Source organism: Balaenoptera musculus, chromosome 18, assembly GCF_009873245.2.
Source record: "Balaenoptera musculus isolate JJ_BM4_2016_0621 chromosome 18, mBalMus1.pri.v3, whole genome shotgun sequence".
In the NCBI taxonomy this organism is placed as follows: Eukaryota; Metazoa; Chordata; class Mammalia; order Artiodactyla; family Balaenopteridae; genus Balaenoptera; species Balaenoptera musculus.
Window position 1 is genome coordinate 57,856,264 of NC_045802.1, and position 72,089 is coordinate 57,928,352.

At 32.0% G+C, this 72,089-nt stretch overlaps 1 long non-coding RNA gene and 1 pseudogene across 1 annotated transcript; both read left to right on the top strand.

Annotated features, from left to right (window-relative positions):
• The first annotated feature begins 9,153 nt into the window (after positions 1-9,153).
• Positions 9,154-22,288, top strand: LOC118884266. Its single transcript, XR_005017247.1, has 3 exons — positions 9,154-9,240; positions 12,501-12,565; positions 22,217-22,288. It is a non-coding gene; the product is annotated as an uncharacterized LOC118884266 (long non-coding RNA).
• Positions 22,289-24,154: 1,866 nt separating this feature from the next.
• Positions 24,155-27,088, top strand: LOC118884067 (annotated as a pseudogene).
• Positions 27,089-72,089: the final 45,001 nt, after the last annotated feature.

A 72,089-nucleotide genomic window follows, 5' to 3' on the forward strand; every position in this document is an offset into this window, starting at 1 on the left:
TCTTCTGTAAGTTTTACCAGTAAGGTCTGTTAATGTTAAACCTCACTATAAAGAGCAAAGTACCAAAGGAAATTAGCACTTTTGAGGATCTTTAATACACTGTATGTGGTTCTACGGAATCAAGGATGGCTCAAGAAACACTAAACCCTTTATTTCTGTAGTTCTTGGAATAATGCTTTTGCACTTGACCCATTATTTGCTTTTCAAATACCCCTTAACTCTCCTTTATTTTCTTTATAAAATATGGGATTTTCTTGACATTCATTCTTCTCTCTCCTGATTAGGAAAGGAATAATATTGTCTTCTTTTTCAGAATATCTATGAATTTTTTTCCAAGGAAATTACTGCATGGTTTACTCTTCATAACAATAATTAGTCCAGAGTTTCAAACAGGTCTTAATTTATTAGTAGTTGTCTAAATAGACAGATTTGCCATCCATGTCAGTCAAGGTTCTCTCTGATTTAATCAGAATAATAATTAAAGACTATTAGTTAGGTCATATAATTTTCTGGAACATCTGATGGCATGAAACTAGGTTTAGAATCATTGTAGTCAATAACACTACCCAAATTACACTAATAACTGATGTTAATAACATGCCACCAAAAGCTTGGTAAGGTCCCCGCACTTACCACTGCTGGCTCTTGGTACAGGGGTTTCTGCTAGAATTTCTCCCACTACTGCATCTGAAACTTACGTGTCTCTCAAGATGACTCCTGGATGTCTTCTGAGCAAACAACTTCTCATCACAATCTTCCTAGTCAAGGAGCACATGGGTGTTTCTTATCTGTGGAGACCAGGTTAAATGCCTGCTGTTTAGAATGGCAAAGTGGGGAAAGGGCCATAGACTTGGTAATATCATTGATATCCTACCCTTAGTAGTGCCTGGATTTGCCCTTGCCACTCCTATTGACTCAGGAGACACATATGCCCTAGTTTAATCATGGTCCTACTTTCAGACTTCCAGTTGAGTGAGATAATATATTTCATTTTTATTATAGCCAATTTGAGTTAGAATTTATATTGCTTGGCCAAAAAGTTATTCTGGCTAGTAACATCCTGGGAGTATATATAATAAGGCCAAAATAGCCCCTTCCAAAGAGCAACATAAACAAAGCCCAGTCTAATCAACTTGTTTTATGAAAAGAAAGAACTGAGTTTTAAAGTTGGCATTTTGTTTTAATCATACACATAGTAATTCCAATTTGCTCCTCTCTGGTTCTGCTTGCTTGTTTTCCCCTAATTGTCTTTATAATGAGAGTTAGGATAGAACTAAAAAATCTTGGTATTTTTGTTGTTTGACAAGGAGGCAATCCTGGTGAAGTCCTCGTGACTGTAATTCTTATTCATATGGTCTCATCTCAATGTACACATTAAATTCCCTATTTCTCTTAGAACTCCAGTTTCTGACATACTGTTTTAAAACATTTTATATTCCCATGTGTTTAGTCCTCTTGCCCGACTCCCCTCCCCTTGCCAACATACTCTCTATTGAAGTAATTAAACATGTATAGGCTGACTGAATTTTAGAATACTCATCTTAAGAAAATTGTTTCTAAGGTCAATTGTAATATTTTTAAAATAAATATTTCTTCCCTGAAATACTTTGGATAACACTTAGGAGCTGAATATTTTTTCATTTTACAGTATAGCTGAGGATCAAATTACTTTACAATGTTTTCTCTGATTTATATATTTTTAAATTTGTGTCTTATTTCTCAATTAATATATATGACTTTTCTCAGCATGCAACCTAAACAGAAAAATTGTGTCATTTTTAGACTGTGTTTATGATGTTCAGAATAATCAGCTCCCTAATGTAAATTTTCTCTTTTTTGCACATGCGCTATTAATTGCAGAACACTAGATATGGTAAAAAATATCAAATCACTCAGTGGACATCATGGAAAAAACCTTACATTTCTAAGTGACTTCAACTCATTTCCTCTACTGTGCCTTCCACAGGAAGTTTAAGCTATATATATTTTTCTTTACCATGGATTATTGAACTGAATATTCATTAGAAAAATATATTTCACTGTCAGTCTATACTGATTCTTTATATTATTTCATTTCTCATATCTCAATTTCCTTATATAAAATGACACACAGTTGTTCAGATCAGATGATAGTAATGATCCTTATTCATACAAATTGGATGAATAAAAGTATAATATAAAGGAAATATGATTTTAGATATGAGAGATTTATTAAATAATACAAACCCAGAAGAAAACAAGTATAGTATTATTTTGTTGGTACCAGAATGATCTATTTTATCACTCAATTATATATTTTATTTAATGATTTTAATTAAAATATACAGTTGAATATTTCCTACCTTCAATTAATGAAATATAAACCTCAAGAAGTAAATATCTTCATTTATGTGAAAACTGATAATGTGATATTTGTCATTATTATTTTGAGATGTGATGTATAGGTTATTGCATTTATCAGCTTATGCATTTTTGGATCATGTCTCAGTATCTAGCTCAAATCTGATTTCCTATCAATTGTCTTGACAATGTGAATGCTTCAATTACACACAAACCATGTAACTGCTAACTCTACACTGTCCCATCCCAAAACATATCCACAGTACTGAATAAATATTTAGGGGGATCATTTGTTTTCTCTTTAAATTAGTTTTCTGACATCAATATCACACATATAAAGTCCTACACACTATTCCTTAAAATACATAAACAGCACGTTTTGCTACAGGCTTCTAAACATTTATATACTGCAACTTTGTACACACTTGGTATCTAGACTCTGAGCCAAAAAATGAGGGATTAGCAACAGACAAAATCAATTCTGTGATGGTGCTCATGCCAACAAGGTTTCTTCTCCACTACTCATTCTAGTTTTGAGCCATTCATAAAGCAGGGAAATTGCCCTGGGCTTTGCCAGAGAGCCAAATCAGAAGTGACAGATTACTCTGGTTAACTGCAGTGGCTGGTCTAGCAATGCATTTTGCAAAATGCATCAGAATATCCCCAGACGGATCTATAGACAGAAAACAACAGCAACAAAAACATGAAGTATAATCAGTACTTGTTGATTGTAAGAAACTACCTTAAACATGTTTTAATATGAAAAATCTTAAAACATATTTTGCCAGAATTACCTTAATTACGTATTTTAAAATTTAGTCTTATTAACTAAATAATTTGACAGATGGCGGCATTAGATTTTGAAAAGAAATGAGTGTGACACTACCGAATTTTTATTTCTAATTAATGCACATGTAATCCAATTTAATTGATTAGAAACATTCAGTTTACTTACAATTAAACATGACAAATGTAAAGTATTGGCTGCTCCAATGTTTCTAATGGATGACTGGCCTTTTCATTTCATAATCATGGTTACACAAGGTTTTGATGATATTTCTTTGACAGTGTATTTAAAGAAATACATAGTTTGAGATAAAAGAAAAGTTAACTATTAATTATTCACAATTTTTTAACCAAACGATAATTATATACCATCTTTGCTTAGGAAAAAATGCTTTCAATTGTACCTATACTGACCTAGGAGTTGAGTCACAGAAAGATGGGTTAAAGTTTTCTGTTACATATACTTCTTGGTAACAAAGGATAATTTTCAAGTTAAAAAAAGAAATGCCCATTGAAATAAAATTGTGACGAAATTCTCATTCATTTTAGCCAAATGTGTTGGCATTTGACTTATATGGGTATAAAATTTAAAGCACTTGCATTTATGAACATGACTTGTATATACTGCTAAAAACCTGTAAAATTATAAAACAATGTGATAATTTCTATGAAATATTTTTAAAGAAAAATATTTCAAAATATGAAGGAGATATAAAGCAATAAATTGAGAAGACGATAGGGAACTTCACAGAAATTATAGTTGGTAAGTGGCTTAAAAATTTTATAACTTTATAAGTAGAAGAGATGCAAAGGAGATCTGGATAGGCTAAAATGCTATAGTTAAGAGACCCCCAAACTGATAGTTTTAAAATATAAAAGCTTAATTTTCTCTCTCATATAACTGCCTGGAGTTGAACTGCAGTCTGGAAGGGCAGTTCTGCTTTAAAATATTCTGAGGTTCACGGTTCCTCCATGATTTTGCTCTTACAGCCTCTAAAGGCGGGGGTCAATAAAAAACAGTTCAGGAGATAAATCTGGCCTGCTGTTTATTTTTCTAAATGAAGTTTTATTGTAACACATCTATACCAATTCCTTTATGAATTGCTTATACCTGCTTTTGTGGTACAATGCCATACATACAGTGTGATGCATGAAAATCGAGCCCCCCATAATGTGATTAGTCCTTATATGAAGAGAAAGAGACAAGAGCTTTCACTCTCTGAGTACACACACAAAGAAGAGGTTATGTGAGCACACAGCAAGTTACCAACCATTTACAAGCCAGGAAGAGGGCTCTCACCAAGAATCTGTAGGCACCTTGATCTTGAACTTCCCAGTCTACAGAACTGTGAAAAATAAATGTCTGTTATTTAAGCCAACCAGTCTATGGTATTTCATTACAGCAGCCCAAGCTGACTAACACAGAAAGTTACGTTTATCATGTGTTATTTTTTATAACATTAACATATGTCCATACAAAACTCTTCTGGGGAAATTCTAATGGATCAATCTTCATTTCTTCTGATATATAAAAAATCAATTTGAACACTCAACACAGTTAAAAATGAATATTTTTGTTGAGTGATTAAAAAAATAGCATGATACAACCACTTTCTTTTTACTTTCACTACCATTACATCTCAAAGCTGAATAAAATGAGTTTGAGATATTCACATGCTCAGAACTGTTTTGGCAAACAGATGCAGTGTGTGTTTTCACATGGACCAGGACTTCCCCGAGGGGCCTTCTTAATGCTTCTCAACATAATCTGATCACATGATGGGAACAGATCGTACTGTTTCGGATATATGAAGAACTTGTACAGATGTAGCTTTAGGCCATTCCCTCCATCTCTTTGTACAATATCATCAAAACAGTAAAGTTGAAGATTTATTAGTACAAACTATAAAAGGGTTATCATTGTCTCCCTTTATTTGTAACATAGCTTTGACTAATTCTATAAGTTTAAGGTAAGTCTCAAACATCATCGTCATGTTTTTAAAGCAATTGACCTCTTATGCCTCTATAAGGAGACAAATCTGCAGTCCCTGGTAAACACTCCCATACAAATGAAGATATTTTCTGTGATCAGAAGTGGAAAAATAAAGAAAAAATCATGCTTACTATAGTGAGACACATTAACCTGTAACAAATGAATCACAGATCTCAATTTTTTAAACAAAAGTTAATTTCTCACTTATGCCACAGTCCAATATATGTTCTAATCCACATAATCATTTAGGGACCCCCTTTTCCTTCATCTAATAAGTCTTCCTTCTTGAACCTTAGAACTGTCAATTAGATGCCTAAGGATTTAGAAAAGAGATTTAGAAGTCGCTTACGTCACTTTTTACTAAATTTTATTGGCAAAGCTCAGTCACAAGACTATCATGAAAGGGACTGGGACATGGAAACTATCTGTATATTCTGGAAAAGAATACAGGGACAGGTTAGCACTACTCTTCAGTTTGTCTACTCTACCGTTTTGAACACCATATATCAACTCACTCCTTGCTTCCCATACATAAAATAGTCTTCCGGTAAAATTACACAGAATTTAGTCAGTTAAAACAACCATTTAATTTCGCTTACAATAATGTGGGTCAGGATTTGGGAAATGTCTTAATCAGGAAATTATTTCTTGGAGTTGCTCGTGTGTTTGGAATCAGATGTCATTAGGAATCAGTTGTTGGCTGGAAACAGATGCCATTTCTGGGACCAGCTGCACAGGATGACCACGATAGCTCATTCACACGGCTGGCAGTCGGAGCTGCTGTCAACCGGGAGCTCATCAGGCCGTCAGCTGGAACTCCCACGTAATCATCAAATAGAAAACGATAACGTACACTGATATGGGCTACATGCCTCTTTCTAAAGATAACAAAATATTATTTTATTTTTAATTTGTTAAACAAAAAATATGATTAAGAAAAAGATAAGCACTTGGATTATATTAAGTATATAATTTATTTAAGAAAATAATTATATTAGTATGAATGAGAAAATGTGTGAATAATTATGGGGAAAATTTTTAATAAAGTTTATGCTATTAATATATTTATATTAGGAAAAATTTTCATTATAAATTCAGTTAAAGGGTTGAAATATAAACCTGTTGCTCTTTTTGTGAGCATGTAGCTGAAATATTTATTTGTTTATATGTGTATATATATATATATGTTTGTCCGTTTATTTATTTATTTATTTAAATGCTTCAGTGTACAGATTTATGAAATTATATATTGAACACATGTGTAATCACAATCTGGATGAGATATTAAGAAATAGACCCTTATCAAACCTTTGTTTTGCTTACAATTTGCACACACACACCCAACACAAACACATATCCATTTTAGCTTTTTATATACCAAGAAGTTCAGTTGGTAGTTCATAGGGTATGCATATGTCTGGGTTTTATAATTAGAGAGATTTTTCCAAAATGTTATATAGTAGTAAATAACATTTCTAGGTGCCTCTCCCTCTCCAACACTTGGTATCTTGGATTTTTTAAGTTTAGCTCTTCTGGAGAACCTCACACCTCACTATGGTTTAAATTTCCATTTTTGTAATGACCAATGACGTTGAACCTTCAAATAATCTTATAAACCACCTTGGCTCTCTTGTTTCAAGAAATGTTCTTCCAGACTGCCCAGTTTTTAACTTATGGTGGCAGTCTTTTTGTACTTGATATGGAAGAGTACTTTATCCTCAATATGATTTCTTTTTGAATATATGCATTACACACAACTTTTCTCACTCTATGTCTTGCCTGTTTTTGCATAGAGCCTTTTAAGTAATAAAAGGACTTAAATACACTCTATTGATGAAGTAAACATATTGATCCTTAACTTTATGTGTGGCACCCTTTATATTTGGATTAAAAGGTCATGAGAAAACTTTCTGTATTTTTTTCTAGAAGCCTTATTTTAAAATAACATTTTGCATATAGATGCACAGACTGGAACTTGCTTGCCTATGTTGTGACATAAGGCTCTTTTGCTGTGTCCAATTTACTGTTCATCTAATCTATTTAGTTATTAATTTCAGTTATTAAAATTTTTATTTCAAGGATTATAATTTGATTCAGTTTTGGTTTATTTGTTTGTAATTTCAATTCTCTGATGAAACTCTCCAGCATATCTTTTCTTTATTTCGTCATATTCACCATGGGTATTTTAAACTTTTCCTGAGATTTATAGCACCTGTCTGTTACAGCTGTCTGTTTTCTCTTGATTCTCCATCAGTTAATCCCATATTCTGGCATGTCTTTTAATTACTCTGAAATGTTAGACTTTGTGTACCAGAAAGGTTAGTGGCTCTGAATGTCATCTTCATCCAAGGAGCATTCAATGTGCTCCTTGCAGCAGAGGGATTGATTACAGGCACATCACCTTAATCCAAACAAGGCTAGTCTATTTCCAGCTTTTATGTAATCATAAACTATAAACCTTTCAGAGCACTGACTGTCTTGCATGCTTACTAGCTCTTCTCTTTCTTTTGCCCCTTAATCCAAGTTTTTGCTTCTCCAGTTCTCCTATGAGAGCACCAAATTCTACGCTTAGCTTTTCAGTCTTTCAAAAAGTTGTTTTCTCTCTTTATTTCCCTCTAAGTAACAAATCTCAAGCTTATAATAAAAGCCCCAGGGTCATATATATATGACATTTGTTTGTGTTGCTTGGATGTTTTACACAGTATTTAGCATTTACATACAAGAAAATACACACAGGTTTTCTAGTCATTAAATAATATGACTATTTCATTCAGAGATAGATGCTAATTGATTCTATAATCATGCATCTTAGAGTTATATCCAAAAATGCAGGAAAGATACAATACAACTATTTTCACTAAACTTGGATCTCCGAATCTCTTTTGTATTTCCACAACATAATCTTATAACCAAAGTGCTATAATTTCCATGGTTACTCAGACAGCTAATGCTTGCTATGGTTAAAATTTGTGTCAGATTTCTCGGAGAGTTTTCATAGAAGTAGACAACAGCACAAAACTATTTCTAAGGTTCCCAAATTTGGCAAGAATTGTGTAGGTGAATGCCAAGAACAACAAAAAAAAGTTTTTTTGAGTTCTTACTATCCTTCTGAGATATCTTTAATTGCTTTTAGTTAGGTGCTCTGAATCTCTGTCTTTGATCAATGAATCTCAGCAGCTGATTGTATGTCTAGGTTCCACAGACTTGTTAAAAAAAATTAACTTAGGCTCTACAGCTTAGAAGAATGACGTTAACTTTAAATGACTGTAATTATTGTAAATCACGTGGGAAATTCAAGTTACCTCAACTATGACAATCCAAGGAAGGATTTTTGTATTAGATCCTGACTACTTAGTTTTCAATGAACCTATTATATATTGGCTAGCATTTGTTGGCTTTTTTGTATTTTTTTTGATATTTTGATATAGTCTCAGTGTATTTAAAAAGATGTTTATATATAAAAATGTATTTATTTTCATTTGTTCAGATATAACGCATATTGTTTTCACATTATCCTAATTAACTAGAAATCTGTTGTCTGAATTTTTTAAAATTTTTTAATTAATTAATTAATTAATTTATTTTTGGCTGCGTTGGGTCCTCATTGCTGCGTGGGAGCTTTCTCTAGTTGCGGCGAGCGGGGGCTACTCTTCGTTGCAGTGCAAGGGCTTCTCATTATGGTGGCTTCTCTTGTTGCAGAGCATGGGCTCTAGGCGCGCGGGCTTCAGTAGTTGTGGCTCGTGGGCTGCAGAGTGCAGGCTCAGTAGTTGTGGTGCACGGGCTTAGTTCCTCCGTGGCATGTGGGATCTTCCTCGATCAGGGCTCGAACCCGTGTCCCCTGCATTGGCAGGTGGATTCTTAACCACTGTGTGACCAGTGAAGCCCTGTTGTCCAAATTTTTTAAGTCAAGTTTTCTTTGGTTTTTGTAGATCACTTATTCATGAAGATGGAAGATATTATTATAGCAACTTGATGCTTACTTAATGCTTGCTTCATTTAATAAAAATTTAATTTTTATCTTGCAGCAGAAAGCTTAACAAGCCTTGACTGCTATCTTTCTGAAAATATGAGTGAAAGAGTGACACTACCTACTACAAGGATGGGATTCATAATCATAAAATGTGAGGGAGAGAACAGACTATTTTTTAACATTTAAGATATAAATAATAACCTAAGTCCACATGAGTTTCCCTGCATAAAATTTATCAAGTGGGTGGAGGGTAAAGTATGAAATATGAAGCTTATATTTTCAAGAAAATAGGAAATGTACACACAAAGTTATCATTATTCTACAAGCTGGAGCTACTGTTAAGTCCATGTATTGTCAGTAAATGAAAAGCTAAACACTGTATTTACATGCAAATACAATGTATAATAGTAAAAGCAACTTGTGTTGTGATACTACTTGCTAAGTATCCAAATCTCTAAATTAGCTTCAAATTTTATTAATATTATTTTTGTAACTAATTATTAATAATAATTTACATGATATAAATTTATTATACATTTTGACAAAAGTATAATTTATTTGACAAAATACAATGAATAAATTGAGTAATGTATCATTTAAAGCTTGTGTTTCCTTATTTATTTTCATTTTCGATGATCTGTCCATTGGTGAAAGTGGGGTGTTAAAATCCCCTACTATGATTGTGTTACTGTTGATTTCCCCTTTTATGGCTGTTAGTATTTGCCTTATGTATTGAGATGCTCCTATGTTGGGTGCATAAATATTTACAATTGTTATATCTTCTTCTTGGATTGATCCCTTGATCATTCTGTAGTGTCCTTCTTTGTCTCTTGTAATAGTCTTTGTTTCAAAGTCTATTTTGTCTGATATGAGAATTGCTACTCCAGCTTTCTTTTGATTTCCATTTGCATGGAATATCTTTTTCCATCCCTCACTTTCAGTCTGTATGTGTCCCTAGGTCTGAAGTGGGTCTCTTGTAGACAGCATCTATATGGGTCTTGTTTTTGTATCCATTCAGCCAGTCTGTGTCTTTTGGTTGGAGCATTTAGTCCATTTACATTTAAGGTAATTATCATTATGCATGTTCCTATTACCATTTTCTTAATTGTTTTGGGTTTGTTATTGTAGTTCTTTTCCTTCTCTTGTTTCTCCTGCCTAGAGAAGTTCCTTTAGCATTTGTTGTAGAGCTGGTTTGGTGGTGCTGAATTCTCTCAGCTTTTGCTTGTCTGTAAAGGTTTTAATTTCTCCATTGAATCTGAATGAGATCCTTGCTGGGTAGAGTAATCTTGATTGTAGGTTTTTCCTTTTCATCACTTTAAATATGTCCTGCCACTCCCTTCTGGCTTGCAGAGTTTTTGCAGAAAGATCAGCTGTTAATCTTATGGGGATTCCCTTGTATGTTATTTGTTGTTTTTCCCTTGTTGCTTTTAATATTTTTTCTTTGTATTTAATTTTTGATAATTTGATTAATATGTGTCTTGGCATGTTTATCCTTGGATTTATCCCATATGGGACTCTCTGTGTTTCCTGGACTTGACTATTTCCTTTCCCATATTAGGGAAGTTTTCAACTATAATCTCTTGAAATATTTTCTCAGTCCCTTTCTTTTTCTCTTCTTCTTCTGAGATCCCTGTAATTAAAATGTTGATATGTTTAATGTTGTCCCAGAAGTCTCTGAGAGTGTCCTTAATTATTTTCATTCTTTTTTCTTTATTCTATTCTATTCTATTTATTCTTTATTCTATTCTATTCGATTCTATTCTTTTCTTTATTCTATTTCTTTTTTCTTTATTTTCTTTATTCTTTAATAGTTATTTCCACTATTTTACCTTTCAGGTCACTTATCCGTTCTTCTGCCTCAGTTGTTCTGCTATTGATTCCTTCTAGAGAGTTTTTAATTTCATTTATTGTGTTGTTCATCATTGTTTGCTCTTTAGTTCTTCTAGGTCCTTGTTAAAGGTTTCTTGTATTTTCTCCATTCTATTTCCAAGATTTTGGATCATCTTTACTATCATTTTTCTAAATTCTTTTTCAGATAGACTGCCTATTTCCTCTTCTTTTGTTTGGCCTGGTGGGTTTTTTACCTTGCTCCTTCATCTACTGTGTATTTCTCTGTTTTCTCATTTTGCTTAACTTACTGTGTTTGGGGTCTCCTTTTCACAGGCTGCAGGTTCATAGTTCGCATTGTTTTTGGTGTCTGCCCCCAGTGGCGAGGTTGGTTCAGTGGGTTGTGTAGGCTTCCTGGTGGAGGGGACTGGTGCCTGTGTTCTGGTGGATGAGGCTGGATCTTGTCTTTCTGGTGTGCAGCATCATGTCCGGTGGTGTGTTTTTGGGTGTCTGTGACCTTATTATGATTTTAGGCAGCCTCTTTGCTAATGGGTGGGGTTGTGTTCCTGTCTTGCTAGTTGTTTGGCATGGGGTATCCAGCACTGGAGCTTGCTGGTTGTTGAGTGGAGCTGAGTCTTAGCATTGAGACAGAGATCTCTGGGAGAGCTCTTGCTGATTGATATTACGTGGGGCCAGGAGGTCTCTGGTGGTCCAGTGTCCTGAATTCGGCTCTCCCACCTCAGAGGCTCAGGCCTGACACCTGGCCAGAGCATGTGGCTGACAAAGACTCTGTCAGCCACATGGCTGGATTGCCTCCAGAGTTGGAGAAGCTGGCGTGCAGTAGCTCTCCCTCTGCGCTGCACATTAGAATCACCTGTTTCTTCCTTGTTTTGCCCCAAAGGCAGTGTTCCACAGATAAAAACAGTAGCCTTGAAAATAGTCACAGCTCTGAGATGGCTTTTTATTTTTCCTTTGTGCTTAGTTGGTTTCACTTGCTCACAGGGGGCCACGTGTGGAGACCTCACACCCGGCTCTTCCAAACAGAGTTCCTAGTGCAGAATGGCTGCCGCCAACACCTCAGCTGAGGCGGGCCATGTCTATTTGTATTCTTAAGATAGTTAACCTTGACATTTTTCCTGAAAAGAAATCCTGAAGACCCATCCTCTCTAACAAAATACTGTCATTCAAGTATTTATTTCAAGTATTTATTTGTAACTTTGTTTTTTTTCTTTTCTTCTTCAATTTTTTTTTTTTTTTTTTTTTTTGGTAATACCCATGTACGTGAGGGTGTAACCCTTGTAGCATATGGACTGTCTGGGTGTCTTAGTATCAGCTCCTGTCTAGAGCTGACTCAAGGCTAAGTCTTTTACCCCAAGGAAGGCTTTAGAATTTATGTGATTTTTATTGTAAATAATTCCAGGAACAACCTTTCTCTCTTTACGCAACTGAGTTATTGCCTCAGGTGAGGATTATCTGAATTTCAGAAACTTTTTTGTTTTGAGTTGTGGAATAATCAATTACTTTTGTAGGGACTCAGTTTTGCATTATAAAAGAATTTATGTTTTTTTTTTCTATTATTTCTAGGCATTTTACACAGGAGGGTATTCAGGCTATATACATCTACAAGGGAGTTCTAAGAAGTGGAAATGGTAAGGAAAACTTAATGCCAATACATTGACATTTTTGATAATATATACAGTTCTTCAGAAACATTCAGATAAATAACTGCATAACATTCTAATAGTAAATAGCTTTCTAACAGTTAAATACATGAGATCATCTCCTACAAGTTATACCCCCAGTACTTATGCATATATTTATGATCTTGTTTATTTCAGTAACTCCTCAAATGGAGTCCACAACGAACCAATATTTATGACTATTGCAAAACTACCTTTACAATTGTCTGATTTATCATCTCTCACCAAAACTACTCCAGTAGCTGCCTGATATGTCTCCCAGATTCACTCTTGCCCTTCTTCTTTCTGTTCTCCATACAAACTAAAGCGATACTCTTTCCTCAAAACTATTTGAAAGCAAGATTCACAAAGGCAGATATTTTTTTCTTTCCTTTCTCTTTGACAAAATATTGTTCTTAGTAGAGGGCCTAGCATATAGCAAGCAGTTAATAAATATTTATTGAATAACTGAATGTACTTATAGTGAAGTTCTAAACAGTGTGGCCTCTGGGTGTCACTTTAACCAGAATTTCTACTCCCGTTCCATTCCCGCATCAAGTATCCATCTGTCTTCCTACTCTCTTGAATTATGCCTATGGCTTTCTGGTCCAGAGATGTTCACTTACTTTTATGAAAGATGTGTATCAAAGAATGACAGTGGAGAAAGAAAAAAAATGAAAAACATATTTGGAGCAAGATGAGAAAGCTAAAAAAAGCATATCTCTTTTCTTACAAAATATTTTTATAAACATTAATTTCTTTTCAACCCCAAAATGTAATCTGTCAAAAAAGTTCTCATAACAAAGGTAGGAAAATGATATAATTGTAGACTAGACTACAGAAGCAGTTTTATTTTCCCTCAGTTTTCTCAAATGTAATTACATAATGAAATAACAGCATGTAGATTTTTAAAGTGCTCTAAGCAGCTTATGATGTAATAATTAAATATATCATTTAATGTGTGAATTTTATTCAGGCCAATGAGCATCTTGGATAATCTATGTCACAGGGGAAAATATAAAGTATCTATTCAAAATTATCTTGAAAAGTTAGGTGTTTTTGCTTTTGAAAAAATATAACAGTGCTTATCTTTTGGTGCAAGATTCTCCATCTAGGTGTTACAATATCTAAATTCTATGAGTTGATAGTAATATCTTGCATACAGTTTTTACAGTAAAAATGTATACTATAATTCATTTTTTTTCACAAATAATGATGCTTTTAGGCGTGTTCTCATAAAATAGTGTTTTAAAGAGTATATGATTCCTTGTGACAACCCCAAAGTTTATATGTAGTAATAATTTCACCATAACACTGCAAAAAACATTTGTGAGTGGAAAGTTCTTGAAGTAAAACCTTTCCTATTAATTTTTCAGTATATACACTTGTATTTCTCTCTTCATGATCAAAATTATTCTTCGGTTTCTCCCAATAAATGTTATACTTAAAATATTTTTACAAACTGCATTTTGTTTGCTTTCTGTTTGTTTCAGTTGGCTGGGTAATTCTAAATGTATCACTACAGCAGTAAAGACTCAAGGTCAGATAATGTATAATGGAAATAACTCATAGATAAAAGTTAAAAACTTTCCAGAGTTCTCTGTGTTAGAGATAAAATCCATTGTGACAACTGACTGAATCAAAACAGAACACTGGATATTTGCTCAGTTCAGTATTTTAGTAGAGTGATGGAGTGACTTAAAAGATTACTTCTGGAAAGGAAATTATATTTATTGGTTTAATACTATATACAATTAGTTACAAATATTTGCTCAGTTTACAGTAGCCAAATATTAGACTCTACCATACCTCACACCTACTGTTAAAAAATACAAATTTTCCTAATAAATCTCAGGAAAATATTAAATTATACTTATTTATAAGCAGGTAAGTTTTTTACAAGACAGTCAAAACAGGGAAATGCTTAGAAAAGAAATTTCTATCAGCAACAGCAGTAATAGCATTTCCTTCCTTTCACTGCTCTGCTTGGATTAAAATGATTCCTGGCATTACTTATCTGGTCTTGGTGACAATGCCAAGTTCTCAAATGTCCTCACATAACATGTGGTTGCAACTATGGTCATAAATGTTATTGATAACTAGCAAAGTTTAATTAATTAATAGATCAAGTTAAGTAATCTCCTAATTCTCTGATAATGGCAATTGATTTTTAATTTTATTATAAAATTTGATGAGTGTATTTTTAAATGCATTTAAAACTGAGTCTTAGTTTTTCTTCCTTTTGTGTGCTTTACTACATAAATATTCAGTTTCATTTTATCAGAAATGTCTTTTATGAGCCTGACTTTAATGTTAATTTAATCTTTTAAGCTAATCCTTTGTGTACCATGCAGAAAGTGTTATTCTAATGACAAAAGCAGTCAAAACACTAGAATTAATGTGTTGTTAATTAACACAGTTTATTATTTTGTTTCCTTAAATTTTCAAATATTTGAGTAAAATACTGTCACAAGGTAATTAGAAAGTTAGAACATAGAGACCTGTTCTCAACTGCTGAGTAAAGTATAACCACTTTAGAAATGAAATCTGACAGGTGCTATTTCTGGTTAGCATCTTGAAATATGTCAATGTCTAAAATCTTACTTCTCAGTATCAAAAAGGATTTAGCATTTTAAAGAAAATAATCTCTGTCAGAGGGATCAAAAAATAAATAAATAAATCCTCAAATTTTCTTTCTCATTTGCCTTCTTTCACCTTTTTTCACCTTTTGTTGAGATAGGAAGAAAAACCATACCCTGCTATACTTCTATTTTTCCTTACAAGGCTTTGCAATCTTATACTTTTAAGCTTGTATTCTAACCTATGTGTGAAATTTTGGAATAGAATGTGTCCATAATGAGACCCTGTGCTGGCAAAGTGGTGGCAATAAACAAAAATTTATTGCTCACTCTTCTTGAGGCTGGGAAGCCCAAACTTAAGGCATTGGCAGATCTGGTGTCTGGTGAGAGCCTGCTAGACAGATGGCTATCTTCTCCCTGTATCCTCACATGGCCAAAGGAATGAAGGACCTCTCTGGGGTCTCTTTTATAAGGGTACTAATGCCATTCATAAGAGTTCCATCTTCATGACCCAAGAATTTTGAGGGTCACAAACCTCAGTCTACAGCAGATCCTATTTGTATTTTGATAGGCTGCATGTTTGACATAAAGTTGTGTGTGTGTGTGTGTGTGTGTGTGTGTGTGTGTGTGAGATCAATTAAGTAATTAAATAATGAAAATAAATTTAGAAGTTGCTTAAGAAAATAATCAAACACTTGTGTGCAAGGTAATCTATTTAACACACATACTGGTTTGTGACTACTTCAGAATTTTCTTATACTGATGAAATGGAAATAGAAGAATATTGAATTTTTTCTTGAGTTTCCATACTTCAAGGGCTCAAGTGTTACAGACAGCATATCACTACATATTCATTCATTCATACGTTTCTCCTGGGTTCAAACTTTCGCTGAAATTGCTGCAAAAAACATAGAATTAATGTATTTCCTATGTATTTATATTCAATGAATTTTGCTAAAATTGAGGCTTTTGCCTATATAGTATAATAAGATGAAAAAGAAAATTTTACATTAGTTTCAACACAGTTATTTTAACTACAATGAGCCATATGGCATGTATTAATCCTAAAAAATAATATGCCAATAGTTTATTTTTATTTAGCTATAGTGGTTTAAAATACATAGTTACTTCAAACTTGTGGCTTCTTTCAATGAATGAAAGAAAACCAAAAATCATCAAGGATTATGATGATTCGGCTTCAGTCTTTGGAAAACTGAAAATAAAGGTCTCATTCCTTTGATATTAAACAATTCTTTTTCAATTACTTACTCCATTAAGTAAAAGGTCATATGCATAGAGTATAACAGCTATTATCTGTGATATTTTCATTAACAGTATTTTACTACATAGTGTGAAGTATCAGTAAGATAAAATACCCTATTTTTCCCTTAACGTTTGTGATAGAATTAAAACGTTTATTCATATGAATTTTTATACTAACAACATAACATTTTCAAATATGGTATTACAAATACATTAAAATTACAGTGTTGTTGAAAGGTACAAATATGAAACTATATCCTCTGTTTTGCTATACAGCTAAAACTTTGATTTTAAAATATCTGTTTCCATTTGGGCACTAACATTCACTGACTAACTGAATCAAATATTCAAATATTTTGAAAGCCAAATTATCCTATTATATAGTCCTTCCGGTATGTGTTTGTGTGTGTGTGTGTGTGTGTGTGTGTGTGTGTGTATAAATGTATACCACACATAGTATAACAAATTATTCTCTCTAGTGAGAGGACAGTTAAAATTTAATACTAGCAGAGTAAAAAAGGAGAATTTAAGAACACCTGGTGAACTCAATGAAATTCTGCAAAAATAAATTAATTAATAAATGAATAAATAATATATAAAGAGCTAATATACAGTCCAAAATTTTATAGACAGAACTTTTTCAATAAGTGAGGTTGCCAGAATAAGTAAAAATCCAACACACAAATACACACACAGAAATATAAACACACACTAATAATTGCTATGCAAAAAGGCACAAATACACACACAGAAATATAAACACACACCAATAACTGCTATGCAATCTTAATAGGAAAAACACAAATATAGAGGCACAAAGATCCTTTGTACAGGTACAAACTTTAAGAGAATGTAAAGAAACATTGTTTCCTATTGATTTATTTTCAAACATTAAATAGTATTGCCTCTCAACATTACCTTAATGTATTCATTCTGATTTATAGAGAAGATAAAATTGTTTTAGGAAATTATCAATACTCTGGAACAATCTGTTTATCAAAATCATAATCATGCTCTAAGATACACAACCTTCTGTTTTGAGGGAGCATCCTCGTGTTTTCATAGCTATTTATTCTCACAGCTAAATTAATCAATCTTAATTGCAATATCTTAATAATGATATATTTTCCAAATCCTTGTAAATATTCTATTATACCTATTGCTAATATTTTTAATATAATTTTGAATTAATCTATCAAAATACAAGTTTTTTCTCCCAAGGAATTATTATAGTCCTTCAAATAGAGTGAGGTTATCAGAAATGAACAATTAAAAGGAATAAACTTTACATTTTGGCTCTCTTTACACATTAGACATGGCTTTGACTTTAGAAATGTATTACCTCCTTCAGTTTTTTGAAGTGAGGTATCTGAGACCTAGAAAAGTCATACAATCTAAGATTGAGAGGCTAATTTTGCATAATGAATTATTTTTTCTATATTTGCTTTTATGTTGCCCAGTAGATTATTTCCAACAATTATTGAAAAAATTACTGTTTTGTCCTGTTCTTTTATCTAAAAGCATTAAAATATAAATAAAAGAAAACTGAATTAAAGATAAAAGAATGGTTTACACATATAATCCTTCTCTAAAAATATTTACTTCAATTTTTTTTTTTTAATTTATTTATTTATGGCTGTGTTGGGTCTTCATCTCTGTGCAAGGGCTTCTCTAGCTGTGGCAAGTGGGGGCCACTCTTCATCGCGGTGCCGCAGGCCTTTCACTGTCGTGGCCTCTCTTGTTGTGGAGCACAGGCTCCAGATGCGCAGGCTCAGTAGTTGTGGCGCACGGGCCTAGTTGCTCCGCGGCATGTGGGATCTTCCCAGACCAGGTCTCGAACCTGTGTCTCCTGCATTAGCAGGCAAGATTCTCAACCACTGCACCACCAGGGAAGCCCTGCTTCAATTTACGTTAATGTCTCAGTAAATCATATTTCCTTTCTCTCAGTATTTATATAATATTTTGTCTAATTAAAACAACTTCAATAGAATTAACACAGATTATGGCCTGCCTGACTAACATAGTAAATATAAACAGCAAGTTATTTGATGAGATTTTCCAGTTGAGAAACACAAAATATTTGGGTATAACCTCTCTTCTCATGGCAAACATTGTGGAAACTGGAAAAATTATGCTAAATAAGTAATAAGATAAAGAGTATGTGCTAATGTGAAATATAAGCAAAACTTGGCAAATAATTTAAAATATTGTTGAGGACTGGACGATATTTACAGTTCTGGATTTCTGGGAAACTGAAATGTAACCCACTGAAATTGAGATTATGCTTAGTTTAATTTTTTTGATGCATGCTGCATGATTAAATAATTATGTGTAGAATACCTCAAGAAGTCTATATGGCTTGGATGAGCATAGTGGTAGTTAAAATTTGTTTCATAATGGGGTAGACAAATGAGTAAAGTTACAGAAGACATAGGATGCATGATGTTTCAAAAAAGAGATAAAAGGGATAGGATTTATAAAGAAAGCTAAGTCATGAGATCAGTTGATTAGGCTTTGTAGAGAATTTTCTCTCTGCTTTATGTCTACCTCAAGTATTTCTTTATAATATTATAAGTACAGTTCCTTATGTAAAGCATAACACTGGTTATGTTATGCACAGTTATCAAGATAACCTTATATTCTTGAACATATAGAACATGGGATTTTGGCCTATACTGTATACTGTCTACCACTTTAAAAAATAATAATAAGATCTGTATTATTATATGACATCCTATGGCTAGATGCACTTAGGTGGATTACCAGACAGTAGGAAGTTGAACAGTATTGATATGGGGGGTCAGCATTGAGGCTCTGGTGGTCTCATGGTGAATGGGTCCACCACTGTGAAAAGAGAACCTTGTGTGGAGGGCATCATTGGATTTGTTTACTGGGTCCAAAATGGAAAATATTTCATCCCAGGGCCAGGGTGGACCTTATCATGTGGAACTGTAGCCACCCAGATGAACACACACCCTGGAGGCACTGCCGGCAGGAAGAAGCCTCTGGTCAGAACTGGATCACTATACCACTAACTTTGGAATGTTTTTATGGTTTAAAAGATCTGCTCCCAAAGTCACTGAATTTAACATTACTGTGTTGTTTAGATTATGGATTTCAGTTTGGGGGGTTCATCTTGGAGGTACTACAACAATCTAGTATTGTGGAGTTTCCTTCAAGACCAGAAGTGTAAATTAGGGCATGCCATTAGATTCTGTCTACTTATGTATGGAGTAATCTCATATTTTTTATCTTCATAATTGCACTTCACTTATGTATGATTTTTAACAGTGAGATAAAGATGGGGTAAATTGGTTAAACCTTTTGGTCTCTAAAACTCTGATATACAATGTATTAGGTGATAAAGACGTAAAGATGAATAAAACTAAGTCTGTGACATTAAAGAAATCCTGTTTTAACCTGAGACACAAACATCTCCTAAGTAACTGCAATCTGAAAGATCAAATGTGACCTGTGGTGATAATTTCTTTGAGAGCACAGAACAAAGTGAGCCCACCTAAACAAAGTCAGTATCCTTCATTGCAACCATCTCCACTCAGAATTATTTGTCAATAAGTGTGTCCATGTCTTACTATGATCTGCAGAAGGGGTTTCCTAACAAAGTCTGCAAACAACTTTCTCTTGGGCAAATGTTATTCTGATTGGGTTCTTCCAGTACTAGAAAGCATGTCTCCAACTCATTTGTGTTGTATACTGTAAATAATGTGCTCCTACTAGCCATTAAGTTGTTCTAATTAAAATTATTTTCTGGACATTGAGAGCAGGAAAATTTACCAGTGTATTACAAGGAGATTAAAAAAACAAACAAAACAAGACAAAACAGAACAAAAATCTTTCTATCTAGTGTTTTCAGTAGAAGCATGCTACAATTTTCCTTAGCTATTTGGATTAATACAAGTTGTGGTCATGAAATATGAAAATTTTCTGAACATCAGCTTCTTTCCTAGTGACTCCACGTGCAGATTTTGTTGATGTTATCCTATAAGCAGAACATATACTACAACAGTCCCACTTCATGACCAGAGACACTTTTTCTTGTAGCTTTATTTTTTTCCACTATTTTTTCTCATTAGAGGCAGAATCTGCTTCTTTATTGGTTCTTTATTTGCTTAATATTTTTTTTATTTCAAAAGCAGAAAAAAGAAAAAAAATCAATTAGCCTCTTTCACCTTGAGAAAACAAAAGTCTTTTTAGTACTTTTAGTGAAGTACTTTATTAAATAGGAAACAGCTATTGGTATTATCAGGATTCATGATTTAAGTATAAAAATGACAAACCACAAAAATAGAATGCTTATTTCCCATACAAATTAAAACTTCCTTCAAACTGTTTCAAAGTACTTGTGCTTTGCCTCATAAGATGCTATTTTCAAACTTGAAATAGGGAAATCATTTCTCCTTCTTTCTGACAGATGAAGCCATTTAACTTTGTTACGAAATGTTATAGACTACGATAAGTGACAATCATAAATATGTATTGCAAATGTCCTTGTATTGTTCTACATATATTAAACTTATTTAAGTATTGTAAAAAGTAAAATTTCAGTAAATCATGTTCTGATTGCAGGTGTGCTGATAATCAGAAACTTGAGGCAGAGTTTATTGAAACAAGTCATTGTAACAATCTATAAAGCCATCAATTCATTTATCTCAACCTAGTCAGAGATAAAAGAGTCTTGAGAATCATTAACTATACAGGATGTCCCTACAAACTCACTAAATGATAGAGATATATAAATGTGGTAATATTATGAAGAAAGATGTAAGAATATTAGATTTTTTAAAAAAATATATTAAAATTATTTCAGAATTAAAATACATAGCTATAAGCTATTATTTAATAGTAATGTAATGGTAAATCTGTTTCACAATATATTATCTCTATACTTTATTGGAAAGATTTTCAAAATAATGCTCAACAATACTCAGATTATACTGTTGAAAATTTCATGAATTTAGTGCAAAACTATTTTGACTGCACTCTTATATTGCCAGTTTTTCACCTGATCTATTTCTACAGATTATTTAGCTGTCCGTATATCTTGATATTCTTTGGTTACTATTATAAAAATACATATAAATAAGTTTAAAAATTAGGAAAAAGTTTCCATTCTGCCATTGACAAGCATTGTCACTGAATGACCTAAGACAGACTGTAAAATATCTGTGTAGCCTCTTGAATGTCAATAAAAGTGTTAGATTGTTTGGAAGTGATTTATAGCTCATGAGAAATGATTACCCATATAGTAAAGGATAATTTAAATCTTAATTGTGTTATGCTTATGGTTCAAAGAATAATTATTACAAAGAATCTCTAACCTCTCATGTATCTTTTTATCCACTGTTCAACAAACTTAGCATCTCTTTTGAATAATAATGACCTTAACTTTCAAATTTGACATTTAAAATAATAGCATACAGATATATATAAAACATAAGTGTATTTTTGAGGAATATTACGTTATTAGGTTTATTGTTGAAAAATATCCCGATTTCTAGAAATTTACAAAATAATTTCAGAAAACTGCAGAGCGTAGTAATTCTTTGAGAGAAATAAGTCATTTCTCTAAGGCCTGAGTCAGTATGAATGCATGTGGAATGTGCTAACTAAAATATTTTGTCTCATATAATTTATCTATACATTATGTAGTAACGTTACTTCATTGTCTGGGTCAGTCATTTTTTCAGCACATATGCACTGAATGCCTGTTTACTGTATACTTCTCTCTATTCCAATTTATTGTCTAATTCCATTCTAGGTTCCTGCCACAGATCTATCTTCCACCTTATCCCTCACATCTTTAAAGACTACCCTCAATTATCTGGCATCAGTAAGTATCTAATAGTCCTTGTTAGATAAAGTTTTCCTGTCTTGTCTCCTTTGCATGGTATTGGCTGCCTCTGATGTAGTGTCCCATACAGAATATTTTGATTAAGGGTATTGCTGGGCATACTTAGCAACTGACTATCAGAGTCCATCCACTTTAATAAAATAGTATAGACATATTTTTCAAATCATACTCTATAAATGCAAGAAGATACAGTTACTTGGGAGGACTGAAAAAGTTTTTACCCTCTACCTTCATTTTTAGAATTTTTCTAAATCAATAGGTTTGCTTTTAAAATAATTAAAATTTCCACTTTTTGAAATAATATACACCATAATTTACAGTATGAAGTAATTTAGATTATACAAATAATTTCCTATAGTTATCTCAATAGAATATTTAAAAATATAGTTCAAATAATATATACTTAGTAAATTAGTCTTGTTTATTGTCTAGTATTAGTCTAATTTAGTCTTTTTATTACTGACTACAAAGTTAACTTTGTTTTTATTACTTTTTAATGTCAGAGTGATTCAGACCTTGGAGATATTTATTAAATATAAAACAGCAGGCACACAGTCAAATTCAAGTCAAATTTAGAAGGATGCAAGAATTGTTTTTTTAACGCCATCAATTCTTTACTTCACATGGAGGTGCATCTGCTGAATATGTGGCTGATTTCAGACAAAAAATAAGCTTTCTGGTCCTCATGTCTTATAACCTTTGCATAAGACCACAAGCCAAGAAAGTAAAGGTCTTATTGCAAATCAGTGTTGCCCTATTTTATTTGTATATGTGTTTAATATGTATTCATCACTCTTACAGTCTACATCTAATTAAAAACAGTAACAATTGTATTTAGCTATAAAACACAAATATATTTTGAAAATATTATATATTTTTTCTGCTGCTGTTTGTATTAAAGAAATATACACTCATGTGTTAACAAAGTTTAGCTGAATGTTTCAGTTTGCACATAATATAGAAATTAAATTCTCATAAATTTCAGTTTGCAACATCCTATGCGCTATTAGGATTATAGATTAAAATTTTAATCCTTAATTAATGATGCTTAATAATTCTATTAATTTATTAGATGTGTTTGTTTCTTAATATCAAATCCCTGAGCTAGATTTGATCACAGAAGCCCCAGTAGAAGGTGATGTTGCATGCTTGCTTGTATTCAAAGATTAGGTGACCTGTGGTCTAGCGCAATACACTAAATTGGAATCTTTTCAGTCCACAATATACTGAAGAGGTTGCCACAATGTGTTTTGGGTCTCATGTGTATCTGCTCCCCAAACTCTTTGGACTATATCTGGATTCTCATTCTTAAAAATGTTGTACCACCATCTATGTAGTTGTTGAAACCAAAACCCACGAAGATCGTTTCTCTCTTTTTCCCATTTTCTTGTTAAGACCATTCCATAGTCATAAATATATCAGTATATATCCATTAAATTTTCTCCATCTCCTTTTCTATCATGCTAGTCTAAGCTATCAACATCAGGTAAGAACCTAGGCTGTTGCAATAGCTACCCAACTTCTTTCCTTGCTTCAACTCTTGCACAATTCATCTTCCTTATAGAGACTAAAGTTACCTTTTCAAAACAAAAATAAGTGTACTTCTCTCCCAGCAATTATAGCAATTCTGGTATTATGAAATGTTCTCCACTATCACAAAATACCCAGATGACAGACAAATGAAATAAACAATTTTATATGCTTCTGACTGAAATGAAACTGCAGAAGTAGATACATTGAAACACTGAAGCAAATGCTTACTCAGGGACACAATTTAATAATGAAGGTTTGTGAGATTAACAGACATGTGGAGGAATTAATCTTAGTAAAGCAACCATCAAAGCAATGTATTCCCTGACTTCAGATAAGGTAAATGGCTCCCAGATTTTGTAGCCTTGAGCTTTTACTATTATTTGATTTGGACTTGTAATACTCACATATTTAGGGACTTCCTAGACTAATACTTTTTAAATGAAATAAAAATTTAAAAATATATTTGAATAAATACAACTAGTACCACGCATTGACACTGGTGAAAGATATCCTCATTTCAGAAATTTCCATGATTCTTGCACATTAAAATATGCTTAGTATGACTTCACAATCATACCTCAACTGATATATAAGAAAATAAGCAATCATAGATAAGCATCTGAAAAAACACAACGTATTAGATACGAGGGCTTGAAAGACTAGACTTTGGATGTTGGAATTGTAACATATAGAATAGGAAGTTATTCTTAAATAAGGCTTTAATGAAATAAAAGCTGGTAGAGGAAAATGAGAAACAGTATGAGATTATCAAAAATGACAAGGGGAGTTTGAAAAAAAAAAAAAAAACCACTACAAATTCTGAAAATGAAAACCAGAAAATTTTTCCATCAAAATTCAAAAGAAAAAGGTCTACTCTTTCAATTGCTGAAAACTTGTTTTGGATGAACTCTCTCACTTAGCATGACTAGATAGGATAAAAAAAAAAAAAAACCACTTTTAATAAACCTCATAGCAATAATGGCGATACTAAAATGTGGGGTCACAGTCTGGTAGAGGAAAAAACAAGATAAGGCTGATATTTGAGGTCATTTTCCAACTTGAGGAAATTATAGATACATAAATATAAGTGACAGCAATAGCTGTAAGGCTCTTTTTCTATATCATTATCCCATTTTCAGAAGTGACATTTGGCTGGAAAGACAAACATTAAAATTCAGGGATAACCAACAAAAAAAGAAGTTGTTAAGCACTCAAATCTTTCACCAAAAGATACACCTTAGGAGCTGAACTGGATATAGATGAACCACAAAGCTTGAAACATAAAAGTGAGTCTTCTTAGTCCCTGGTTGTAACAGGTGATTTGCCACTAGCCTAATGGCTGTAAGGTGAACCTTCATTGCAACAGGATAACAATATCCATAGCCTTACTTTATACCTAAGAGTTTTCATGAATAATGTTCACATCCAGTATTTTAAAAATCTAGTATTAATATCACAGATTTCATCAAACAAGAGGAAAAAAGATGACAATAGAAGCAGAACCAAAAGATATCCAGATACTGGAGTTCACAGATAAAAACTTTTTTAAGTCAGCATTTAATATGAACAAAGAATAAAATATTATGGTAGAGAATTATAATAGATAAGTGGAAACAAAAAATAATCATAAGCAAATTTTAGAAGTGATTAAATTTAGTAACAAAACTCCAAGTTTGTATTTAGCAATAGATTGTACATATATAAAGAAGGAATTAGATAATTAAGAGATAAGCCAAAAAAGGAAAAACGATTACAAAAAGACAACAGGATAGAAGATTAAGGAAGGATCATAAAAAACATGTGACATAGAGTTGAAAGATCTAATAAATGGATAATTGGACTCCAAGAAATGAATGAGAGTGAGATGGATGTAGGAGAAAAGTACAAAAAGCAATATGTAACAGCTAAAAACTGAAGAAGATATCAAGTTACAGACTCAAGAAGCACTTTATATAACAAGCAAGAAAAATATAAAGGGAATTATTCCTATGCCTGCATCATAGTAAAACTAATGAAAGTCAAAGATGAAGAGAAAATATTAAAAGCAGTCAAAGAAAGAGCTTTTTAAAAAAATAAGAACAAGAATAACAAGTGATTTTATAGGAACAATAGAAGCCAAAAGAAAGTGACACCTTCAAATTGTGGTTAAAGAAGATAAATTATGAAAGTAGAATTTTATATTAGCAAAAATATGCTTTAAAATGGATATACACTCAAAATATCTTATAACACTCTAAAACAGAAAGCATTTACCACCAGCAGGTAGAGAACTAATTAGAAAGGGAAACACACAGGAAGATTCAAAGATGGTAATGTTTTATTTCTTAACTTGGGTCATGAGTATTGAGACATTTGCTCTATTCTTTTGTCATTATGTATCACATATATTTTTACATATGAGATATTTTATATTAAAATCAGAGTGAACCTGGTAAAATGTGGCTGGTTCTGCATTTAGAGTTGGTGAGGCAGGGAGCAGGCCACAGCAGCCTGTACCAGATGGACCCCAGAGGGAAGTAGTTGACAAGTGGGCTTCCACTGGTCATTGAGAATAGTTTGCTCCTCCCGTCCCTTCTAAAGAGAGATGAGTTCCTCTTTAACAGTGATCTTTTTAAACATTCAAAGAAGTATATCCCTGAAGTTTTTCATTATGAGCTCTTTAAAAACTGCAGAGAGAGCACTAGGAAATCAGAATCTGAGACAAGCTCCTATGTTGGGGAAGAGAGAGGGAACCAGCAAATGGATCACAGTTAACATTGTGGATTTCTTCAACAAGAGTATTACAGAATTCTGTCCTGAAGAAAGTTGTCTGCTCATGTCTGCATGCCAACATATGAATATCATTTGGCAGGTGATACTAATATTAAAAAGCCAATCAAATACTCTGCTCCAATATACATTGACTACTTGATGACTTTGTTCCTGGTAAGCTGGATGATGAAACATTTTCGTTCTACTATTGGTGTCCTGTTTCCCCAAAACTTTATCTATGGCAAAGACTATTTTAATGTGTCTGTTCAGGGTTTATACCTGTACTTCTCAGCTGCACTTTCATTCTGTAATACAACTGTAGTGTTTATACCTGTATTTATCTGCTGCACTTTCATTTTGTAATGCAACTGTGAGAGGAGACTTAACTCACATTTCCCGTAAACATTTATTTCTTTACTCAGGAGGTCAATCTGATTGATAGGCATAAATTGGCACCAGGAATTAGTTGAGAGGCTTGGATCAAAAGGCAGATAAACACTTCTTCTAGAACATGATTAACACTCTTGCTTCATTTATTACTATTTCTCAATGCTATTTGTTATAGACTAGTGATTCAAACTTTGACAAAACAGGAAAAAAAAGACACCCTATGTCTACCTACTGCTAAAAATGGCTTCAAAGGTAGGTGAGCCCCATAGCTTCTGAGTGAGAACTTAAGAGCACACAAGCAATTCTGAGTTACTACTATGTGTGACCACTTCTGCTGTTGCCATGGAATCACTCTTAATTGTAATATGTGATGACTATCCTGTAGTTTATTAGTTTAGTTATTTTTATAAATTGAAGAAAAATGACTGTCTACTTTAGGTAATATCAAGGGATATAAAGAATTACTAGAAATAATTTTAAAAGTTTCCAAAACAAATTTCCTTAAAAAAAATCAAATAGGTCTTATTCACTTCTGTTTATGAATATAAAAGGTACCTTTAACTTTCTATAACATTTAAAACATTTGTATCACTTTGGATAACCTTTATTCTCATGTTTATATGCCAGTGTTTTATAGATTAAGAATATATATTCATATTTTTACAAAACCTATGATTTTAATTCAGATCATCACAGGGCATTATGATATAGGAGCAACCAAAATTGTTTCTAAAATGACTGAAAATTTTTTAATCTTTATTTGGAATTTTACTAACAAATAAATTGACCTAAATCTTGTGTGTATCAGAAATACATTTTAAGGCTTCTAAGGATGATTTTGTAGATTTTCACTTTTAAAAGCTTTATTAATCAATGTTAACACATGTAGTTTTGGTTAAGGAAGAAAAAATTCTTCCAAAAATTGTGAAAAACTTAGTTTTCAAAGTCAATTTATATGTTGTTTTTCAAATGTGTTTAAATTTCGGTTTGGATAATGAAAGAAAGTGCTTAGTATTTTAATTATTTTGTTTCGAGTTCACTTAAAAAATCACTTCTATACTTGTTTTTATATGACTGAGTCTTTAGTTAAGAGTACTGTGGCATGTAATGTACTAGGGATGTAATTTACAACATAATAAATGTAATTAACACTGCTGTGTGTTATCTATAGAAGTTGTTAAGATAGTAAATCCTGAAAGTTCTTGTCACAAGGAAAACAATTTTTTCTATTTCTTTAATTTTTTATCTATATGAAGTAATGCATGTTTGCTAAACTTGTTGTGGTAATCATTTCATGACGTATGTAAGTCAAATCATTATGCTATACATCTTAAACTTATACAGTTCTGTATGTCAATTATATCTCAGTAAAACTGGAAGAAAAGAAAAAGTACTATGGAAATGGATGAGCTTTATTTAAATAAATATAACCTAACGAAAACTTAAAGAGAACATAATAAAGACCATGAAAGTGAACTAAATTTAAAATATACACACACAAATATTGTTTTAACAGCTCAGTTTAAATATTCCTAATTAAAAGAGTAAAATTATAAGTAATGGGCCAAAAAAAGAGAAAATGAATTAAATCTACATTGTATAGAATTTCATAGCCTTAATGAGCTATATTTAAAACATATTGATAAGTTTTCACGTATATCTACATTGTGAACTAAAATTTAGTTTTTTGAATAAAATCTTTAGATTCCTGAATTTAATAAAAATTCCAGAAGAGGAGATGTTTACTCTCAAATGAAAAATTTTTTCAGTGTGAATGAATTGAATACTAAAAAACAAAGAAAAAAAAAGACCTTTATATATCATCTTAAATATATGGGAATTATAGATGGTAAATCTCTGTGGTGGTTAAAAGTTTATCTTACTCTATGATCTATCACAGGTACTTTTGCTATATGAGGTTAAGATTTTTATATCAATTTATTTGTCTTATTTATGTTCCTAAAACATGTTCTTAATTATTCAAACATTTAAAAAATATTTTATCAGTCATTTTAAATAGAAATTAGTATTCAACTTTAGGAATAATTCATTAAGATATATTTTCTTACTAATTGTGAGATGACTAATGTTTTTGTTAAATTGTTTAAGAATAATATAGAAGCAATTATGTCACCATTCTGAAATAATTTTAACTTAATCATGCACTATTTCTAAATATCTATCTATATGTAAAGACCAATATACCTTTTTATTTGACTCTTTTATTTACTAAACAATCTACTAAATAAAAGTATTTTCAAATAAACTTTTAAAGTATTTTTATATAAATCATAATAATTCCTAATAAGTAAAGGCAATGAATAATTTTCCATTGTCTTTTCTGATGAGAAGGAAGGAATGACAATAGATTTAATACTATATATTAGTATGCTTAATTATAAAGATATTATCACAGCAAAACACATTTGTTATTTACACAGCTAACTAGCCCGTGAATCTTAATATTGGCAGTCTGGATCTTGCAGGAAGAGCATACATACACAAAACCCTCTGTTATTTTGTTTTCCTCTGCAGTTATCTTGACATTAAATTTGTATTTCTACACTCTCCTGTTTCAATTTCTTGTCTCAGCTATTAAGTACAAAGTATGTGAAAAACCAATACTAATTTACATATTATTTGCATCAGTGTATTCTTTTGCCAAATCTTTTTATTTCCCTGAAGCAATATGGACATGTGCCCTATATTTTTCACCAGCTTTATTTGAGTTTCCAGAAGTTACTCTGAGGAATAAGCGGGTGCCTAGTTAGCAGAGATTTTCATATTGTTTGCATCCACTTTTTCCTCAGCTTTCTATTCCCATTGCTTCAGAACTGCAGGGAAATTATGGGCTGAAATGTCAATGTCAGAATTGTTGAAATACAAATAATATTTTCAGAGAAATACCAAAACTAAACTTACTGATGGTGAACCTAAGCTTTCTCTCAAAAAAGGTGTGTTAAGCACTGTGAATCACTGTCAACATTACAGAAACGCTAACACCTGCACCAAATTAAGTGCTAATTGTTTTCTGGAATAATTTCTTGTTAAAGAAAATACAGTACTGATTTAGACATGCTACCCAAATGGGCTTTCTTTGAAGAAAGTTTACACACAGGGTGAAAAAAGATTCCTATGGGATTATTTGCTAATTGACTTATTTTAATAATGAACTTGTGAATTGGGCAGGCTATAGTAAAATATGTGAAAAAATGACAATTCTAAATCTTCATCTCCATCTTATTTTATGCCATATTTTACACTTTTTTCATAATCTACAGGAAAATATATCATCTCTATCCAACCTCATCTTAAATATTCAATATTCCTTCCACATAACACTCCTTCTAATTGGTTATTACCTTTCCAAAGAAAAGTTTGAGATCCCTCCTTCCTTCTCATTTTGTATTAAGCGTTCCCAGTCATAATCAAAGAATAGTTTTACAATGCCAAGTTGATATCCGTATATATTTGAGAATACTCCTGAAAGGAGTATGAGAAAAGAATGCTCAAGATAGAGATGCAAAAGTTAAGATGAATTATTTGTCTTCAAAGTGAAAATATCACTCCTCTCATAAAAATCCTTCAAGGACTCTCAAGTGTGTTCAAATTAAAATTCAAATACTTTGGGATGACATTAAGTAATCTTATCACCTGGTCACTAGCTCTTAACCTTTAGTAAGTACTCCGTTACTTCAACACCCGAAACACCCAAGGACCCAGTCTTGCTTTGTTGTGATGCCTTCATGTCTCACACTCTGGCATATCCTGCTACATTTGCAATTGTGTTTACTGCCTAGAACTGACTGACCCCTAGGATTTTTTCCAGGAAACACTTATTCATCCTGTATAAAACTTATATCTTGTGTCTTACTCTCTTGGAAGCTTTTCTTTTCTTTCTCACTCTGTTAATTCCCATACAGTGTGTTTTATAGTGCATTTTACTTACTGTAATCAGATAACTATAATGTCTATTATACTGAGACATTTTTTTCCACTAGGTTGTCAATACATAGGGCCTGTGCCTCTTTGTATTGTATCTTGGAACCTGCACATAGTATTCACCCAATAAGTAGTTAATTATATTCAAAGTTTATGTTAACCTCCTTACCTTTCATGTTCTCTTATCTTAAAATATCTATGCTTATGATAATTTATGTTATATCCATTATTCAAGTGCAGGCTCACATTTCCCTCCATCACTGACTACTTCAACTTATTATTCCAGTCATCCTTGATGTTTCTCTCTTATATTCTTAGATGTATCTATTTTAAACATTCCAGTGCTTAGCATTTATATATTATCTTCTATTGCTTGATGACTCATATTGTCTTTATTATTAGATTTAAGCTCTTCAAATCAGGAACACAGTACTATGCTTATTATGAGTCTCTAATGGTTTCTAGATCAGAACTAGACCCAAAATATGTGCTCAATAAATATTGATGGGTTTATTAAAAGGGTCAGAGAGAATGAATAGATGATAGTACATGACAAGTCATTTTTTTAGGTGATTTTATACAGGGGAGCAAAGTTTCAGCTGTCTTTTAAAAGTTTCAAATGTTAGGAGACAAAAATAGTGCCCTTGAACATAAGTGATAGACAGCTGGCTGATAATATGATGATGAATCATTTGACATTCTTTTCAATTTCTTCCTTTACAACTCTTAATAAGAATGTGTGCCATTAATCAACAGCAAAGAGTGCTGCATAGTTTGTGGGTGGATCTCAAAAGTAGCCAGATTTTGTCAGAATATTCAAATGATAATATCGTCAATCTACTAAAGGTATACTGCCATGTGGATTGTTAGGATTCTTGATCCAGACATGCAGCAAAGGAAGCACAATATACTATAGGTTTCTATGTTCTCTCTGTAAATGTAGTTGTGTGAAGGCAAGACATTTTCTACCCACTGCCTGGAATCTTTTCTCCTAGTGCTTTCACACAAAATAGGCTTCTGTTTGCCAGTGAGATTTAAGCCTCAAGACCACGACATGTTTTTTTCCCAGCAGTGGCTTTTTATTGCAAGCAGAGCTATCAGCAGTGCCAGCCAAGATAATAGCCCCATGCTGAAAGGTTTCTTCATTGCTGGAACAGCTCTCAGGATATGGATTTTTTGAAGGTTGTCAAAGCAGCGTGAACTTCTAAAGAGATTTTTAAATATAAGAATGGGCATTCTTACAAAAATATGTGTGTTCGTATTTGTTGACGCACATTATCATTTTTATGCAAAATATCCCATAAGGAATATAATCTAATTCTACCACCTGGAAAAGAAAACATGTTATATGTAATGTGTATACTTATATAACATTCTTTCTCCTTATTGTATCATGTTTGTAAACTTTGCTCTAATACAAATAACTCACCCATTATTAAATATTCCTCTGAACTTCTACCTCTTTATTCAAATTTGTAAACCTGAATTTTACAAAATCATGGTTTTTAAAGCTATATCTTCCTAATGTAGCTGTATTTCATTTTATATTTGAAACATGGGGAGTGTTATATCATTTATAATATCTACGATTTAAAAGATTTTTCTGGTATCAAATTCTACATGTGAGATGTACATCTTGAGATACAGATAGCAAATTTGGTAATACAACAACTGACTAGAGTGCTTAGGGTGATACATCTCTACTTTTAAATGGAGGGATGTCTTTTAAGGTGGACTTCTGCCAGGATTGTACTATTGATATTATATATCTAGGACATCCCAGACAAAACCACTCTGCTCATAAGCAGGAACATCATACCCCAAATGATGCAGATGTTAAATAATGTTCAGAAGTCCTGCTTACAAATAACTACATTTCATACGAGTGAAACCAAGTGGTTGAGGTAGACTAAACTGCTATGAAAATAGAACACAAAGTTCATGTTTTTAAGATTAAGTTGTGATATGCCTTTTACATTTTTTCTTGCTTTGAGTTAAAACAGACGATATTCTGTGAAAAACTTTACATTTTTTAGAAGTATTCAATATATACTCCTATTAAGTCTTTTTTTAAAAAAAAAATGTTATTGTTAGGAAACAGCTATTACTGCATGGTCAAATTCCTGATGTGAGAGGAATAGAAATAAGAAAACTAAATTACCTTGAAACCCATGTTTTGAATTTTTTTACTCTAAGTTTGCATGTCTATATTACAATATAATATTAACATATAGATATCATATATCCACTACAGTAGCCAGAAAAACACACTAAACTTATCTATGTAATTAAACATTTTGGGAAGAATTTGAGGTAGATCACGATAAGAGGTATTAGTATGACTTTTTCAGTAATCCATTCGAAAGATATTGCTCCGTGATCCAGTACAATGAATAATAGAGATGAGAGAAATGGATAGATAAATGGGACATTTAAAATTAAAACTGAGAGATGTCATAATTGATAGAATGTAAAACATGAGAAATAGAGGGTCAAAAAAAATGATTTGTTAACTGGGTAGGGTAAAACCATTTATAGTACTATGAGATGTGCTTGGGAAAGGCAAATTTCAGGTCCAAGAGGTCGACTTCAATACTGGAACTATTAGATATAAGCCACATTGATATAAACAACAATTTGTCTTAGGAAAGACAGTTTGCCAAAAGAAAATTAATGTATGCCTATAAACAGCCTCTGACATCTATTGTAGCAGAGATGTCAACTTGACAACTTGTCAGCATAAAGATTGTAAATAAAGCCATGGGATTTAAGAAGATTGAAGATGAGTAGAAGGAGAAGAAAAAAAAAAGCTTAGGAAAAACATTAAGATTTCTAAGAAGACAGAGAGGAGAAGCTAAGTTTAGAGGATAATTAGAACTTCCAGAGGAAAGTAGTGAGTATATTTTCCCAGAAATTTTGTGGAGTGGTATTTCAGCAGAGAGAGAGATCAGTGTACACTCTCCCACAGATCAGGTGCTAGATTTTATTCTACTAGTTTTTACTGCCAGAAACTCATTGAAATTTTAGTGGAGGGCACATCTGGAAGGTTGAATAATAAAGAAATGCATAGGATTGAGGCTTATGTTGTAAGCAGTTCTTTCTGAAAGGTTGTTGAAGGGGAAGAATCAGAAAAAAAAAACAGATGTTGTGTGGGAACTAAAGCTAAACCGAGATGTTGTGTAAATGTGGGTTAAGTCATTCAGATGAAATTATGGTTGTGAAAGAGAGAGAAGCTAGGATATTAAAAGAAAGGAGCAAATAATAAAGATCTGGCTCGAGGAGACTGAATAAGAATGATACCAAGCATAGGAGAAGAGAGTAAGCACAGAAACTATTTAAGAAATGCCAATGTCATTATAGGAAGGAGGGAGGATGAGTGGGTATCCATAGAAGTTGTTTGATTATAGGAACTATTAGGAGTTTAATTCTATTATCTGTTAATTCTATGTGAAGTAAAAGGTAATGGTATCTACTGAGAGTTACTGGGCTCATGAGAGAAATATTTTTTAAAGATAATGGAATATATTTGACATAATAATTGTGCATGAAGTATAGGAATTATAGAAGTTGAGATATAACTTTGATAAATAGCTACTGAATGTCCAGCACACCAAAACACTACTTAAGTCCTCAAGTGATATAATGATACACAGCATAATTAGAAGTATCTCTGTCCTTCAAAACTATGTAATTTGGCTCCAGGGATGAACTTAAAGGAGGATATGTGCTGTGATCTGAGAATTTAATTCACTTGGTAGGAAAGAAAAAGTGGATCAGTGCCTGAATTGGATGAGTGTACGACCTTAGTGGTGGAAGACAAATGGAATTTAGCTAGATGAATCTAGAATATTAAAAAGTAACAGCTTATATGAAGAAGCATCGAGGTGAGTAAAGAAGTTGGGCTTAATGAAAGAATAAAGAGAAAGAGAAAGGGAGGAAAGAAAGGAAGAAACAAAATTGTGTGTATATGTATTTGTGTCACAAGACACTTAAGAATTAGGGCAGAAAATGTCAGCAAATAAAAGTTTTTACTAATTGTTTTAAGTTGAGTTTAACAGCTTGAACCAACATAAAATCAATAAAGAACCAGAATTATAGGTTAATGTAGTAAGCGGAGTTATTAATTTTGATTCAATTCACCAGATTTTGATGAAATTTAAGTGGAACAAGCTCAGAAACAAGGAGACTCATCCTGGAACTTCCAGGTGAGAGATGGTGGGAGCCTAAAGTTGGGAAATGTGAGCATGGAAAATAGATACATTTGAGATATTTTAAGGAGGACTAGGTGAGGTGATGTGTTGACTCAGGAGAACACAGTAAGACGGCACCAAGGATGAGTCTAATGGCTTGTTTATTACTGGTCAAAAGCTGATACCACACACTAAATAAGACAGAGCATATTTTGGAAGACAGTTATGAGTTAAGTTTTGGACACACAATGATTGATGTTCCATGTGAACATACAAAGATTAAACTTGATGATTTGGGGTTGGAATTTTTATTTTGCTTTGGTGGATTTTTAATTTGTTTTTTGTTTTTACCCAAACAACATATTCTATTTCATTATGGAAATGGATTGTCAGGATTACTGAAATATAGTCAGCCCTGCATACCTGATGGGTCTGAGATTCAACCAACCACAAATCAAAAATATTTAAAAAAATTCCCGAAAGCTCCAAAAAGCAAAATGTGAATTTTCCATGTTCTGGCTATTATTTATATAACATTTACATTCTATTTACATTACTTATATAACATTTACATTGTATTTGGTATTATAAGCAATCTAGAGATAACTTAAAGTATATGACTGGAAGTATATGACTGGAGGATGTGCATAGGTTGTATGCAAGTATCAATACTATGCCATTTTACATAAGGAAATTGAGCACCCATTGATTTTGTTATCCAAGGGAAAGTCCTGGAACCAATTCCCCTGGGATACTGAGGGATGACTGTATTTCATCTTGTCCAATTAAAAGTTTGATATTTTCTGTTATACTGATTTTCTTTAATTTTTTCTTTTCTTCATTTTGCCAATTATTCTTTCCAGAGATATGTGTCATTCATTAATGCAGCTTAATATATATTGAAACCTATTTCCTTGCGCCTAAAAAATTATTTTAAATTTACCATATAATTTTTTTAATTTTTAAAATCATAAGTTATTCCAGTGACAGTATCAAGTAAATTTTCCTATGAAAGATAAAGAAATAGATATGCTCAAGTTTTTTAACCATTTTTATTTTGTATCATTCCCTGGAATTTTATATTCTGGTTATTATCAAATTTTATATTTTTATTCAATACTCAAGAATATAATTTCTATTTATATTCAACATGTAATCTATATTACAAATATCTATACAATGTAGTATAAATTTTTTATATTTGAGATTTTTAAAATATATATTCTATTATTTCTTCCAAATTGTTATTTTGAGATGAAAAGCAATAACTTACCACCAAAAGTTAAGAAATATTAATATCAGTTGTATTTACATGAGTTAACCTTGAATAAATAATGTTAAGTGGAATATGTTAGACATAAAAGGATGCAGTTTATTTGATTCCATTTATATGAAATAGCCACAAATGGTAAATCCCTAGAGACAGAAACAGATTAGTGGTTACCAGGGCCTAGGAGGCAGATGACATTTGGGAAGTGACTGGTAACGGATATGAGGTTTCTTCATGAGGTGATAAAAATGTTCCAAAAATAAATAGTGATGATGGTTGCATAACTCTGTGACTATGCTAAAAACCACAGAGTTGTACACTTTGAAAGGATGAAAGGGAGGTATATGAATTATACTCAGTAAAGAAAGTTGTTTTAAACAATGTAGAAAACATTACAGGTAAGGTTGTAAGATCCTTTGTAGATACCATCAGTCCCTTTCCTTTTCCTTCCTCTATAGTTTTTTTTTTTAATTCTTAAGCTTCATAATAGTTATGTGTAACTGTATATACTATTATTTTGTGTTTTTGTTTAATTCACAAGTCAGTTTTCTTTATCAAGTTTCATTATTCTATTTTTTTCTCCCCTGCTATCATGTTGGGCTAAACAGTTTTCTGTGTAAAGATTTTTCTTTTTCTAGTTTTGAGCCCTATTTTATTTCTACTGCTAATGACCATAATTTTCCTAAATATTTTAAATTATATTCAATATCTCAATTTCCTTTTAAATGATGCAATACTGTTTAAACTCTTCAAATTGCCTTGGGACAATGTCTCTTTTCAGTGTTTCATATTATATTTATTTTGTTATATCCAACTTGTTTCTATAGCAGAAAAATAGGTATATATTTTTTTCATTAATTTCCTCCTTAGGTTACCAAAAAGTTGTATCTTTGTGGTTGTTCAAAATTATTGTTTCTTTTATCCCAGTTCTGCCTATGGGGTTCAGATGATTTGTTGTTATTGTTTTCTGTTCAAAAATATCCTTTAATTTTATCTTAATTGAAGACTTTTGTGGAAGAAACTCTCTTCATCTGCCTATCATCTATCTATCTATCTATCTGTCATCTACATTGCTATGCTTCATAAATTACATTTTAACTAGGTACCAAATTCCAAGTTACAATTATTTTCCTTAAATGTATTATTCTAATTTATGATAAGAAGTTACCTGTCAGCCAGGTTATATAAAATGTTTCTCTATGGTAATATGTGTTTGATTTATTGCAGTTTTTTTAATTTTTGTTTTTTCTTTGAGAATATGTGATATCACCATTATAAGTCTAGCATTATTTTCCTTCTCATCCTTCTCCTTAGTCTTTGTGATTTTTTTCAATCCATGTATTTATGTACTTTTAAAAAGTTCTCTAAAATACTCTAATAAGAATTTCAAATAATGCCTCTCCCGCATTAATTATCCTGTTTTTCTGGAATTCTCATTAGGTATATTGTGAAATTTCTCATTCTAGCTTTAATATTTTATAATTTCTTAATCATAATCTGTATCTTTTTACCCCACTGTTGCTATACACTGTGCTGCTCTGTCTACTTAGAGTTTTATTTTTCTACCAATATCTTTATTTCAGTAACATAATTTCCTTTTTTATATATTTCCATTTTTTCTAACTTCCTTACAGGACCATTTTTTCCTAACTTCCTTTTCAAACAGGGCCACTTCTGCTCTTTACTACTCCTAATACTGATAGTATTGTGACTTTTTAGTTTCTACACAAATTAATTAACATTCCTCCATCATTGTAAGAGCTTTTTACTATATCAATTATTTTCTTTTATTGAATTTCTTATACGATGAAGTATGTATTTCTTTGAATTTTGTAGAGAAGCAAAAATACATTTGTTATGAGAATACATAACAACGTACATTTGTATTCTTTTGCTAATTATGTACATTTTGCTAATTATGTACATTTTTTTCAACTGTAATATTTCTTTCAACTACAACAAAATACTTTCTCACTTTTTTTAAGCCACTCACTCATTTTGTAAAAAATAGGTATCCCCAGATCTGCTTCTTGCCTAATAACATCTTTTATCATCTAACATAACTATAGATTACTACTCTCAGGTCTTCATGCAGAAGGCTCATTAAAGTGTACAGACTTTCCTGATATCTGTTATTAACATAAATAATTCATGAAATACTCCAAACTTCAGACTATCTCATTTACACAATATCAGAAAATGGGGAACTTGCCTACTTGGTGATTTCACATTCAGAATATGACACTCAACCTCATCTATTCACTCCATATCAAAATTATACATCTTGAAAGTATAATTCCAGAATGGATGCACCAAAGGATATCAGTGTGAATGTGTGGGATAAGTCAGAAAAAAGAGTGATCAAACCTTCCCCACCTTTAGTTGGATATTCATAGTGGTGGGTGAATGGGAATATTTATTACAGCTAATCTTTCTAGCCAACACTATGCATTTTAATTTTTATCACTTTATTACCATCAATTGGTCCTTATGAGTAACAGATTACTGAATAAAATTTCTTATTTCAGAAGTTAGTGAATATTGTGTCACTGTCTTTACATTCTAAATATTTAGGTATTGGCAGATGAATCCTGATTTCATTTGTATAAAATCTAACTTAGAACTCTTCTATCATATAGTTTCTTTTTGATATGCTTTTGCTATATATAATTTTGTTGTAATTTTATTATATATTTTGACAGGAGTTGCATTTGTAACAATACTTCCTTCTTAAGGCCCATATGGCTTATTGCCTTTCTTAGGATGTACTATGCGAGCTGCAAAAGTGTGCTTCAGAAAATGAGATTTTGATATATCTGCAAATTACATTAGTTGTGTTTCCTGTCAAGGACAGCTAAGAATTCCTGAAAAGATTATTACTTGGGTCACTTGTGTCTTCTAAACACAAAAAAAGTTTTAATGTTCACACTGAAGATAGATTATTTTCCCCAAAGTACCGTTTTTACAGTTGCAATGCCTTTTAGTTCTTAAACCAGGAAATTAAAGCTACCTAGCTGAACAAAATTAAAGCATTTTCTTTATAATCATTCTGCCTTAAATTATTTCAAATAAAAAATTAAAATATGATTAAATACAACTACTACTTCAATATACAACTAAAGAAAACATGTAATTCTGCTAAATCTTTGTAGTTATTCTTCTTTAACAAACTTTATATAATTTCACTTAAGCTAAAATTCCTATGGATATCTTTCAGAACATAGTGATCAAGAAAGAGATCATAGAAACATCAAGAAAGCAATGCCCATGTACAAGTGTAGTTGTTTACTCTGAAGGATGGATTCCAAGAAATGGAATTGTTGGAAGAAAGTGTAAATGTATTTTTAATTTTTGTAGAGGTTGCCATATGGCTTTCTAAGATTTTTTTTTTAACAATTCACATCTCTACAAGCAATGTAGGAGTGTACTTTTTGCCTACATTCCTGCTGACAATAGTTATCACTCATCTTAATTTTGTCAGTGTGATAGGTATAAACTGATAGTTTATGCTTACTTTAACTTGCATTTCTCTTACCAGGAATGCATTTCAACATCTTTTCACATTTGAATTTGAGTTTGAATTTGTTGGTCATTCGGATTTGCTATAATGTGACTTGTATTTTCACATTCCTGCCAATTTTCCTATTACAGGTTCTGCCTTGTTCTTGTGACACACCTTGTCTTTTTATTGCAAATGTTTTTCTTAAAGTAAATCTTTTGTTAATCTGCTCATTTTAGTTACTATCATGATATTTTTCTGTAACAAAAAAGGTCTTCATTTTAATTTATATCAATTATATTTTTTCAGTTAAGAGTGTATTTCCTCCTCTAAGATTGTATATGCACGCTAAGGGATTTTTTGGCTGGCTTTGTATTTTTTTGTATTTAAAACACCTATAATTTATTTTTGTATTCTAAGATGTACAACCAAATTTATACCATTAATTTTATTAAAAATTGCTTCATTTTTCTTGCACCACTTGCAGTTGGTGTTACTTCTTAAAGCATTCAGTAGAATTATCTGCCCCTGAAGATATTATTTGGGGGCATATTTTTAACTAAAAATTCAACTCTCCTAATATTTATAGGGCTTTTCCAAATATATATTTCATATTGAGAAACTTGTGATAGTATTTACTTTTCTTGGAATCAATGCCTTTTAACTTAACTGTCAAATTTATGTGTTTAGAATTGTTTGTAGCAATAATATAACATAATAACATAATCCTTTTTATGTTTCTATGGTCCTAATGCCATCCTTTACTTTATTCCTAGTGTAATTTCTGCCTTCTTTTCTTTACTATTAGTCTTCTTAGAGGTTTGTCAACTTTATTGACTTTTTCAAAAACCAGCTTTCTTTTTCATTTTCCTTTTCTATGTTTATTTTCTATAATCAATTTCATTAAGTTCTGCTTTTGTTTTTATTATTTTCTTAGTTCTATCTGCTTTGCATTTTTTGGTTTTTTCTTGCTTTTGAAGTGGGAATTTAGATTGTTGATATATTTATTTTTTCCTAATTTAAGTCTTTAGTGACACAAAGTTCTCTCTCAACATTGCCTTAACAATAGCCCATAGACTTTGGTAATATTTTAAATTTATTTATTTAATTTATTTTTATTTTTGGCTGCCTTGGGTCTTCATTGCTGCACGCGGGCTTTCTCTAGTTGCGGTGCACGGGCTTCTCATTGTGGTGGCTTCTCTTGCTGTGGAGCACAGGCTCTAGGCATTTGGGCTTCAGTAGCTGTGGCACATGGGCTCAGCAGTTGTGGCTCGAAGGATCTAGAGTGCAGGCTCAATAGTTGTGGTGCACGGGCTTAGTTGTTCCGCAATGTGTGGGATCTTCCCAGACCAGGGCTTGAACCCGTGTCCCCTGCATTGGCAGGTGGATTCTTAACCACTGTGCCAGCAGGGAAGCCCAGCCTTTGGTATTTTTTTATGCTTATTTTCATTCAGTTCAATGTCTTGTTTGATTTCTTTGAAACTTCCTCTTTGACCAATAGATTATTACTAGTTGGCAATTATAAATGTAGATGCTATAAGCATTCTTATTGAGGTTGTGTGCACATAAGTTTTCAACCCATTTGTGTAAATACCCAAGAGCATCCTTCCTTGATCATATTGTATGACTATGTTTTGCTTTGTAAAAAACCATCGAAACATCTTCCAAAGTGGCTGTACTATTTTTCACTCCCACCAGCAATCTATCAGAGTTTCTGTTGCTCCATATGCTCATCAGTGTTGGGTTTTGCTAGTGTTTTGGATTTTAGCCATTCTGATAGGTATATAGTGGTATCTCATTCTAATTTGCAATTCCATAATGTCATATGATATTGAAAATTTTTGTATGATTTTTTGTAATCTATCTTCTTTGGTTCAGATATTTTGCCCAGTTTTAAATTGGGTTCTTTTCTTAATTTGAAGCTTTAAGCGTTCTTTACATATTTTGATCAACAGTGTTTATCAAATATGATTTTTTCCAAATATTTTATCTCAGTCTGTGTTTTATTATTTTATTCTGTGGACAATGTCTGTTGGAGAACAGAAGATTTTAACTTTAATAAAGTCTTATCAATTTTTCTTTCATAGATTATGCTTTTGATGTTTTATCTTAAAAGTTCATCATAACCAAGGTCTAGATTTTCTCCTATGTTATATTCTAGGATTTTTATAGTTTTGTACTTTAAAAATTAGTGGCAAATTTTAGGAAACATGTAAAGTTTGTGTCCAGGTTTATTTTTTTGGCCTTTCCCCAAATGTTCCAGCACCATTTGATGAAAGGACTATCTTTTCTCCATCGGTTTGCCTTTGCTCCTTTTTGAAAGATCAGTTTATTATTTGGGTGTGGGTCTATTTCTGGCTCTCTTTTCTGTTCCATTCATCTATTCACTTATTTTTCTTTCTTTCTCATAGCACACTGCCTACATCACTGCAGTCTGAAGTCAGAAAGTGTCAGTCCTCCAACTTTGAATTTCTTAAACATTATGATGGCTACTCTGCTCTTTTGCTTTTGATATAAACTTTAAAATCAGTTCATTGATATTCGTAAAGTAACTTTCTCAGATTTGGATTAGCAGTCCAACTTTACCCTGAGAACCTGGTATGGCTCCTGAAGGTAAAACCCACAAAGGCCCTCCTTAGAGTTTTTAACTCTCAAATTAGTCTACACGAAGTCTTTGGTAATTCATTAAGTACAGCTTCAAGTGTTCCTTCCACACTAGTTTCAGATGCAGGTTTTGGCTCCAGGTATGCTGTGATTCTCTGTATCTGCCTGTCTGTCCAGTTTTCAGGGCAACTGTTTGCCTGTGACCTTAATTATCTGATGGATTTTAAAAGAGCTGTTGGTTTTCACTTTGTTCAGTATTTTTTTTTTTTTTTCATGTTGTGACGATGAGGGTGATTGCTTCCAGGCTCTTTAGATGTTGTATTGGAAAGCAGAAGTCCCATATGACCATGTTATTTTACTTTCTATTTAAAGAAAAAGATTTTCCTCCTGTTTCATAAAATATACCCTACAACTATAATTTGTACATTGAGTTTATGATAAAAATACTTTGTTTTTAAGTTAGTAACTCTCCTCAGTTCAGTTTTTTCTTCATTGTGTTCAGTATATTTTTATTCTCTTGGAAAATGTCCAGTCTCACTTATCAGTTCATTCTTTTAATCATTTATAATCCATTCCTAAATTATTTTTAGACAGATTTAAATGGAAGCATCCTTAATATTACATGTTTCTAAAAAAAAAGTATGATAATTCCTGAAATTCAACTGTTGGCTGTATAAAAATATAATTTATGGAATGATCTAGATCAGGGATTTACAAGCCATAGCCCATGAGTCAAATCTGGTCTACCACCTGTTTTTATAAATAAAACGTTATTGGAATACAGCCACCTTATCTGCTTATAATTGTCTGTGGCTGCTTCCACATTATGGCATTATGGCATTATTGCTTCTGTTGTGACAGAAGCCAAATATCCCCAAAAGCCTAAATTATTTACTGTCTGTCCTTTTAAAGATAAAGTTTGCTGATCCCTGATGTAAATAATAATCATTGATCATGGAAAGTTTGCCAAAAAAACAAATTGAAATGAAAAGCATATTGTTTTAAACAGAACTGTCACTTCAAATTTTGTTATACCAGTATTATTCAATCTTGTATAGAATATAATTCTTGGCCTGATTTAAAAATTATGCTAAAGCAAACTAAATATTAAAACAAAATGTTACTAGTTCAAAATTAAACATTTTTTGTTTTTTATTTATTTATTGTGATATAATTGACATATAACATTATATTAGTTTTAGGCATACAACATAATGATTTTATATTGTTAAACACTCACCACCATAATTCTAGTTAACATTTATCACCATAGAGAGTTACAAATTACTTTTTTCTTGTGATAAGAACTTTTACTGTCTATTCCCTTAGCAACTTTCAAATATACAATAACATATTATTAACTATAGTCACCATGTTGTATATTACACCTCATGATTTAATTATTCTGTAACTAGAAGTTTGTATCTTTTGACCACCATAAAATAAATTATAAATAACATGAAGTTTAAAAAAATATTGTTGAAATTCTCAAAATGTGAATATTTTGTATGTAATTGTCAGAAATTCAGCTACAATTTCTTCATTTATTTACATCTGCCAAATTTGCTAAAAATGACTAATGTAATGGCTTATAATGTATATCACAGATGCTGAATTTTTTTCTTTCTGTGATGGCTATTTTGCCAGATTTTGGCACAATTAAGTTTGTAAAAGTGGCTGAGCTTTAGTGTGATAGACACTTGAAATGTCTCATTGGATGGTATGTCATACTAATTATGATATTAATTAATATCATAATCAATATGATTACTATCACATTAATAATTAATATCATAATTAATATGATATAATTATGATATTAATAGCATTTTAATAGCATTTTATACTCACATGCCTAGCATATTTTTATTACTGATTTTAGAAGACAATGAAAACAAGCAAAACATCTGAAACTGGAGCTCCGAAAGAAAAAGAAAAATCACACATTCACTCAGCATTTTGGAAATATTCCCAAGAGACATTTAATTGGACTCCTGCACTAAACTTCTTATCAATGTACCAATATTTGTTTTAAAGTTACATGAAAGAGAGCTTATAATATTTTATTCATTCAGCATTTGTCACACATTTTCTGGTTTCCAGTCTTACTAATCTATTTTGAGTTGATTTATGTTTAGAGTGTAAGTTAAGGGTCCAGTTTCATTCTTTATCATGTGGCTGTCCAATTTTCCCAACAGCATTTATGTAGTTAACCGAAATTTCAATTCACTTGATGATTACCTTATTTTTAAAAACATTTAAAGTGCAAGGTACTTCTCTGTGGCATATGTCAGCTAATAGGACATGAGATATCTCCTTGTTTAATGTACTCTAAAAGGGGTCACCCTACATATCAGCAAATTTCAGTTAATTGGTGGGAGTAAAGTACCATATAAACTGCTAATTCTTTATAAACCAACAGATTCAGATATAATTAGCTAATAGATCAATATCTGTAATTACAACTTGAGGCCCTACATGTAGCTGTTGCACTTCTGCTTTGGTAATGACCTCTTTTCACATTCTCTATTCTCCATGGGTTTTTGAGAATTCTGAGTAGTGAAATAACTGTAATTGTCTCTCCCTCTTCAATCAGCAACTCCAACTTAACCTCTAACCACAGTCTTCTCAAATATTCAGGAGTAATGAAAAGTTGTACTTTGCACCATTTGCTTATTAGCTCTCATTATAAAATCACAGATTAGACACAGATTGTATTCGATGAATAAAAGATGGAGCAAATTAATGACACAAAGACAACTTGAATTGCCACTTTGACAATGAAATATGGCAGGCAATATATAGAAAAAGTGGCACATTTTCACTTTTAATATAAATAAAATCGAGAACACTAAAATTAAGAGGTAAAGATCCAAAAGGCAAATAGACTTGCCAGAAACAAACAACTTTATTAATGAAATGACATTGTGTTTCCTCATTCTAGAATGTCTAGAATGACACGTGGCCTTTGAGTTCCCTAATTGATCACATTGCTCTGGAAACACCTTAAGAACTTGAAAATAAAGAAAATCCTGGATACAAGTTAATAAATATTAACTAGATGTTATGTGTCTTACTTGAGAAAAAAATACAGTTACAGATAAATTTTCTTGGCTGACAAAAGAACAGGCCATTATTGGAACAGAGACATGCTTTCAGGAAGATTGTGTTAAAATTTGTTTCTTGAATAAAGTGAAATTTAAGTAAAATTTTGAAAATGTGCAATACAGAGTTGAGCATTGTAAATATTTAATAGGAAAGACAAAGTGTGCTTAAGTGATGACATTTATTGAGTTGAAATTAGTGATATGGCCAGAAAAAGGTAAAAAATGTGAGTATTTTAGTAAAGAATGGGACAAAGAGCCTTTCTTGTCTTTGGTTAAAAGTTGTAATTTCATGTAAGAGGCAATTAAAGACCATGAGAGATTTCAGAAAAGTGAATGTCTTGACATAATCAAAATATCACTTCAGGAATATCATTCTTCTTCGTTTTTAGTACATTTGGGAAATAGAAAAGAATAGAGACAGGATAATTATGCTTCAGATAAATAAAACATTAGGATAAAAATTTTAATATACCTAGACTAATATTGATGATTAATTCAGAGGAATGAGGTATAGAAGACATCCTGTGGCAAATGTGACATGAAAAGAGATTAAGGTAGCAAGATGCATGGATGCAAATTCCTCTGCAGGATACTACGTCGGAGAGACTCATTAAAAGAAGAGATAGTTATACTTCTCCTATACTCAGAGATGTAACATGATGGGTAGGGAACATGGTGCCAATTTCAAAGGCTGAAATTTCAGGTGTCTTTAAATGGTTATAACATATCTGCTAATATAAGCAAGCGATATTTCAAAAGAATATAGAAAAAAATAAATGATTCCAAAATGAAATCAATTAATAGATGAGATATATAAACAGCTACATTCGCCTTGTCCCTTACAGCTCATGAAAATCTGCAGCTTCTCTTGGAAAGCCCAACCTCATATTCTCATCTAGTTACTCAGCATCAGAGGAATTTTATTGGGATGACACCTGCCCATTAACAGCTGCATCCGCAGCTAATGAGAAATCTGAACCCCTGAGAATTACCTCTTGGCCTAGTGCAGATGCTCATAAACCTTTGCAAAATAAGACTGCAGTAGTTAAGGACAGTGGCAGCATGAGGAGGATGTTTTACCTCCAGAGCATTTAGTATGTTCTTCTCTTCTTAGGAAGGACTATGCCCTCTTGTCCTTTGCGGAGCCTTTTATGTAACAACTCACCTCCTAAGTAAGAGCCTCTCCATTGGCTTCACAGAGAAGTATTTTTACTACACACTTTATAATATAAATAATTGACAAATCCTTAATCAAGTCCTTAGTTCAATGGAATAAATACAGCCATTGAAATTCCAATAAGGCCTAACCCATGTCACCTATAAGAGTTTACATAAAGGTTTAAAACCAACTATTGATAGTGAAAAACAAATAATTTTTCTTGTCATGCCTCCTTCATATAGACTTTGAAAAAGTCAACATTTATAAATAATTAGTTGATAAATTTGGAGTCTTAGTACCTTCTCCATCCATTTCTATTAGAAACACAGTTAAAAAAATTAGATAATTCTGGGGTAACTAAATACATAAAACAATAATTACATAATATTTACTTTAAATATCAGAGTAAAAAATTTTTTAAAAGCTTGACTTAATTGGGAGGGGAGGATTTTTAAAATTAAGATGTAATCTTTAAAATCATACAGGGATTATTAAAATCAGCATAATTTTTAGCCCTGCTAATCATGTAAAATATATGAGCTTTTTGTCTATTCTCTACAAAGAAAATGGAGTGCTTTAATCAGGAATAATGCCACAGATATTCCTGGAATAAAACATAAAAGAGAGAATATATTTTCGTTGCAATAGCCTCTTCTACTTGGCTCAGCTGTTTTAAAACACATTGGATTTTAGAGCTTTTTTATTATTTAGGCTGACTGAAGTTTAATTCACATTAGTTTTATGTTCTTGTAGGAAAGAGTGGTTATTTGTGACCAAGGAATCCATTTATTACTGATTCTACCATTGATTTACTATGTGTCCTTGAACAAGGCAATTAACTTCTTTTTGACTCTATTTCTTAATTTTTAAGGTGCAGGCGCCACTATTATGCAGAAATGGTGGAATAAATTTTAAATTTCCAATGAAGAAGAAGCTATGGAACATAGGGTATAATGTGATGGAAATCTTGTCAGCTGTTTTAAAATGCTAACATTTAAATTCTATGGGAGCTACTTAAGCTAGCCAAATTTCCCAGTCTATATAATGGTGAAAAGCAAGTGGTAGAGAATTGAAAAGGGGCAATATATCTAATTTTATTTTCCAACAAGGAAAAATGCCATTTTACATATGAATAAAGTAATGTTTCACCAACATTAGCTGACTTCCACAGAGCAATAAGGACAAGATATAATACCAATCAGAATAAAAAATGGGTTAGAAATAATTTTTACTTCCTTATCATAGAAAGCTATGAAAAAATAATACTGCTAGTTTTCAGCTTTATAGAAGATTTTCAACATTAAATGTGATTTGAATTGTTTTGCATAAAAATATCTCCTTCAATAATGATTCAGATACCTGAAATTATAACATTAGAAAGTTACTTTCTTTACAGATATGGAATTTTTACTCAATAATATGAAAAAGGTTCCCCAATCGAGACAACTGAAATCCTGAATTAAACATGACAAACATCTTCTAGTTTACCTATAGGTATAACCAAATCACCAGGAGGATGACGGAATCTAGGATGGAAATTTCACCAGAAATGATAGCTGCCTTGGAAAATGTACAGTGTTGAGAGAGGGATTTGGAGTTGGCAAGAAAGAGCCATGATCCAAGAAAGGAGAGTTTCAATTTACATAAAAGTTTGATCTAGAATAAAAGGTAAAATAACTAAAACCAAAGAGAGACGGGATACCGAGAGATAGAGAAGAAAAGAGGATAAGAGAGAAGAGGAGAGGGGGAAAAGAGAAACTTTCTTCACGTGGGATTTGGTTAGCAAGGAATATTTTTCTCCAAGATTATAGCTATGAATCTTCCTTCCTATTATTCCATGGTTATTAAAACCCAGTTTATAAAACTTTTATGATCTATAACAATTTTTTACCCCTCTGTACCAAATTTTGTATGCTATGTCTAACCTAAGGAAACAAAAAGTCTAAAACAAGAGTCTAAAACAAGATATTATATTCCACATTTATTGCAGTGGATCTACCATTATCAATACATGACTTTAATTACTGCGTGCACTTTCTCTCACGCAGAGTGAAAGAGAAAAGCCTATCCATATGTTACAAGAGTTTCACCTGTAAATGACAGAAAGAAACATGTTTGCGTCCCATCCGCTAGAATTCAGATACAGGGTAAAAATAAACCACAAGGGGGCCTGCGAAATATTTTCTTTAGCTAAAAATCCAGGGACAAGGTAAAGAAAGTTCTTTCTTATTAATTGGAGAATAAAACAATGGATATTCATAAAATGCATAATAATAAAAAATCAAGGTTAAGGCATATACTGTTCTACATAGAAGGATACTTTCATTTTAACTTTAGGTATAGTAGAAAATATAGGATTAAAAAAGTTTTTATATCCACTAAAAAATACATAGTTCTTCAGAAAAAGTACCTGAAATCTGCAAGAGTATAAAATAATGGAACATAATTCTATGCTAATTAATGTAATGAAAGAGTGATTTAATCACTTTATTAAAACATAAATATATATTTACTATACAAGATAGACAAATAGATAATTGGAACAGAGTCAGAAAGAGACCTAGACATACATAATCACCTGATTATGACAAAAATTCCACAATAACTCAGTGGGAAAAAGAAATGTTCTATTCAACATGTAGACCTGAAACAACTAGACATCTATATGGTAAAAATGACCTCAGCCCCTACTTCAAACATAGACAATGAATTTGAGATAAGTGATATATATAAATAATAAAGTAAAATAAGAGTCTAGAAAAATACTTAAGGAAATAACTTCATAAACTATGGGTAGGGAAAGTTTCTTAAACAAGACACAAATCATAAAAAAGACTGACAGATGTGCCTAAAATAAGTAACTATTTTCATCGAAATAAGCCATATGCATGGTAAAACAGTAAGCTATAGATTGGAAGACTATATTTGCTATTATATACAGATAAAGCACTTATATACAAACAAAGCACTTAATCCAGTGTATAACATGATTCTAAGTTAATAATTAATAAAATAAAAAGTAATAAAAATGTGCAAAAACCATCAGCATTTAACAAACAAGATTATCAACATTATTAATTATCAGAGAAATACAAATTAAAACAATTTACCTGAGTGACTAAAATTAAAGAAACCGAAAATAATAGGTGCTGACAAGGATTTGAGGAATTGTAACTCAAACTTTGATAGTGGAAATGTAAATTAACTCATCCATTTTGGAAGATTGGCAGTATCTGCTAAAGCTAATATATGCCAATTCAGCAATATGTTCTCTGGCAAAATACACAACAGAAATGAATACTTATGTCCATCAAAGACACATACCAAAATATTTATAGTGGACTACTCTTAGTTGCCCAAGTAATAAGGATTACCCAAATGCTCATCTACAGAAGAAGGAAAAATAAATGCTGGTCTATTTCCACAACTGAATATTACAAAGCAACAAAAAGATATTAAATACTAATACTAGCAATGACATGAATAAATCTCAAAATTTTTACTGTGGGGGAAAAATATCAAGAATATAAGTATAAACTTTATGTTTCTATTTATGTGGAATTCAAAAACATTGACATTGATATCAAGTGGTAGAATTTTAAATTTTGGTTACATCCTTGGGAAGGGCTTGATTGGAAGAGACCCTGAGGGTGGTGCTGGAAATATTCTATATCTTGATTGGGTTTATGTCCACATAGATATAATAATTCACTGAATGATGTAATTAAGATTTGTACAGTTCACTTTATCTGAACAATACATCAATTAAATATACAGTTTCCTATCTTTCAATTAATTGCCTTGTAAATTCTCAAAGTCTTTATATACAGCAAATAAGTCTAAGTTTCCTCATTAATTCACTGCATTGTGGGATCTTACCCAACAATTGACTTAGGTTACAATTTGTTCACATGACTGCCTATTAATTTATAGCAACATTTTTCACATTTTTTTTTCCAATTTTAATGAAGAATCACTGTATAAGTTTGAGGTGTACAGCATGACGGTTTGTTTATATATATTGTAAAATGATAACTCAGTATTGTGTGATAGCACAATAAGCTTAGCTAACTTCTACAATCTCATATAGATATCCTTTCTTTGAGTAAAAATGCTAAATATTCTTTGTTATGTAACTATGACTAACTTGATTCTTCTACCAATGACCCAAGAATGCATCTAAAGTGACTAAGTATACTAACAGTCCCACAATTCAATATTGTACTTGGTAAAAATATATAGTTATTTTATGCAATTTATATAGATTGGTATAGATCAGTAGTATTTTTAACCCTAGTATACCTTGAACCAATGATTAACATGAAAAATTTCTGTAAAGTACACTAATATACACTATAGGAAAAAGCCATTGCTATCAGGCACATATCTAACTTAACTGTCTCTGATTGTCATAGAAAATAGAATTTCTTTATGTTTTATCCTTAGAGTCCAAAGAGTATCTAGCACATAATATTTGCCCAATACACATTTATTAAAACTAGAAATATACTTTACTTTTAAAGTCACTATGGTATTCATCAAATATTTTTACATATCTTACCTAACATACTTTAACTAAGAGAACATATTCACAGAGTAATTGTTGAATAAAGCATCTATCTATGTGTGGTTACATGGATTAAAATTCTAATTAACTCTTAATTACTTATTTATTCACTAAAAGCATCACATATATGTTTAAATAACTAAACACATTTTATAATATTTTGTTTTATATTGAAAACCATGAAATGTGTTATTAATTTCAATATATATTCAAAAATATAATGTGTTAGGTGCTGCTCTATATAAAAATATATAAGGTCATTGTTTGATGGGTTTATTATCTAGTAGATGACAGACATAAATAAGTTAAATATAAATATTAATAAGCATATTCATTATATTTCTAAGGCCATTAAAGAGTTATGAGTATATAAAGAAAAAGAACAGAGTATGATGACAGAGAACGTCTGCTAAATCATCTCAGGTAGGCTGGAGAGAGAAAGTCCATTAGAAGATATGCATATCTTGAAGATTGAAGGAATAGGAATTAGCTACAGGAACAATGGATGCAGAGAGTCTAAATAGAAAGAAAACAATGTGCAAATGCCTGAGATGCGCAAAAGTTGAGTGTACATGATGAATTTAAAGGAGATCAAAATTTGTGAAAGAAAAGACTAGGTACCCACTGAAAATGGAGTGGCAAATAGAATTAAGAGTTAGATATAATTAAATCCTGAGAAGCTCTGTAGGTTTTGAATCCTTATTTCAAAAACTATGCTCAACATTACTAATTATTAGAGAAATGCAAATCAAAGCTACAATGAGGTATCACCTCACACCAGTCAGAATGGCCGTTATCAAAAAATCTAGAAACAGTAAATGCTAGAGAGTGTGGTGAAAGGGGAGCCCTCCTGCACTGCTGGTGGAAATGTAAATGGATACAGCCACTATGCAGAACAGTATGGAGGTTCCTTAAAAAACTGAAAATAGAAGTACCATAGACCCAGCAATCTCACTACTGGGCATATACCCTGAGAAAACCATAATTCAAAAAGAGACATGTACCACAATGCTCATTGCAGCACTATTTACAATAGCCAGGACATGGAAGCAACCTAAATGTCCATCGACAGATGAATGGATAAAGAAGATGTGGCACATATATACAATGGAATATTCATTCAGTCATAAAAAGAGACGAAATTGAATTATTTGTAGTGAGGTGGATGGACCTAGAGACTGTCATACAGAGTGAAGTAAGTCAGAAAGAGAAAAACAAACAGCGTATGCTAACGCATATATATGGAATCTAAAAAATAATGGTACTGATGAACCTAGTGGCAGGGCAGGAATAAAGACGCAGACATAGAGAATGGACTTGAGGACACAGGTTGGGGAGGGGGAAGCTAGGGAGAAGTGAGAGAAGCATTGACATATATACACTACCAAATGTAAAATAGATAGCTAGTGGGAAGCAGCAGCATAGCACAGGGAGATCAGCTCGGTGCGCTGCGACAACCTAGAGGGGTGGGCTAGGAAGGGTGGGAGGGAGGCTCAAGAGTGAGGGTTTATGCGGATATATGTATGCATATGGCTGACTCACTTTTTTGTACAACAGAAACTAACAGCATTATGAAGCAATTATATTCCAATAAAGATGTATAAAATAAATAAAGATTAGATAATGTTCTCATGATTCTTACTTATATATAGTGATGTAACTTAAAAATATATATAACTTCATAACATAAAGTTACATAACTACTAGAAGTCAAAGAGTTTACATTTGATACATTTCTTTCCTAAATACTGGGAATATGTTCCAGGGTAAAAAAAGTGAAGACAAATGATCCATCTACTTTCTTTGTCAACATAATAACTAAAACTCTAGATAAATAGACTAAAAATACTTGCTAGCAGAAGAGTCCTTATTTTTGGAATGTTCCTCTTAGGAATGCTTTAATAAAATAACCCAGAATTTATAGATACATGGGGCATGGTCACACAAGTTGGAGTTTAAAATATATGTATAAATTTCACAGATGAAACACTACCCTGCTGTGTGGGAAAACCCAAAAAATCCCATTTGGAGATTTCTTCTACAGTTCTGATATTGTAATGATATCAGAACACATGCCTGATATGGGAAGAAAAAAATGTGGAAAGCTGACCTTGAGGTCCCAGACCACTGATGGTTTTTATGAGTCTCTTTGTTGCCAGTATCCTTGAAATTATTAATAAAGCAAGAGCTGTACTTCATAAAAGTCTGATTTGACAATCCAGTCCTGTATATTGGTCTTCTTAATTATGGCTTTTTAGTTGTTTATTATGACAACAATTTCACACAAACTGTTGAAAATAAGCTTAGAATATTTTATATGTTTGGTTTCCTTTATCTTAAAAATATCACTATATTTGCAATAAAATGTATATTTATGAGTTTAAAATATTTGAATATAAATATGACTAAATCTCTGGCATCTCAGAGTAAATTTTTTTTTAATTTATTAATTTATTATATTTATTTTTGGCTGTGTTGGGTCTTCGTTTCTGTGTGAGGGCTTTCTCTAGTTGCGGTGAGCGGGGGCCATTCTTCATCGCGGTGCGCGGGCCTCTCACTATCGTGGCCTCTCTTGTTGCGGAGCACAGGCTCCAGACGCACAGGCTCAGTAGTTGTGGCTCACGGGCCCAGTTGCTCCGCGGGATGTGGGATCTTCCCAGACCAGGGCTCGAATCCGTGTTCCCTGCATTGGCAGGCGGATTCTCAACCACTGCACCACGAGGGAAGCCCCGGAGTAAAATTTTGTGAGGTATACATTCAAGGTATCTTGGCATTTTCTGAGCAAATTTTATTTGATTAGTTAAATAAGTCATTCTTAAAATTTGAGACTAGTATATTAATTTTCCATTAGGCCAACTTAAGAGATCAAGAGAGCAAACTAAAATGCAAACAAATGGTTCTTAAAAACACAGGTACAGATTTTACTGTCCCTTGAACACGAATTTGCTAAATTCAAATGCACTCTAATTTTGATTTCCTTTGACATAATTCTATTATTTCTTTACATAATAGATGACACTGTAATCAAAATTACTGTGGTAATAGAGATGCCCTTAAAACTGCCCTTGAAACATGCAACCATTTCTTAAGAACTTAAAAATATTTTGCACAACCTTCTGACACGGAACCAGGAAGAAATAGAAAATATAAACAGACGGATCACAAGCACTGAAATTGAAACTGTGATTAAAAATCTTCCAACAAACAAAAGCCCAGGACCAGATGGCTAAACAGGTGTATTCTATCAAATATTTACAGAAGAACTGACACCTATCATTCTCAAATTCTTCCAAAATATAGCAGAGGGAGGAACACTCCCAAACTCATTCTACGAGGCCACCATCACCCTGATAACAAAACCAGACAACGATGTAACAAAAAAAGAAAACTACAGGGCAAGAATCCAACAGTACATTAAAAGGATCATACATCATGATCAAGTGGGGTTTATCCCAGGAATTCAAGGATTCTTCAATATATGCAAATCAAGCAATGTGATACACCATATCAAGAAATTGAAGGATAAAAACCATATGATCATCTCAATAGTTGCAGAAAAAGCTTTCGACAAAATTCAACACCCATTTAAGATAAAAGACCACCAGAAAGTAGGCATAGAGGGAACTGACCTCAACATAAGAAAGGCAATGTATGACAAACCCACAGCCAACATCATTCTCAATGGTGAAAAACTGAAAGCATTTCCACTAAGATCAGGAACAAGACAAGGTAGCCCACTCTGACCACTATTATTCAACATAGTATTGGAAGTTTTAGCAACAGCAATCAGAGAAGAAAAAGAAATAAAAGGAATCCAAATCAGAAAAGAAGAAGTAAAACTGTCACTGTTTGCAGATGGCATGATACTATACATAGAGAATCCTAAAGATGCTACTAGAAAACTACTAGAGCTAATCAATGAATTTGATAGAGTAGCAGGCTACAAAATTAATGCACAGAAATCTCTTGCATTCCTATACACTAATGATGAAAAATCTGAAAAAGAAATTAAGGAAGCACTCCCATTTACCACTGCAAATAAAAGAATAAAATACCTAGGAATAAACCTACCTATGTAGACAAAAGACCTGTATGAAGAAAACTATAAGACACTGATGAAAGAAATTAAAGAGGATACAAAGAGATGGAGAGATATACCATGTTCTTGGATTGGAAGAATCAACATTGTGAAAATGACTATACTACCCAAAGCAATCTACATATTCAATGCAATCCCTATCAAACTACCAGTGGCATTTTTCACAGAACTAGAACAAAAAATTGCACAATTTGTATGGAAACATAAAAGATCCTGAATAGCTAAAGCAATCTTGAGAAAGAAAAACAGAGCTGGAGGAATCAGACTCCCTGACTTCAGACTATACTACAAAGCTACAGTAATCAAGACAATATGGTACTGGCACAAAAACAGAATCATAGATCAATGGAACAGGATAGCCCAGAGATAAACCCATGCACCTATGGTCAACTAATCTATGACAAAGGAGGCAAGGATATACAATGGAGAAAAGACAGTCTCTTCAATAAGTGGTGCTGGGAAAACTGGACAGCTACATGTAAAAGAATGAAATTAGAACACTCCCTAACACCACACACAAAAATAAACTCAAATTGATTCGAGACCTAAATGTAAGACTGGACACTATAAAACTCTTAGAGGAAAACATAGGAAGAACACTCTTTGACATAAATCACAGCAAGATCTTTTTTGATCCACCTCCTAGAGTAATGGAAATAAAAACACAAATAAACAAATGTGACCTAATGAAACTTCAAAGCTTTTGCCCAGCAAAGGAAACCATAAACAAGACGAAAAGACAACCCTCAGAATGGGCGAAAATATTTGCAAACGAATCAACGGACAAAGGATTAATCTCCAAGATATATAAACAGCTCATGCAGCTCAATATTAAAGAAACAAACAGCCCAATCCAAAAATGGGCAGAAGACCTAAATAGACATTTCTCCAAAGAAGACATACTGATGGCCAAAAAGCACATGAAAATCTGCTCAACATCACTAATCATTAGAGAAATGCAAATCAAAACTACAATGAGGTATCACCTCACACTATTTAGAATGGGCATCAACAGAAAATCTACAAACAACGAATACTGGAGAGGGTTTGGAGAAAAGGGTACCCTCTTGCACTGTTGGTGGGAATGTAAATTGCTACAGCCACTATGGAGAACAGTACGGAGGTTCCTTAAAAACTAAAAATAGAATTACCATATGACCCAGCAATCCCACTACTGGGCATATACCCAGAGAAAACCATAATTCAAAAAGACCCATGCACCCCAATGTTCATTGCAGCACTATTTACAATAGCCAGGTCATGGAAGCGACCTAACTGCCCATCAACAGACGAATGGATAAAGACGATGTGGTACATATATACAATGGAATATTACTCAGTCATAAAAAGGAACGAAAGTGGGTCATTTGTAGAGACGTGGATGGATCTAGAGACTGTCATACAGAGTGAAGTAAGTCAGAAAGAGAAAAACAAATATCGTATATTAACGCATATATGAGGAACGTAGAAAAATGGTACAGATGAACTGGTTTGCAGGGCAGAAATTGAGACACAGATGTAGAGAACACACGTATGGACACCAAGTGGGGAAAGCGGTGGGGTTGTGGGGGTGGTGGTGTGATGAATTGGGCGATTGGGTTTGACATGTACACACTGACGTGTATAAAATTGATGACTAATAAGGACCTGCTGTGTAAAAAAATAAATAAAATTCAAAAACTAAAAAAAAAAGGAAATAATGTATCAGAAAATAAGAATAATTTTAAAAAGGGAAAAAGCAAAATAGAACAAATTCATAATAATTTTAAATATTGGAGTTGCCAGTCATGCAAGTTAAAATTACTATGATTAATATGATAAGAAATTAACTGACGCAATAGAGATTATAATAACTGAAAACTATGTAATAGAAACAAATGGAAATTATATAACTGAAAATACAAATGATTAAATTAACAACTGAGTGAATGGCTTTAATGGCAGATGAGGAACAGTTGAAGAGCTAATTGGTGAATTTGCATATATTTCAAAAGGAGTAATGCAGATAACAAGCCCAAAAGAGGCAAAAGATAGAAAATATAGAAAAGAATAAAGAAATCATGTGAAACATAGTGAAACATCTAATACATGTGTGATTTAAATGCCAGAGAAGGGTAGAAATATTGAGGCAGAAAACATCTGAAGAGATAGTGGCTGATAATACTCCAAAAGGAGAAACCATAATAAGTTACAGTTTCAAGAATCAATACAAAACCCAAGGAAAAAAAAAAAAAATGAAGAAAAGCATGACTAAGCACTAAGTAGAAAAAATTATGAAGACCAAAATATATTCTAAGTAGTAGTCAAAAGTAAAAAAGAAAAAATTATACATTGCTTATAACTACTTTCCCAGTTGAGTATGACAGCCTACTTTCCAGTAGAATAAAATGAAATCCAGAAGATAATGAAGTCATATCTTCAAAATATATTTCTATAACAAACATCGAGTTCTGTACTGAGTAAAATATACTTTAAAAATAAAGGTTAAGTAATGATTAAGTAAAGAAAACAACAATAAAAATATCATCATCAACGTAAACCCCACAATGCTTAAGATGATTAGGCAACAGCCAATACAATCTGGGAAATAATAAAAATAATTCTTTGATTAGAATGAAAATGATCCCAGGTGAAGTTTGGAGATGAAGGGGAAAATGAAGAGCAATAACAATAATAAATACATAGGAAACTCTGAATGAATATTTACTGGAAAAATTACATGTTTATAATATATATATTACATTTATATATAATAAAGCAATGCTGGTTGAATTTCCACTGAAATTAGAAAATAATCATAAAATAATATATACACCAAAAGATAATATAGAAAAAAATTAATAATAATTTTAAAAACATTCCAAAATAAATCAGAATGGGGAGAGGAACATATAATCATGAAACAAAGAGAATACAAAGAATAAAAAGTAGAATTACCTAAATTACCTTAATAATCAGAATGAGTATTAAAAAATAAACTAGTATTCAAAACACAAAATTTTTCATATGGTACACAAAAACAAAATCCAATTATATGCTGTTTAAAATAGATAACCCTAAAATATAATGATATAGGAAAAAACCACAAATGGTGAAATGAGTTAAAACTTGCACGACGCTATACTAACACCAGTTATCAGGCATAAGAGAATTAAGAAAATAATTCTTAATTAGATAAAGATGGATATAATTAAACAGGGCAATATACGTGGAATTTATATTACTATAAAATGTGTATGGAAAAATTAATTATAGATATTAATACATATAATTTATATATACATAAATATATGTGTATATATATATATTTATAATTAGCCCTTGAACAGTGCCAAGATTAGGGGCATTGATCCCCATGCAGTTGAAAATCCAAGTATAACTTATAGTCAGCCCTCTGTATGTGTAGGCAGTCCCTCCCTATTCACAGTTCTGCATTTTCCAAATCAACCAACAGCAGATCCTGTAGTGCTATGGTAATGTAGTACTTGTTTATTTTTTAAAAATCCAAGTGTAAGTGGGTCTATGCAGTTCAAACCCATGTTGTTCAAGGATCAACTGTATATGTAATAGAAATAAAAGCATCGGTAATTAAATCCTCAATTATAAAGGTGAATTTAAACACAGCAACACAAAATAAGGAGAAATAAATCAGGAAAGATATAAGGTATCATGCAACACTGAGACTACATAAGAAACAAATATAATTTATATATTTAGAGAACTGCACCCAGAATCTGAGAACAGTATGCATTACTTTGAAGTGCATATGAAACACAGTGAAATTCACTTTTTTTTTAACTTTATGAAGAAAAAATTTACATAAAATAGACTGCATCCTCTAAAATGGACTATTATCTGGGTTTTGCACAAGTGTTTACACCAATGAAACCACCAACTCAACCAAGACGTATAGTATTTCGATCACCTACAAAGGATTCCATATGTTTTTTAAGGCCCATTCTTCTGTCTATAATGGATTCCAGGTGATCACCAATCTACTTCTTTGATTCTACATATCAGTATGCTTCCTATACAATTTCTAGAGTACAGAAAAAATGTCCTTCTCAATCCTTTTCTAAATGGCATAGCAATAATCTCCAATCAGGGAACTATCTATTGTGACACAGTACAGTAGAGCAGCAGTCCCCAACCTTTTTGGAACCAGGGACCGGTTTCATGGAAGACAATTTTTCCATGGACAGTGGGCTGGGGGGATGGGTCAGGCTGTAATGGGATGGTGGGGAGAAATGGAGAGTGGCAGAAGAAGCTTCGTTTGGTCTCCTGGCACTCACCGCCTGCTGTGCGGCCCCATTCCTATCAGGCCGCGGACCTGTACCAGTCCACAGCCTGGGGGTTGGAGACCCCTGCAGTAGAGGAACCAAGATATTCATGTCAGCAAGTATGAAAAACAATAAATGTATTCTGAAATATTTAACACATATATGTATATATATGTATACATATACATGTATATACACACACATGAAAGTACAAAATAATACTACTTGAATTTATTATTTTTTTACCTACAGTAACTGAAAGAAAGGAAAATTCTAGCTGACTCTAATTTACTTCTGCCTGATCAAAGAGCAATAATACTTTTTAAAAACTAATTTACATTTAAACTTTTATATTTAAATTCATGTTTGCCTGTGATCCTTTAAAAGTCACATACACAACTGAGTAGTTTTAGAGATACAAGTCATGTAACTCCAATATCCTGTATCCTTAAACACCATTCTTTTGTAGAGTTGCATCAGGAGTTTATGATGGTAACCTAAGACAGATGCTGGAAAGATATTTAGATACTAAAACACGGTGAAAGGGAAATCTTTTAAAACAAAGATAATTAGAATTCATCATATAGGTCAGCAGTTTTTTTCTGTAACGGAAAGGAAGGTATATATTTTCTTCAGAGATCATACGGTCTCTGTTTCAACTACTCAAATTTGTTTTTGTAATTCAAAAGGAGCCATAGACAACACATAATAAGATCAGCAAAACTTTATGTGCTAAAACAGGCAGCCTGAGTGCCATGGTTTGCCATTCCCTGATTTAGTCAATTGAAACTCATTCAAGTATATCAAACTAACTCAAGTACAATCAATTTAGAGTGACTAACAATTATAAAGTTACACAAAAAATTCAAAGGTAATTATGACTGGTCTCTTGTTTGGAGTGTAAATGACTTAGAGCTTGTCTTCTCTTTTAGTTTCCCTTATGGGCTATCCCCATTTTGCTATCCTCGATAAAGGTGAAATACATAATGTTTTCTTCGGAACTGGGAGTCCATCACTCAAAACTTTTTTTTCAGTCAATTAAAATTTAGTCATGTCCTACATCTCCCACACCTCAAAAACAATAATAGGAATAAAATCAAAATTTGCTCATTTTTTCCCTCTCTATCCAAAACAAACGAACAAACAACAACAGCCAGAAACTAGTTTTATTTTGATAAGTGCATTGCAAGGATTGCATATATACTAAAAATGCCCATGCATATCTGTTGATGTCATCCGCCCCCACCCAGACCGTTACAGTGAAAAAGCACTGTATATTCACTTTTGAGAAATAATATATACCTTGCAGGCTCAAGATTTTATTGCAGAGTCTATACTTGTGCTTCTCAAATTTTATTATGCATATGGATCACCAAAAGACCTTGTTAAAAATGCAGATTATGCTTCAGTAGGTCTGATGTGGGGCTGAGATTCTGCATTTCTAAATGCTCCCAAATGATACTCATGCCACTGGTCCATACACAAAGATATTTAGTAATAGTGTATATAGCATACTTTATAATATATGCCATATACACACTATATATATAGTATATAGTACATATAATATACTAATAATATAGGCTATGTATATATAATATAGCATAAAGTTTGAGTATACAGTATATACAATAGTATGTATAGTATATTATAGATTATATAGTATTCTTGACTGATGTTGTATCAAGATCATATAGTTATACCTATTAAGCAAATATATGATACTGAATTGATTTCTAGTTCAGTATATTTGTTTACATATACTAGCTCTGGGTTACATGTTTACTTACACCAGCCCTGGAAATCTAAGGATGCACTAAAACATAAATTAGACAAAAGGCATTTAAATATTTTAGCATAATATAGAGGAATGTGTTAATAGAGGAATGCATTTTTATCCTAATGTACTGTGAGCTTATTCAGGAACATTTCAGAATTTGTAGCAGGATGATGGTGACACACACTATATCTTATTCTAAAAATTTTAAGGCTTAATTCTCATATTGATTATTAGAATTTTGATTGTATGCTCAGAGCAGGAGGTCATTTTGTGGTTTTCTATTTTTAAAGAAGAATGCATTATTTACAAAAAGTGTTCTGTGTAACACGCCTGGAATTTTTAATCAGAGCCAATTAATAGGCTGATCTATGAATTATATTTCAAAGCTATATAAGGGAGATACTAGGATAATTCACCTACAGAAGGAAGGTTTCCCTGGAGTAAGTTTTGCTGGAGGATTATTTTCACAATATATGGTGTTTGTTCTAGTCTATTGTATTTAGAGGAAAGCATTTAGTTTACTTCAAGTAGATTAAGTTTATGCTAAGTATATTGAACTGAGTAATATTTTCATTGTTATGACAAATGAACTCAATATCTCTAGTTAGTGATATTCTTTCATTATCTCAAAATTAGTAAAGTATTTAATAAGGATATAATAAAGATGATATTTCATCTGTGTTTTGAAGTCTACAAAGTTCCTTTTTCTACCTTAAAATAACTTTTCTTTCCCCAAACTCAAAAAGTGACTTATTTGCCGTAATGTATGTGCTGGCTTTGAAAGGTTTTGCCTTAGGCTCTGTTAATGGTTTTTATAAAACATTCAACTTATAATTTGCATTGATTTTTTCTGGTTTCAAATTTGTAATTAAATGTGAATGTGTAAAAAGGTCCAGGGATCTAGATATGATTGATAAACAAGAAATTGTCCATAGCATGCATTTTTCAAGACTTAACTTATATTAATAATTCCTAAACATTTTTCAAAATCATCACACTGACTGTGTTATTATATTTGCTTATTTGCAGATGTATTGCTGGTATTTTACCAATAATCCACAGTCTACACCTGGCTAAAGAAATAAAAATATAATAGATGTTACTTGTTTAAAAGTCTCTTCCCCTTTGATTACTCATAAGGCAGTTTGGAAACCCTCCTGCTTACTCCTAGAGTTTCTGCTTAAAAGTCTATTCTTCCAAAGGCAGGTAACTGCAGGTGTTTTCTATGCAGGTGTTTTGCCTGTAAAAATCACTGCCAGTTAAGGCAAGTCACAGCAGTCCTTCCAGCAGCAAAAACAACCCAAAGAATTTTTTTTCAGGTAAATGTAAGCTATAGGATACCCACAATAAACATGCAAATTAAATACTGAGTTTTTAAATTGGAAACCAGGAATGCCAGGAGATTCCCTTGTGTATACAAACAAAAGATGCTGATTTGGAAAAGTTAAGCAAAAGGTAATATTTTGTAAAGTGATAGTATGAGGATCCACTAAAAAAAATGTTTTTATAAAGACGAATAGAGAATAAAATATTGTGGGATAATTTTAAACACTGTACTGTGTAGCCATATATGTCTACCACTATTGTACAACTGAAATGCTAGTGTATACTTCTTTTTTTCTCATGTAGTTTGTTTGTTTTTAAGTCCAAAAACTTATATTAGGGCCATATATACACTTTACTCATGACAGTACACAGATATTTATTATAAGACTTTGTTTAATGGGGAGAAAGTATGCCATGAGGACAGAGGAGTAGAAGAAAAGATTGATAGATTGTGTGAACAGTTAGGAAATAATCCAGAAAGTATCTATACATTGTGTTGAGTATCTGGATTTAATATGCAAAATTTTCTAACTAGAGTTTGGGAGATCTGTATGAGTAGTATTCCCAAAAGTAACCTCTGCCTAACCACCGCCCACAGGGGAGGTCATGGCAGCTACTACATTGCATTGCCATATTCCAATCACCATAGACATGCTATTGAGTAACAAAATTATATATAGTGGAATAACAACAGGAAAGGACTTTTGCTAGACATTTGTTGAATTTTCATTTGAAAGAAGTTAATATTTCTATGCATAACCTTACACTTCTAATTGATCTGGGGTTAGAGTACAGAATTGAGCTCCCATATCCTGGTAATAAATAAATCCCTATTAGTTAATGGTGCAATGATGAGTCTTTTTGCTTGCATTTCAACATTTCCTGAAAAGTGACATTCATGATTCAAGAAGACTAATTACTTTGAATGGGGTTTAATTTAGAAATAAGAGATAACAAGGATAAGGTACCAAAAGGGACATCTTCTTTCCAGGGTGGAACTAAAAATAAGAGAGATCACCTAACATGTTAATATATAAACATTTGTTTTATTTATTTATTTAGGAACAGGTTCTATTTTAATATTCTCCTAATATAATATATTTATGTACGTAATACTCAAACATAAATCTCTATATTTTTGGCATCTATCATGTATTTTAAATGTATATGATTCTTAAAGATTGCTGTTTTCTTATCAATTACCTGATTTTATATTAATAGGTGACAGTTAACTAATTCATGGACTTATTTGATATACTGTGAAAAATGAAGTCAGTCTCTTTATGAAGTGACTAGAAGCTGCAGACTTAAGAACTTTATATTACCTCATTCAAAGTCCTTGTTTTATCACTTGGCCAAATCAATATCTGTTACACTTCACCTACTGGCTAAAAACATGTCTATTTGAAACACCCAGCTGTAAATTATAGGACAACTCATTAATGAAATGGCATGAACACTCTGCTAATTGCTTCATAATGTATGATATAAAGTCAATTAGAATTTAAAATTTTTTTAAAAATTTACTGATTTTTAACATACAAATGTTTAAAAACAATTCATGTTTAACTAAAAATCAGCTATTTGATTTTGAAAATTAGCAAGATTTATAAATATCAACATGGTATGTGAATGGGATTTTAATAATACATAGGACTCAAAAGTAATTATTTTTATATGCCATAAAAAAATTCAACACATATAAAATGTTGCTTCTAACCCCTAGTCTCAGGGGAAAAATTCACAAGGGACTCTGATAACAGATGCCATTGAGCACTATATTTATATTATATTCTTTATGTGTACAAGGAAAAAATATATTATAGATTTCTGCAACATTGTTTTTAAGCTCAATACCAATTAGTAACATCAGAGACCGCCAACATAGGATATTAATAATATTTTAGTGTAAATAAGATTGACAGTCTAATATTCCTAATGGGATTGATTTCAGACTCTCCTATAGCAAAGTTACTGTATTCAATTAATTAAAAAATAGCCCTTTGCTCTAACTGGTTTAGTTACACATGCCTTAAAAATGAAAATGTTTAAAATTCTTTTAGTCTGTGAGTATGGTGAATTCTAAAACATGAAATCATTTTAACTAGAGATAATAATCACTTTTTTTAATCCCTCATTTAGATCATTTCTTCTAATAAAATGATCACTTTATTTTAACATTATTTATCTTTGATGGTTAGGACATTTTCTATGTTAATATTTTATCACTATATATGCCTTTCAACATTTTTAACTTCAGATATATTACATCTTAAAATTATAGCTAGGTATATTCCTTTTTATAGTGTTAAGAAGACATCGATTGAAAACAATAAAAGCCTCCTATTGCTTATTTTTAATGATTCATAGGAAAGTCGCTGTTGTCAGAGTAGAAAAATCAAAACACAAGGACACAAAAATGACTTAATATTTAGTAGCACATCTTACATACACATTTATTTTGCCTCATTTAATGTATATTAAAATACATCAATTGCAAAATATAATTAATATATGTTTGAACAATTTCTATACCTCTTGATTTCACCAACCCTAATATTTGAATCTTTTTTGAGTTTAGGCCTACAGGTATAAATAAATATTTTGACAAAGAATAAGACCATGAAGAGCAATGCAGTAGACTATGACTAAACTGGTTCAAATCTACTTATACATTTGTTTATAAATGTTTGATTTGCTATCCTGCAGAAATTTTTCTAAGCAAAAGACTCTAGATTTACTCCATGAATAAATTTCTCATCTTTTAAAGCTTCATAGAATTACATATATAAAAAAAGAAGTTATATAGGTTTGTTCAGCATTTGGTCTAATTTGTTGGTAGTCCAAAAATATCATTGTATTCTTTGTGGTTTGAATTTGAAGATTATTTCTCCAGCACTGATTTACATTTTCCATTTGCATCATATCTGTATAATTTGATCAATATTTCTCTACACTGTGTTCGTTATTGTTTTCTATTTCATAGTTCTTATTTTATGAATGTTATTACTTCATTTTTCTTATTAAAAGCCTTAAACATGCTTATTTCAAAGTCAGTTTTATATTGGTCTAATATTTCCATTTCCTGCTAGGGTAATTCTTCATGAACATGCTGTTCTTGTTGGGGAGGTGAAATCTCCCCCTCTACTCCTCTTGAGTTCTTGTTGGACTAATAATAAATTTGACACAAGACAGATTAACCAGAGAAAAAGAAACAAATTTTAATTCATGAGCATGGACGTCCCATAGAAATGGGACCTAAGAAGTGGCCAAAGCAGGCAGCTTTTATACTTTTTAGACAAAATAAAAAACACACAATAAATTTGGAAGGAATTGCCAGGACAAAGAAACTTAGGTTTTGCATGCCCGATCAGTGAATAATCTAAACAGCTTTTGGGCTTGGCGTATTAAAGAAGTAACAAGGTCTGCTTATATAGATTTCATGGCCCGACTTCCCTATCTTTGGCTATAAGTGTGGCCTTCTACCTCCAGATGCAGGTCGCGTACTTTTCACATGAAAGCTTTATTTCTTGCTTTCAGGGAGATAGAACGGAGAGGCAAAGTGTCCCTCTTACGTTGCCCATTTCTTAAGTAACTCTAATTCAGAATAATCAATATACCATTAAGGCACATTTTGGGGTGGCCTACACTGGGCCCCAACATTCTTTGCAGCTATCTTGCTTAGCATTTTTTCAATGTGTTTCGAAATTTTAGTGTAAATTGTAGATTTTTCTTCTTTGCACTAACTTCACCATGTTTAATGATTTCTAGGTTGGCTCTACCTAGTAGTCACAAAATCCTGTATATGTTGAGGTCTGTCTGGTATTTACGGCTAAGACTCCTTCCCACAGTAAATTTGACATTGCAGATGTAGTCGCTGAGTCAGTGGAGAGCTTAGTAAAAGTCCTATCTGTGTAGTTTTTGCAACTCCTTCCTACCACAGGAAGTACTGATACTTATATTAGTCCTTCTCAGGGTAAGGATGCTAGCTTTTTTCTCCATCTTTTCATAGGTCAGGAGTACTTCCTTAGGCCATGCGTAATGGTAATCCTGGATCTGGTTTGCCACACTGCTTATGCTTACTGTTCCTGTTGCTGCAGAACTGAGTTTCAGCCCCAGGTATTGCTGTGTGTCTTATAAGTGTATTTGTCTTACTTTGAACCATTTTATGACTTTGAAAAAGTCCATCTTTACTCTGGAGCAAAGAGGGAATATCTAAGTGTGAACATTCAGCAGTTTCTTGGTCAGAGGTTGAGCAAGTAGTTTGGGTGTTTATTCCATGGTAAATGCTGCTGTTGAATTGTGCTCTGTATAAGTAGGGGCAGGTCAGATGACCAACTGACCTAGCTGTTATAAATGCATTTCTTTAATTCATAAAAGTAAAATTGCCGATGTCACTCCTACTCTTTATATTGGCTGAATGTTTTTAGCTTGGTCTATGTTTCTCCAGTGTCTTCATTTCATGTTAGGTTTCCACTAATTCCCACCACTGTCCTTATAAGGGATTCTCTGGTGTTGCACATTTATATAACATTTTAACTCTACACATTGACAGAGAGGCCCTAGATTTGTTTCTCAACCATATTGCCCTTACGACTACAATAAATGAGATTTCTTTTATAGTTTTCTGATTTTCTTCCCATACCTTCAGTTGGGTATTTAAAGTCAATTGATCCTTTTCTTCAATACTCACTCCAGGATCAAAAGAAGCAGCCAGTCCTATGTCATAATACTTATAATTACAATTTTAGTCTTCGTGACTAAGTGTAGTAGGTATACAATATCCCACCAAGTTGTGCTCTATTTGCTCAATTATCACATGCCAGTATTGGATAATTGTTATGCCAGTGACTACTAGTGTCTCATTTTTTCTTTACAAAAAATGTTTTAATGGTTCTTATAAAAATTGTGTGCTATGCAATTCCACAATTCAATTTTGGGTCTGTACTTCACAGGACCACTTGTAGTACAAATTACACTTTAAGTCAAATTGGCAGCTCTCTCTCTACTCCTCCAAAAGATTACATACTCAAAATGGATTACTGTGAGTATTTAATGAAGGGAAAATTTATTTACAGATATGGACAGGAACAGGGAACCAATAAGAAATAGTAAAGCACTACAAGATCAACAAAAATAAGAAGGCATTATCATTCTCTTTAAGGCACACTGGGGAGGAGGGGTGCTGAATTGTTATTGGAATTCAGTAAGAGCTGTCACTGAAGGTAGGAGGCTGGCCTGCAGCAGCTGTGGCCTCCTGTAGAGGAACAGAGCCAATGCCTAATGATGGACCCTTAAAAAAGGAATCCTAGAGTAAATCACCTTATTCTCCTGTTGGTGCATCCTTTGGGAATAATGCAACTCGAAACTAAAGGAAAAGAACCTGATGATATTGAAGTCCAAACACTCATTAGAGATTATCCTTCAGGAACACAGAGAGTGATAGAAAGAATAGAGAGTGGGTCTTCAGGTGCATACAGAGAATATCCACTCTGTAAGTACACAAACACTGAAAAATTATTAGGGTGAAAGCATTCACATGTTTCTTCTATGTTAGAAAATAAGATATTTTACTAAGTTGTATAATATGCATTAAATATTTAGGACAGTATTACCAGAACTTTGGTGGTATCTATTCTTTTATCTTCTTTGTTTATATATTTATCATATCGCTTAACATGATATTTTGAAACTATGTTGTATTTGTTTGACTGCCCACCAAATGACCTCCTTAAGAGAAAGGAAAATCTATAAATTTTGTTCTTTGAGAGCCCAGCGGATAATTGAATCACTAGTAGGAACTCAATAAATATTTTTAAGCTGAACTCTAAAGATTTTTCTGTCTCAATTCCTTCATTATTAAAATAGATTAATTGTGTATACTTTATGAATCTAAAGTGACCAATATAAGATTGCTGAGTATTGAAAATCACAAACATGTTACTTACAAACTACCCTTAACTAAATCATTATTTTTCTTTTCATTTATTGAATATATTTTTCAAGTATAGTTTGAATGTAATGAAATATATACAAACAACTATTTTCATTGATCTTTGCTTAACAATTCAGTCATAAGTCTCACTTTACCTTACTTTGTATCAATATATTGAAATTTAATACAGTATGCTGATTATTGTGAATAGCACTGTATTGCATATCTGAAAGTTGTTAAGAGTAAATCTTAATAGTCCTCGTCACAAGTAAAAATCGTAACTGTGTATGGTGATGGATGGTAACTATACTTATTGTGATGATCATTTCCCAATGTATGCAAGTATTGAATCATAATGTTGTACACCTGAAACTAACATAATGTTATATCTTAATATAACAGAAAAAAGAAGTAATTTAGAAATACTATATGTAGCTTTCAGTTAAACATGAAGGAATTAAATCATACTTCTGATAACTTAGATAACTACTAAAATGAAATTGAGATGCATGAAATGATGAAATAATATAAGTAACCAAAAAATGATCAACTGCAAGAAGAGACAACACACACACACACAAAATGCAATCTCAGGAGCAGAGGAAACAGTGGTAATTGATTAAGTTAAATAGAGGGAGCTGAAACATGAGTTCCAATTAGGAAGAGCCAAAGACAAATCATATTACCCAAATCCCAGAACTCTCAAAAAACTGGAGCCCCCAGATACATTTGAGAAAGAAAATAGAGATAACACTTAAAGTCAAATTATTGGTTTTAAATTATGTGTAAGAAGAAGTTATAGGAGTTTTCAGATGTTCCTTCTGAATCATCCTGAGAAATAGGCACAGCAATACCCATCCCATTTCAACAGAAGACTGAAGATTTACTTTCAGGAAAGATATTATCAGAGATAGTAGATGTACCAAACTAGGAATGAAAGGACTATATCTCCCAAATGTTAATAATCATCTACTCACCCCCTAATAGGCACTCAGTATGCTGCCAGCATTGCTCATTTCCCTGGGGAGAGCTGCTTCCTGGAATAAGGGATTATAAACCACAGATACTGATGTTGTGAATCTCCCATTCATGAAGGCTCTGCCCTCATGACTTAAACATTTTCCAAAGGCCCCACTTCTTAATACCATCACATTGGGCAATTTCGGGGGGCCACAAACATTTAGACCGCAGCATACATGTTAAAAACATGGAGGTATATAAAAGAAGAAATTACTGAAGTGAAAGTTGTTATCTAAGGAAGAATAAAAATCTGAGATCAGCAAGGTGAGAAAATGGTTGTTTTATGAGTCTTTTAAAACAATTTAACCTTAAAGAAAATATAATATATGCAATAGTCCATATTATTTTTAATAGAATAAATTTTGCTACACTCATCTATCTAGTGGACTGTAAAATGACTTTTCAAAAGGAAAGCTCTGATTAAATTTTTCCATTTACTTCCAAAATTGCATTTATGTATATGAGAACAATCATACACAATATTCTCCACTCATTTTTCCTTTATGAAAACATTTTTAAGATCCTTTCACTGTGTTGTGTTTATGCTATTCTTTAATATTTTATATTATCCTTTGGCCTTTCACTGTATATCATATTACACTGATTTTGGGGACACTTTTTTTTAACATCTATGAAGCTAAATTGTATCTTATAGTGATAGTGTCTTTTTGTATAATTGGTAAGTTTGTTTTTGTTGTTGTTTTTTCATTTGCTAGTAGTACATAAAATAATAATGCCATTTACAATAATGTCTTAGATTAAGTGAAATATAATTTATAGTCAGACTCTTATTGATGGATTTTTAGTTTATTTCCTGAACTTGGAAAGTAAAAACAATATTGCAATGTTGCAATACACATATCAACACTTTTTTCTTTTGGCATAAATGGGATTATGCCAATAGAATTAAAGACATGGAAGGGAACTTCTAGTTAAAATGCATGTGCATTTTTAATTTAGATAAATATTAGGGAATCAGCCTGTAAAGAGGATATAACAATTTGGGTATTCACCATGAGTCTTTGAAAATGTCTATAGCTTTACTTCTGCAAAACTCCTTTTAAATTTTTTAAATATTATTATTTTCATTGCCAAGATTACTGGTTAAAATTTCACTTTGTACTATTGTTTTATTCATATTCTTTTAATTATAAGAAAATGAAACATATGTATAAATGGTTTGTTAAATGTAAGTTCATGAAATATGAAATATTTGTTAATACTCTTGTCATATTTTTATTGTTATTGGTCTCAAAAATTTATAACTCTTTAAACATTAAGTTATATCATTGCTTCAAAGTATACTTTGTAACTATGATTTAACCAATATTTAGTTTTCCTACTATTTTCAATACAATAATATAGTCTATCTAAAGCTAATAATCCATCCTAAAACCATAATTATGTTATTTGTTTTTGCTTTGATTGGTTCAAATTCAAGTTTCATTTTTGAGAATGACAGTATTTCATTAAATAATTTATTAAGAAAGTGAAAATGAATAGGGCATTTAAAACATTAGTTTAGAAAATAATCACTATTTTCTATATGTCAACTCAGAGAGTTCAAAACTATATTAATAAAATAAAATCATGTATGCCTTTCAAAAATGTCAGAATGTAAAACAGTTTGATGTTTTGCAAGTCATTCATATTCTAAACACTGCTGCATAAATATCATACACATTAAGATAAGTCTGAAATTACCTACATTTCCCCCATGGGTAAAATATATTTTTGATTTTTACATTCGATACAAATTTGTAATCAAACTGGCAATACACTGGTAAATACTGAAATTGTTCAAATTTGCATCAGAGTGGCCAGTATAACCTCACCTAGACAGTGAACATAACCTTATTACATTTTAAACTTTTTTCCCTTGGAGATAAAATCACTGTGACACACAAATATAAAAATAGGAAATTAAACTAGATTAGAGAGCTGCAATGACAGACAAAGACAGTGTGAAAGAGATATGCCATATCTACATGTACCAGAATCAACTGGAGTCCGCTACACCCAAGAGAGCTGAGAAATCCCATCCTGCCACTGATATCCCAGCTAGCTATGGCATTCAGGCAGTGTCAAAATGAAGCCTTAACTGATCCTAATTTTCAGGATGATAGATACAGAAACTATATTACATAAAGAAGTTTTAAATGCTCACTGAAAACACAGAGAACATATAGGAATATGGCCTATTTTGAAAAGAAGGAGACAGAATAATATGAAAAGGAAGGAACAATAAAAGTGAGCTTAATTGCCAAAAAAACATTCATTCTCCAGAATAATAGTTTTAAGGATATGTCTTAGCTTTCCTAAGTAAAC